Source organism: Lutra lutra, chromosome 5 (assembly GCF_902655055.1).
Source record: "Lutra lutra chromosome 5, mLutLut1.2, whole genome shotgun sequence".
In the NCBI taxonomy this organism is placed as follows: domain Eukaryota; kingdom Metazoa; phylum Chordata; class Mammalia; order Carnivora; family Mustelidae; genus Lutra; species Lutra lutra.
In genome coordinates this window covers 42,368,260-42,432,713 of record NC_062282.1, presented here as the reverse complement: position 1 = coordinate 42,432,713, position 64,454 = coordinate 42,368,260, and the positions used below count along the sequence as shown (strand labels likewise).

Sequence of the window (64,454 nt, the reverse complement as noted above, 5' to 3'; positions counted from 1 at the left end):
CTTAAGAGGTCATGCAACTGGCCAGAAGTGGATTTTGATCTCAGATCAAACTGAGATCAAGCAGAGGTCAAACTGAGAGCTGCCAGATGCCAAAACCCAAGAACATGTGGATATGACCCATTGCAAGAGGGAGGTGCTACAGAAGAAGCTTTAGGCCAGTCATTGTTGCCTCTCTCCCTCCCAGGTGAGCATCTCCAACTGCTAGTTAATGCAGCAGACCTCTCTGACTGCCCCACAAGCACACATCCCCAGGGGACCCTGGAAGCGGATTTTGGTTTGCCATTCCTGCCTCACCTTCATGCTCTAGGTTCCTGCTGTAGGAACCTAAGAGGTGAAACACATAAGCCAAACCCTGCTCATCTGCTTTTCTTCAATGACAGCAGGTCAGCAGCCCAGCCCATAAGCCCCGGCATTTTCCCTCCCATTGGTCTTGGAGTTCGCAGAGGTGCTGGCAGCTGGAGGTCACGTATTCTAGTCATTACTCTGTCCCAAACTGCTTTCTGAAAAGTAACTGAAGTGAGGGTGTTATGGGCCAACAAGTAAGTCATTTCAGGTGAGAGGCCCCTTGAGGAATTACCTCCACAGCACTTCCTGACCAGACACACTTCCCAGGTGGGACCGGTCACTTGCTCTGAGGCAATAGTGGGCCCCAGACTGACTCCCATGATCAAATAGGCTATTTCTAATTTGCTATTCTGATACATTCACTGCTATGGGTGTTATTTTTTTTTTTCAAGTTTGATTGTTCTTGAAAGCAGATAACATGTACAAGTAAATTTAAAAGATCAAAAGAGTTTAGGATGAAAAGTAAGTCTTTCTCCCACACTATCCATTCTTACCCCATTGTTCCTCCTGGAGGCAAACACAGCACCAGTTTCCTATGTTATCTTCCGGTTATTCTATACCAACAGTTCTCAGTCCTGGCTACACACCAGAATCTCCTGGAGAACTTTTAAAAGATAACAATGTTTGAGTTCCATTCCCAGATATTAAGATCAAATTCGAGTACCGTGAGCTCAGGCACTGATATTTTTAAAAGACATCCAGGAGATTCTAATGTACACAGAGGGTTGACAAACCAGTGATCTATGCAGATACAAGACAATGTCTCCTTACACAGAAGAAACATAAAATATACACTATTTTACACTTTTTAAAAATTAATATTCTATGTTGAAGACTGTTGTATATCAGTGCATAAAGAGCTGCTTTTTGGCTATCTCCTGCTTGTTAGTCTGTTATTAAACGAAACGAGGCTGAGACAAAATGAAAGTTATTTAAAGCTTTATTTTATGATAAATATTAGAAGTCAGACTGATTGGCCAGGGGAACGAGACTGAGACAAGGTGAAAGTTATGCAAAGCTCTATTCTATGCGAAGCATTAGAAGTCAGACTGACCGGCCAGGGCTGTCTCTGAAGAGAGCGACCACCCCCAGCTTACAGGCTCAAGAATTGACTGACTGACCTGTCAGGGCCGCCTCCAAAGAGGGCGACCCCTCGCCATCTTACAGACTACCTTTTATAGAGCAAAAGTCTGGCCACACATAGGTGGCCAATGAGATTGTAGTCATGTTAGGTCACACGCAGGTGGCCAATTGAATTACAATTTACCCTATAGTAGCTGTTTGACCCAACCTATTACTCTGGTCAGAATTGGTGCTCAAGGTTGGCGCCCAAATGGCGGGGTTTACATTCTTTGGTGGTTAGGGGAAAAGTATGTGTGTTTCTTACTGATTGGATGTCTCCACCTGGCCCGACTCGTCCTTGTATTCTGGGCTTTGTTATTAGGAACTGGCTGACCATATTTTACTGGTTTCCCAGACTTGCTTCTAAGTAAGTTTCTCTAGGGGAAGGGGGGCAGGGTCAGTTTAAGTTTTACTGCACAAACAACAAAATGGCTCTTAACCAAAATGGAGTCACTCTGGCTAAATAGCTCCTTACATTCCCCCCTTTTCTTTGGAGATTAGTCAAATCTTTGACTTTTCAGCCAGACTTTTGTTCCCTTATTATTTTCCCCTGAACAATTTTGACCCTTAAATCTTTAAGGTAGTTGAAGGTGGAAGGTCTCATCTTCTGTAATTTCTTCCTGCTGAATAGGGGTGTAAAGTTGTCCTACCCATTTGGGTCAATATTGATCAGTTGAGGAGTGTATAGGGGAGTTACAAAAGACAGAGGCAGCTGAATCCAGCATTGACAGTGAAGAAGTGTCTCTATGCGTGGCAAGAATCATCTGTTGTCGTGAAGTCATTGCAGTAACAGAGTCTCAGCACCAAGTAGAGAAACATTGAACAAAGCAACATATTAAAATTAATAAGGCTATAAGAATGAGAAGCCCGAAAAGGAGATTTATCCATCCATCGCCAGTCTCCAGAATTAACTTTGTCAAGATTTCTTGAAGAGTCTGGTATATTATTTTTTTTACTTATCTGGAGTTTTGGGACCGGTAGGCACAGTGTAGTTTTCAATTACTGCTCATGGCTTTGCCCAATGTCTGTGAGATTGAACTCACAAATGAAGGGCCGTTGTCTGATCTGATCATGAGAGGTAATCCAAACCTAGGAATTATTTTTTAGTAGCTTTTGGCTACCACTCCTGTCTTTTTATGTTTGGCGGAAAAAGCCTCTATCCAGCCTGAAAAGGTATTCACAAAAACTAACATATACTTGTGTCCATATTTTCCCAGTTTCATCTCTGTAAAATCTATTTCCCAATAAATTCCTGGTTCCTTACCTCATTTTCTTTTCCCTCTTCCCATTTTAGCTCCTCCCGCATTTACCGCCTGACATTGAGCACATTTATCAACCACATCCTGAGCCATACGCTCTAATTTAGAAACCTGGAACTGTTTGCACATAAACTCGTTAAGTTTGCGTGTCCCCAAATGAGTGTCCTGATCTATTTGGCTTACTAATTTCTTCTAGTCTTTGAGGAAGAATTAACTTTCCTGTTTTAGTATTAGCCCAATCCCCTTCATAATCTAATTTAGTCCATTTCTGTAAATATACCTGCATCCTTGACCAGGAGGGCCGTGGCAGCAATTATGCGGAGGCAAGGGGGACCCAGCCGCTACTGGATCTAGTTTCCTGCTAAGATAGGCTACTGGCCTTTGCCAAGGCCCCAGAGTCTGAGTCAAAACTCTTTCAGTCACCCCTGCCTTTTCATCCACATACAAGTGGAAGGGCTTGGTTACCTCTGGGGTGACCACTGCTGATTTCAGTTCAGATCTTGATCTCAGGGTCTTGAGTTCAAGCCCCAGACTGGGTTCCACACTGGGCATGGAGGAAAGAAAGAAAGGAAAAAGGGAAGGAAGAAAGGAAGGAGGAAAGGAAGGAAGGAAGGAAGGAAGAAAGAAGGAAAGAAAAAAAGAAAGAAAGAAATATTGTGGCTATCTTTGGTCACAGCAGCTGAATAGTATTCCAGTTTTTGGGTTCACAGTCATTCATTTAAGCACTGAGGGATATTTATGTTGTTGTCATTCTCTTAATATTACAAAGGGTGCTTTGAACTATTATAGATGTTTTCCCTCTGTCCCCTACCCGACTCCTTGGAAGGGGCTTGGTCTTTTGTTCACTCACCTCTCAGGGCCACTGTGTGGCAGGACAGGAAGTAACCATTCTCAGGCTCAAGAAGAGATCCCTTCCCACTTTGGGCCTTTGAGGGAAATTGTGCTGAACTGTCCCAGAAGGAAAGAACCGAGAGCCAAGTAGTCAGGGAGAAAGGAGATTTTTGAAAGCCTCCCCAAGGCCAAGCCATGGGGGTAGGCTTTGCAGGACACTTGAGTGGCAAGAATTTGGGCCTCTTTCTGCCCTGGGCAGAAGGGAGGAAAGCCTCCCATATGGGTTGCCTGGGAGGTTGGAGGACCTCTGAATCCCCGTGAAGAGCAGAATGGTTAGCCTTGCAGGGTTCATACCAACCTGAATAAGGGGCACATTTATGGTATCAGTGTGAATGAAAGGCCAGAGGGTTGTTCTCTGGCTGCACTGAGTTAGACCAACAGGCCTTCACATGAACCTGGGCTGGGGCAGCAGTAACAATAATTACCCAGATTTGATATCTTGCCAGCACTGTGGGATGGAGACTGGGAACACAGAACATTTAATTTGGAGAAAGAAAAATCATGAGACTTTTAACCAGGGTGAAGGAGCATAAGTCACTTTTCCTACAAATATTTCGGTACAGAAAGTGATCTGTTATTTGACTTGTCCCAGAAATCACAAACCCTAGAATCCCAGATTTTTTTCCTTCATGGGTATGTTCCAGGTGCACTGGGAGATGGCCATTCAAAATAGAACACGATCTTAGCATTAAAATGTTGACTTCCCCATTATTTCTTTACTTAAACTCTTGTATTTTGGGATAGCCAAGGCAACATCTTCAAAGATTAGTAGTGAAATCGTTCTGTCTTTCGGGGCAAGTTTTTTAATAACAAGTAAGAAAATAACAGAATAAGTATGCAAAGATGTTACTACACATATGATTCAGGGCACCTGGGTGGCTCAGTTGGTTAAGCAACTGCCTTCGGCTCAGGTCATGATCCTGGAGTCCCAGGATCAAGTCCTACATCAGGCCCTCTGCTCATCAGGGAGCCGGCTTCTCCCTCTGCCCCTCGCCCCTTTCATGCTCTCACTCTCTCTCAAATAAATAAAATCTTTAAAAAACAAAAAACAAGTTATGATTCAGCCACTTAGTGGAGGCCAATTAGGCCATTAAAGAAGAATATTTAATGGCATAGAAATATGTTTACATGTATTATTATTACATGCATATTACATCATCACATTTCCATTATAAAACTTAAACTTATATTGTTAGAAAAGAAGGATGTACATCAAAATGTTTCTCTGGGTAGTAACTGTTCTCTTCTTTTTATTTGCCTGTATTTTCTCAATTTTCTAGAGCACCAAGATGTATAACATTATAAAGAGAAAAATAAGAGTTTTAGCTTAACAAAAGAATAGGAAAATAGGTATATTTGCATTACTTCTGCTTTCTACGAATACTACTGCCTCATACTCTGCTTACATTATCATTATTTTTTTATTTTAAAGATTTTATTTATTTGTTTGACAGAGAGAGACAGTGAGAGAGAGAACACAAGCAGGAGGAGTGGGAGAGGGAGAGGCAGGCTTCCCACTGAGCAGGAAGCCCAATGCAAGGCTGGATCCCAGGACCCTGGGATAATGACCTGAGCTGAAGACAGACTCTTAATGACTGAGCCACCCAGGTGCCTCTTATGTGATCATTATTAAAGGTTACATTTATTGGGAACTGTCTATCAACCAAGTTCAATAGAATCACTGCCTCCAATCCTCAAAACAGCTCTATAAGTATCACTGTTATCCACAAACTGCAAATGAGAAAATTGGGACCAGAGATTAAGTAATCCGTCAAAGGTCCAAGTTTGTGAATGATAGGAAGAGAATTCAAACACAAATCATTCTGGATCCAAAGCCCAGGTGTACGCTCCTGCCTGTTGCCTTTCTACTGCTGTGGTCACAGGGCAGGTATTTAGGACCTAATTTTACCTGTCTTTTCAGGATTCCCCAGAGTCCCTAACTATTTTTGAGTTACAGATCCCTTTCAGAATTCGAGCTTTAGGAAAATGCACAGCAAGTAAAAATGCACTTAGGACCAACTTCTACCAGGCTCATTCTTTGACCCATATTATAGACCCTCAAAGTCAAACAAGGAGAACATCACAGATGAGCCAAGTTTCGGGGACTGATCAACACGTAACCCAAGTAGTTGAATAAAGTTACTAAGTCAACAGATGACCAGACAATTAGGAACTGATAAAAACTGTAGGTCAAGGGTAAGAACAAATGAAACAAGGGAGTGAGCCAAGATAAGTATAAATGAGGTTGGAAACCAACCAGATGGTTTCAGGGATTATAAGGATGGAGCCAGTTCCCTTCTCTTTGTGGCTTCACCTAGACTTGGGGTTTGGCAAGATAGGAGAGGAAAAGCTTTCAACCAGGAAATGGAGATTAAGTCAACATTGGACACCAGCAAAATGTGCTAAAGGGGGCCACTCGGTGTTGAGTTTCCTACAGGGCCCTAACAGCACACAAATTACCCTGGCCTGCCCCACTCTTTCTCATGTCTCTCTTTCCCAGTCAGCCAGGATGTCTTCTACACCCTTCTTGCTTCTGTGTCCACTTCCATCTCTTCACTCTCTCAACCCCCATCCTAGACCCGTTCCTTTCCTTTGGGAAGATTGCAACGGCTTCCTTACTGACTTGCTAGCCCCAGACTCATCTTCCTAATGCTGGTGTTTAGAATCTCTTTGCTCAGTCCTCAGCTTGCATACCTTCAAGGACAAGGGAGAGCACTGTCTTCAAGGAAATCCGGTTGATCTCTGAAAGTTATTGGATAACTACTATTAAATTAACTCTATGAAATTGCTGTTTGTGTAGGACAAAAAATAGGGGCAATTTCATAGGGTTCAGCTTAATAAAGCACTGGGTAATACATAGCTTGGCCCTATACTATAGGCTTTCTCACTTAATCTCCACAACAGTCATGCAAAAGCATTCTAATTTTATAGATAAGTTGGTTCTTTACTGAGCATCAGGAATGTGCCAGGCAGCACTGGAAGGCCTAGGGAATCAGCCCTGGAAGGTCCCCACCTAATGCAACTCATAATATAGATGTGAAGACAAACAACAGACAAAGAAACAAAAAACAAGCAAGATAATTTTTAACAGTGATAAATTCAATAGAAGAAATAGAGTGATGTGACAAGCAGCCCCTGGGGAGGGTCTACTCGGGGTAAGACAAGGGACGACTAGTTTGAGCTGAGACATTGAGGTTGTGAAGGAGCTGGTGTGCAGAGAGCTGGGGAAGAGCATTCCAGACAGAGGGCTCATGTTATTTATGGTGAGAATGTAGAAATTCAGGTTGCTGCGTGGCCTGGCCAGCCAAGGGGTCACCTGTGTACACAGCGCTGAATGGGCACAATACTCTAAGAATTTACTGCACAGTACAATAAAGGAAGTAATCTACTTTCCATTAAAGTTTATTTGCAAAGTTCAGAGTACTAGCAACAGTCCATTAGCCTGCATTCTACAGTGTTTACAATATAGAGACACAAGACTTTCACAGGTATATTCACGGAAATGAATGTACATTTCATCAGAAAGAAAATGTTCTCCTCCTCCCCTAGTGTACTAGAGGGCACTTCAGTGACGATTGTGGTATTTCAAGATTCAAAAAGAACCAATAGCAACTAGACTCTGTGTGCATTTCTGACTGACAATCCAAAAAAAGTACAGATTGTGTCCAGAAAAACCACATTAAAGTGCTAAGAGAAAGATGGGGGCGGTTGGGGGAGAGGGAGAGAGGTTAGAGGAAATAGATTTTAAAAGCGAGACTCTAGAGAAAGGACTGAAACAAAAGTGCTCACTAGAGGTTACCTCTGAGTAGCAAGATTATGGTGACTTCAATGATCTTCGTGTATTTTCTAGAGTGAACATGTATTTTTGTAATAAAAGAAAAAACATGAACAATGTTATTTTCACTAGGGTCCCTCGAAATCTGAATAAAATTAAAGGGTCGTTGATATCTAAAGCTGGGAAGAACTTTGATGCAGATTCTGAAACTGCAGCCCACAGGTGCCAGACCGGGAAGATACACAGGGAAGCCGGCTGAATGGTGAGCATGCGCAGTGAGGGCGTGCTGGGGAGGCTCTGGGAAAGGGGGCAGGGGGATGGGAGCGGGGTGGGCAGTCCCTCTCAGCTCTAGCCATTCCTTCAGGGAGGACAGCCGGCTCAGAGTTCTTAGATCTTCCGATTCTCCAAGAGAAGCTGAAGGAAATCTCCTAAACAGTGTATATAGGGTTCTGTGTCAAATGTTGAAGGAAAACACCCAGCAGGCAGAGAAAACACACCTACAGTAGCAGGCGGACCTTGCTTCGGGGTTGTTTTTAGTTTTGCCCACCTCCTGCTCTGTCTAGAAATCCCTCTTCAGCTCTTAGGCCAAGGTGAAAGAAACTCTCACCTTCTCCCATCTGGGGACTGGCAGCATCTGGAACCTTCTGATCCTCTCATAATCCTTGTTCTCGGGAAATATTAATGATTTAATCTCCCGAGCCCTCTCCCTCAACTCTGCAGCCATAGTAGCGAGATCCACGGGCCAGACCCACAGAAGCCCAGCTTGGCACGACACACCTCCTGACTCCATTTTGCCACAAACCATAAACCGGCCCTTGGAAGGCCAGCTTGAGCCTCTCCACGGAAGCAGCCAGTGGGATTCCAGCCATGGGGGAGGTGACGGCAGACCAGGTGGAAAAGTTCCTGGACTCGAACATCAGGTTTGCCAAACAGTACTACAACCTCCGCTACCGGGCCAAGGTCATCTCAGACATGCTGGGGGCCAAGGAGGCAGACGTGAACTTCAGCGACTACCACTCACTGAGCAGCGTGGAGGAGAGTGAAATCATCTTCGACCTCCTGCGTGACTTCCAGGAGAATTTGCAGGCAGAGAGATGCATCTTCAATGTCATGAAAAAGCTGTGCTTTCTCCTGCGGGCAGACCGCATGAGCCTGTTCATGTACAGAGTCCGAAATGGCATCGCAGAGCTAGCCACCCGCCTCTTCAACGTCCACAAGGATGCAGTTCTTGAGGAATGCCTGGTGGTGCCCGACTCGGAGATTGTGTTCCCCCTGGACATGGGTGTGGTGGGTCACGTTGCGCACTCTAAAAAGATCGCCAACGTCCTCAACACAGAAGAGGTACCCTCTTCCCCATAAGAAGGGGGGCAGGGAGGCATCATTATTCCTTGGAGTCTTGGCGGTTGGGGGGGATGCAAGTGGGGTGGGGAGCTGCTGGCCATCAATCCTGGGATGGTGACAATTTGGCACTGCTTTTTTTTTTTTTAATTTTATTTTTTATAAACATATAATATATTTTTATCCCCAGGGGTACAGGTCTGCGAATCGCCCAGTTTACACACTTCATAGCACTCACCATAGCACATACCCTCCCCAGTGTCCATAACCCCACCCCGCCTCTCCCAACCCCCCCTCCCCCCATCAACCTGCAGTTTGTTTTGTGAGATTAAGAGTCACTTCTGGTTTGTCTCCCTCCCAATCCCATCTTGTTTCATTTACTCTTCTCCTACCCCCTCAACCCCCCATGTTGCATCTCCTCTCCCTCATATCAGGGAGATCATATGATAGTTGTCTTTCTCCGAATGACTTATTTCGCTAAGCATGATACCCTCTAGTTCCATCCACGTCGTCGCAAATGGCAAGATTTCATTTCTTTTGATGGCTGCATAGTATTCCATTGTGTATATATACCACATCTTCTTTATCCATTCGTCTGTTGATGGACATCTACGTTCTTTCCATAGTTTGGCTATTGTAGACACTGCTGCTATAAACATTCGGGTGCACGTGCCCCTTCGGATCACTACGTTCGTATCTTTAGGGTAAATACCCAGCAGTGCAATTGCTGGGTCATAGGGTAGTTCTATTTTCAACATTTTGAGGAACCTCCATGCTGTTTTCCAGAGTGGTTGCACCAGCTTGCATTCCCACCAACAGTGTAGGAGGGTTCCCCTTTCTCCTCATCCTTGCCAGCATCTGTCATTTCCTGACTTGTTAATTTTAGCCATTCTGACTGGTGTGAGGTGATATCTCATTGTGGTTTTGATTTGTATTTCCCTGATGCCGAGTGATATGGAGCACTTTTTCATGTGTCTGTTGGCCATCTGGATGTCTTCTTTGCAGAAATGTCTGTTCATGTCCTCTGCCCATTTCTTGATTGGATTCTTTGTTCTTTGGGTGTTGAGTTTGCTAAGTTCTTTATAGATTTTGGACACTAGCCCTTTATCTGATATGTCGTTTGCAAATATCTTCTCCCATTCTGTCAGTTGTCTTTTGGTTTTGTTAACTGTTTCCTTTGCTGTGCAAAAGCTTTTGATCTTGATAAAATCCCAATAGTTCATTTTTGCCCTTGCTTCCGTTGCCTTTGGCGATGTTCCTAGGAAGATGTTGCTGCGGCTGAGGTCGAAGAGGTTGCTGCCTGTGTTCTCCTCAAGGATTTTGATGGATTCCTTTCTCACATTGAGGTCCTTCATCCATTTTGAGTCTGTTTTCGTGTGTGGTGTAAGGAAATGATCCAATTTCATTTTTCTGCATGTGGCTGTCCAATTTTCCCAACACCATTTATTGAAGAGGCTGTCTTTGTTCCATTGGACATTCTTTCCTGCTTTGTCGAAGATTAGTTGACCATAGAGTTGAGGGTCTATTTCTGGGTTCTCTATTCTGTTCCATTGATCTATGTGTCTGTTTTTGTTTTGGCACTGCTCTTAACTTACTTTACTTATAACATTTTATTTGGGGAAAAAAAAAACCACACCTAACTGAAGAGTTTAAGAATAGTACAAACAACGGTATATCTTTCATCCAAATTCACCAGTTGTTTGTTCCTTGCCCCGTTTGCTTTACCTCTCCATTTTTTTCTGACCACTTTGGGAGTCAAAAGCAGACAATGTGCTATATATTTCCAGAACAAGGGTATTTCCTATGTATCCACTGTACAGTGATCAAATTCAGGAATTGGAGCATTGACACAGGACTCTTATCTCATGAACAGTCCGGACTCAGTTTTTGCCAGTCGCCTCAATTACACCCAGATAACTCTATCTCTTTAGCCCCTCAAATTTGAAACAGTTCCTCAGTCTGTCTTGTTTTCCCCAACGCTCATGTGTTTGAAGGGGGCAGGCCAAATACTTTGCAGAAATATCCCTCCATTTGGGCTTTGTCTGTGTTTTCCTGATGAGATTCAAGGCCGTGCGTTTCTAACAAGAATATCCTAGAAGGGAGGTTGTGGTTATCTTTGTGCATTACACCAGAAGAGGTATGATGGCAGTCTGTCTCATTCCTGGAAATGTTAATAGCACCTCTTGGTTAAGCACCTGGCTCTTGTCTCTGAGTCCTGCATTCCACGGGATTCTACTGGCAGTTCTGATAAAGACCTTTTTGATCACGGGTACAAAACCCTTCATACAGTTCTCTCGATGGTTCTCTGCCCCTGGGGCCAACTCCTACTTATCCTTTGGATCTCAATTTGCAGGTCACTTCTTCCGGGAGGCCTTCCCAGATTCCCCTGCTACAATTTCCTTCCTTAAACCATTTATCATAATAAGCCTGGGGGGCCAGGGACCATTTATCTATGCCTGCCTTATTCTCCACTTTCTCCCAACAAATGTCTGACACAGAGCAGGAGCTCAGTAAACACTTCACATAAAAGACTCACCATCAGGTAATTATACTCAATTCCTTGAACACCTGTCTTTCCCCAGAGAATGTTTGCCCCACGATATCAGGGCCCAAGCCTGGTCAGCAGCACTGACCAAACCAGGAGCCTGTGTTCAGGCATATCCAAGATGCAGCCTGGACATTTTGTCACTGTGCTCACCTTACCTCTGGGCCTTATTTCAGATTAAGGGTCATAAGGTTAAGAGGGGAGAGAGGCGGCTCCAGAAATTATCTCATCCATCTGCCTTATTTAAAGGCTGAGGAGCCTAGAGTCAGGAGAGCTTGAGAAGTGGCTTGTCCAAAGTGACCAGGGAATTAGGGCAGAGCCAAGGCTTCATATCCACAAATACAGGAATTCGAATGGGTCGTCTTTTGGACTTGGGTTCCTTGGCAAGAGAAGCACAGACTTTGGCCTCTGTGAGAAATGGTTTTCTCTGGAATCCACTGGGCTGGATCTCCCATGGGGGCTCATCTTTCCCCTGTTTCCCCTTGGACATCCGAGGGTGGGGGAGTGGTTCTGCATCCAGAGGGCTTTCAACCAGACTGGAGTCTGTTCTCCCTTCAACTCTCTCTAGACTTTAACGGTAGCCCACATGGATCACGGCAGTCCTATAACATAACTAATTATCCCTGTTTCACAGATGGTGAAGCTAAAACCCAGAAAGGTTAATAACTTGCTCAGAACCACTCTGACAGAAAGTGACAGAGCGGATATTTGAACGTGGGCACTCTGGCCTTGTGCCCACATTTTTCGCTAATCTGCTAATTCCGTACTTCCTCCTTATCTATGAAATGAGGGCATTGAACTAGGTGCTGTTTCCCAGTGGTCATTTCAAATCGTACAGCAGAGAATGAAGAGGTTAAGCTTTGAGGTCACATCTGGGTGTGAATCACGACTCTGTGACTTTCCAAGAATAGTGGCCTTAGCGTATTGTTGAGTCTGCCTGGGCTCACTTCCTAATTTATAAAATGGGACAAGAATTCCTCCTGCATAGTGTTGTTGTAGGATCAAAGGAGAGAATTATTTCCCGTCTAGCAAGGTTCTTGGCACATTGTAGCGGCTGCTATTGGCCGCTCCTGCTCCTTGCTGTTATTATTCCTATTCTGTTGCTGTTAAGGATCTATTCTAAGGGATGGATGCTGTGTATCAGGTCTGTGTAGGACTTGGAGAAGAAACCAGTCCTGCCCTCCTGGAGATTGCAGTTTAGAAGCTGTTGGTCGGAAAAACAGAAGAGAGGTGCTAAGAGTTTCTGTTGATCCTGGTATTAAGGGACTGAGAATGTAGGCAGGTGCTCTGATGCTGACGTTCCCTGGTCTAAGAATTTGCTGAGCCCCCGTGCTAAGGGAACGCCCACTATTTCCTGCTCAAACCCCAAGTTCATCTGGAAGGAATGCCTGCGCTTCTCTAGAAGCTTTCAAGCCTGGGTCAGTCTCCCTGGCAGGTGACTCTGGCCTGGGGGTGAAGTTCATCCAGACCAGCAAGCCTTGGTACTCAGCACTTGCCTGTGTTTGCTCCCTCCTTGAGGAATCTTGCTCTGTTCAGGACTCTGGATAGTGACTGGAGGCTGAGTTGGGGAGGAGGAAGATGGTATAGACTTTGGCCTGGGTTGAGCCTGCACCATTAACAACTGATAGCCTTCAGCACCCTCAAAACACTTGGGCCAAGGTCACAATCACCGGATTTTTGAAATGTGAAACCGTGAATGAAGAAGTTTCCCAGGGTTGTAATGTAACTCCCCATGTCCTAGCAAATTCTTACTCAACCTTGGGATTGCCTCAGGAAGACCTGCCATTAGAATTGCCAGATAAAATGTAGGATTCCCAGTAGAACTTGAGTTTTAGGTAAACAAAGAACTATGTATTTTTTTAAAGATTTTATTTATTTATTTGACAGATAGAGATCACAAGTAGGCAGAGAGGCAGGCAGAGAGGGAGAGAGAGGAGGAGGCAGGCTCCCTGCTGAGCAGAGTCCGATGCAGGGTTCGATCCCAGGACCCTGAGATCATGACCTGAGCTGAAGGCAGAGGCTTTAACCCACTGAGCCACCCAGGCACCCCAACAAAGAACTATATTTTAGTATAAGTATGTCCCAAGTAATATTTAGGATATACCTATACTTTAAAAAGTGTTTATTTACTTGGAATTCAAGTTTAACTAGGCATCTTGTGCTTGTTTGCTAAATCTGGCAACCCTACTAGCCCTTCAATATTTGTGTGTGTTTTATTATTTATCTTTTCTCCTTAGGAAAGCCCACAAGGCCTTCCTGTTCCTGTCTGGTTTATTTGCCACTGGTCCCCAGCACCTAGTCCAGTACCTGGGATAGAGTGGGTACTCATTACAGATCATTGCATGAATTAATAAATGATGACCCTTGCCCAGTTGGCTGTGATATTGTGATTTATAAAAAGAAATATTTATTTGGTCTTTTTCCTGACTCTTGACACAGAACTCCTAAGACTCTTATGATTTCCTAAGTGATAGGAGCTTCTGACCTAGAACTTCTAAATTCCTTGGAATTTCCTATCTGGTAGATGGTTTTTTTGTTCTTATGAGATTACTTTTGATAGGCTCCTGTTGGAGCCAATCACCAGAAAGATCAAGCCGAGATTAGAAACTTGGAACTTTCAGCCCACCTCCCCAATTTCTGACAAAAGGAGATGGGCTAGAAATGAGCTAATAACCATGCAGATGTAAGGAAGCTTCTGTGAAAATCCCCAAAAGGACAGGGCTCAGAGAGTTCCCAGTGGGTGAGCTCAGGCACGCGCCAGGAGGGCGGCACACCTCAATTCTAGGGGCCGGAAGTGCCTGCTCTCAAGACCTTTAGGATCTCACCCTCTGTATCTCTTCACATGACAATTTATCTGTATCTTTTAATTGTGTCCTTTATCAGACAACAAACCTGTAAATGTCAGTATTTCCCTGAGCTCTGTGAGCTGTTCTGGCCAATTATCAAACCTAAGGAGGGGGTCTGGGGACCCTGCTCTAGCCAGCCCGTCAGAAGTATAGGTGACAAAGTGGGACTTGTGATTGGTATCTGAAGTGGGGATAGTCTTGTGGGACTGAACTCTTAGCCTAGGGATCTGACTCTGACTCCGGATAGATGGTGTCAGAACTCAACCGAATCGTTGGGCAGTCAGCTAGTGTCAGAGAGCTGGTCAGTGGGGGAGAAACACCTACATATCTTGTGTCAGAGTGGCGTGGGTGTGTTACTAGAGTGAGAGGAAAGGAGAACAGGGAGTTTTTCCAACACACGACAATTCCTGTTTCTAAAGACTGAATGTGAAAGCACATTCCAGAGACTCCCACAGCTGTTGTCCTTCCCTACATGTGGGACCTGGAGCCCATGCTAGACTGGAAGGAAGCTTCAAGGAGGACCCGGTCCAACACTCTGATTTTACCAAAGGGTGAACAGAGGCTCAGAGAATCTTCAACTACTGATAATGCACTGATTGACCCCCTGAAGCCTCAGAGAACAAGTCCCTCCCTCCCATTCACCCATCCTGTGGGGACATCCTTCGCGTTACGGTTTGAATTGTGGGTTCATGTTTTACGTGATGCTCCCATTATCCTGTGAGGACCCAGTGAGGACAACCTCCTCTTTCTTAGTGGTCTTGGCATATCCAATGCTTCTCACAGAGCCTGTGTTCAGTAAATACGAATGAATGAATGAATGTATGAATGAATGAATGAATCAGTGTATCATTATATAAACCAGTACATGATACCAGTGTATCTGTATATAAACCAGTACTGGCTGTCCCACTTGCCAGTGCAGTGAGGGAGTTGTCTATAGAATAGGGAAGGTGACAGTTTTATGGGACAGGGCTGCTGTGAGAGTTAATGAGATAACAGATTAAGTCATCAGGTTCAGGGCTGTGTATATCCTTACTGCCCCATAAACAGTAGATCTAACCCTGGGACACAGCAGAGCTTGGCCCCATAAAGGTTTGAAAAGAGGAATTGGGATTTCTGAGAATGAGAAGCTGTCTTGTATTGTATTGGAATAGAATCTAACCTGTTCACAGTGGCCTCCAAGGCTCAGCCAGGTGGGGCTTCTGCCCACCTATAGGACTTCCTTGCCCTCCACTCTCCCTCTCCCTCACTTTGTTTCAGCTACCCTTGTCTTCTTTCTGTTTCTCAGATGGGCCAACTCATGGCCTCCTCCTGGCCTTTGCACTCTCTGCTCTCTGCTTAGAATGTGTTTCACCCACCTGGCTCCCTGGAACTTCAGCTCTCAGCATCACCTCTGCAGAGATGCCCCCCCTTTTTCACAGCTGCAGCTTCAGGGTCTAGAACAGTGCCTGACATAAAGGTACTCCACGAATGCTCACTGGATGAATGGATGACTCTGGGCTTTCCCTAAGAGGGACATCTGATTCCCAGCACTTAAAAATAAGCAGTTTGAGCTAAATGGCATCTAAGGCCCCCTCTGCTTCTGATAATCTGAGGTTCTGTGACACGGGTGTAGGGAACACTTTCTATGCTGAAAATATAAGGATGGCAATGATTGTGTGAACGCCAGTCATTTGACAGCTATATTATTTGTGAGAGAGTTCTGGGGCTCTCAGAACCCTGAAAGAGGGTTCTGGTGGATTTAGTAACATCTGCTTCAGATGCAGGTAAGGGCCAAGCATTGTTTTCCCTGATAGAAGTGAGTATTGCAAGACGGAATGGCTTCTTCGTGAAATGAATCCAAGCAAGCCCCTCCCGCCCCCCCACCCAGGCCTGTGTTTAGGGATTTATCGGTGCCCTTAGAGAAGGACATGGAAAACCCTTCATGACTAATGCCTCTTTAGAGATTTTGCTTAATCCTCTGATGCTAATTCAAGTAGAGCCCTACAGGCTTCTCTTAATTCCTGTACCCTTCACCTGGTTTGAGACCCCTTCACCGACAACAGTGCTGTCACCTGTCTAATCCCACTTCAACTGTAAGAAATCCATAGATGCAGAACATCACGCTCTGAATTTCTCTATCGTGGGAAAGGTTCTGCACACTCAACTCTAGAAAAGCCATGGGAATCAGCTCTATGAAATACACTTCCTTTCTCAGAACAGCACGAACTGTGCATATCTGGGCTGGCTTGTAGGCCAAGCAATGCTGATGGTTGAGAAAACTCATAGTGCTACCAAGAAACAGAAAGGTAGATTATTTTGGATTTAAGGCTCTGTCTCGTCTTTCTACCCTGTTCTGGTCTCCCAGGCTGCTTTAGGGGTGGGGGGTTGGGGTGTGTACTCCTCTGTACTCCCACAGCTTTGAGCCAAGCCCTAGGACCTGTATTACCATTTCTGATTTGTCTGTTAGCTGGCATGAACCTTAGTCTCCCTTGGATCCTAGCGCTCAGCATAAAGCCTGACACACAACGCGGCTTCCATTAAGACCTGTGGGAGAGGGATATCCATTGGACTGGCTGTGTGGTGTTAGAACTGAATTGCTCAAAAAGCTGGAAGTACCAAATTCTTTTGTTCAATGACCAGAACCCAGGTCTACCCTTAACCGAGGCTTCCCTTAAAGGCAGCAAAGGGTACAGGCAGCACACACCCACGTGTCCACGCACGCATGTGCACACACACACACACGTAGCAAGTCACATTCACCTCTGGAGTCTCAGTTTCCCTTTAAAGAGAATGGGCTACTATCGGTCCTCGTCTCATAGGATGAAAGTGAGTTGATATAAGGAAAGCGCCACCTGTGATGCCTGCTAGCAGGTGTGATCATTATACTCATTAAAGTCTCTTCCTCAACTCAAGTTTCTTTTGGGGGCTTAACTGCCAACACCTCAAGGGAGCCTTCCCCAAAGCCCTGTCCCCAGGCAAAGGCGGTCCCCCCATCCTTAGGCCCCCACAGAGCTTTGCTCGCATCTCCTCCACAGACCCTTACTAAGTTGTATCTCAGACTTTGTCTCCTACAGGTGTTTGGAGGCTTCCAGGGCAGAAATCATCCCTGACTGCCCTGACCTGGCTGAATGGAAGTAGATGGAAATGTCTCGTTCTCTTGTCAACAAAATAATAGCAAGTCACCTCCTCCTACCTCCTACCATGGGCACATGGGGCTCTCAGCTGTTTTACTATCTTTGCTCTTCCTCTGCCATACCCATGCCTGTCTCTGTCTCCCTTCAGGATGAGCATTTCTGTGACTTCGTGGACACGCTCACAGAATACAAGACCAAGAACATCTTGGCTTCCCCCATAATGAACGGGAAGGACATGGTGGCCGTAATCATGGCTGTGAATAAAGTAGACGGGCCCCACTTCACCAAGACAGATGAGGAGGTAAGAATGCTTTAGAAACTGCCAGGATGGTCATGCTCGAGACCCAGGTGACCCAGCTCAAGAATTTCCCCGAAACTTGTTACTTGACCTGGCCTTGGTCTCCCCATCTGTAAGATAGGATTAATGTGATGCTCTCCGAGGCAGACAGGACAGGGTAATGGTTAGGGTGTTGGGCTCTGTAGCCAGGAGTACGGGGATAATTGTCCTGAATCTGCTAATACCTACCTGTTTGACTTGGGCAAGTTACTTAATTTCTTTAAACCTCAGGGGTTTTTTTGTTTGTATTTGTTTTTAAGCAGGCTCCATACCCAACATGGAGCTTGAACTCAGGACTCTGAGATCAAGAGTCAGATGCTCTGCCAACTAAGCCAGCCAGGCACCTCTAAGCCTCAGTTTTCTTATCCATAAAACGGGCCTAATTTTACAGTATCCACCTCTTGGGGTTACCTGCAATGATCAGATGAGATAACATACCTAAATGACTTATCATGGGGACTGCAAACTCAATGAATAGTAACAGTTTTTCATTAATATAGCCTATGAACATTGACATTCTGTGTTCTCTGAGTTTTGCTCTCTTACGGTGCAACATTTTATGAGTCAACATTCCATGCTCCATTTGCTCAAATCGCCTCTGATGCTTTTAAAATATTCAAATATTTGCTGATGATAGAAGTGGCCAGAGGAGGGATTTCTCCTTCTCATCAATTTCCCTTCATGCTATTTGATTTCCAGATTCTTCTCAAGTACCTCAATTTTGCAAATCTAATCATGAAGGTGTACCACCTGAGCTACCTGCACAACTGTGAGACTCGGCGTGGTCAGGTAAGGGGCTTGACTCAGGGGAATGGGCTGGACAAGTCTTTTTGCTGATGCATCGCTGTGGTCAGGCTGGAAAGGCAGTGGCTGATAAAAGTGCCCGGACTATCACAGAGTCTCTGCCCAGCATCTGAAGTGTTAATGAGGTAGCCAGTTTTGTAGAGCTGTATCCCAGAGTGATTCTATGCACAGTTTTCAAGTCAAGCAACCTAAATGAAGTTGTTAAGTCACTTACCAACTCGAAGACCCTGGGCAAAACACTGCCCCTGTCTGAGCTTTAGTCTCCCCCATTTGAAAAGTGGGGCTAATATCGATGCGTTCCACCCTCAAAAGATTATTGTCAGTAGTAAATGAGATAATGCACTTGTGTTCAATCTGTGTTTGTTATTATTATTCTTATTAACAATCTATGAAATGGAAAAAAAAAACAGAAAGAATAGGACCCAATATAAGCTGGTCAGTTACTTCAGCTCTCTGGGCCTCAGTTTCTCCGTCTATAAAATGGGGATAATTATCCTGTCACTGTTCCTGGGTTATTGCTAGCCGCTGCTTTGTGCCTCACGAACTTTGACTCTGTTTTTGTGTTTTGTTAAGATACTGCTGTGGTCTGGGAGCAAAGTCTTCGAAGAGCTCACGGACATCGAGAGGCAGTTCCACAAAGCCCTGTACACGGTCCGAGCCTTCCTCAATTGCGACAGATACTCTGTGGGGCTCTTAGACATGACCAAGCAGAAGGTGAGATGGCTTCAGAAACAGACATCTCCAAGAACAGGTTAAATATACAGCAGAGCCCAACTTATGTCACACATTTAGTCACAGGGAACAGGCTGGGAGGATGTGGCTGGTTGAGAGAAAGTCTTTACAGGTCTTTCACTCTGAAGAATGGAGTACCAACTTTTAAAGTGGAAAAGTCGATCTAGGGCACCAGTGAGTGAAAACAACCTGGTCTTCCCCGGTCCATGGGAAAAGAAAGCATATGTGAGAAGGCTTGATGATGTGATGAAGGAAAACGATAAAGAGTTTCTATGTAGGGTGCAAGCCAGAAAGAACAAAGTTGCCAACTTCAGGAATTCTCAGAAAATGCACTCAAAAGTGGGCATAAAACTTCACCATGGTCTGTCAAGCCCACAGCCCATCTGGGCAATTAAAGTGGAGGCAGATGTTTGGATCTGGGGGCAAAGCTGCAGAGGCAAAAGATGCAGAGACCAGTAGGGCCCCCTGCAATATTTTTCAACCAGGTTTTCCCCAACCAATTCTCCATTTTTCTTTCTCTACCTGTCTCCACTTCTCGCAACTCATCATTCTCAGCCTTGGACTAGAGTTCCAGAGTTACTAGGTTTGTGATTTCTTATGCCAAAGAGCCAAGATCCAGGACTCCTGTCATTTTGCAGGGCCTGGTGCTGATTGTGGTGCACTGACCAAAGCAGACCCTCCAAATATTTGGTTTAGTGATTAAAGAATTGCAGAATCTGAAGTTGGAAGAGATCTTGGGTCTAGTCCAGAGGCTCCCAGACTTGAATCAGAATCCTCTAAGGCACTGTTTAATAAATGCAAGGCCACATTTCCTGATAGTCTGCTTTTTTTTTTTTACTTAATATTTTGTGAACATCTCTCTATATCAGTACATGTGGATTCTTTTTAAAAAGCCTTTATGTTGAAATAGAACATATACACAGGGGTGAGTGCTAATTGCAGATGAATAGGTCTGTCAATTGTACAGAGTGAACATCTCCATGTTACCACCACCAAGATTAAGAGATAGAACCTTACTAACACCTCAGAAGCCCCTTGCTTACCCCATCCCATTCACTTCCATTCCTTCCTCCCTGAGGTGACCACTATGACCCTAAGGACTTCGTTAGAGAAGTCCCAGGTGGGCCATAGGCTTGACAAACCGTGGATAGGGTTTATGACCTCCTTCTAGGGCATTTTCTGAGAATTCCTGAAGTTGGCAAATTTCCTTTTTTCTAGTTTGCACCCTACATAGAATTTCTTTATCACTCACATTTAATGCCATGTTAATTTTGCCTATTTTTAAAGTTCCTATAAGCAGAATCATACAAATATATACTCTTTCATATCTAGTTCCCTTTGTTCAACATTTTGGTTGTAAGATCCATCTTTATTGCTCCACATAGCATTAGTTCATTCATCTTCATTCTTATGGAATGTTCTATTATATAAATAATCTTCAAAGTATTTATTCATTCTACTGTTGATGGACATTTGGGCTATTATGAATATTGCTATTATATATCTATTGGTACACAATTGTACCCATTTCTGTTAGATGTTGACCTAGGTATAGAATTTCCGGATATTGGTTTTAATAGATACTGCCCATCTGATTTTCAAAATGATTTTATATTCCCACTAGCAATGTATGAGGGTTTCCTTAAAATACTTGGTATTGCCAGTCTTATTAATCTTAGCCAGTACTGTTGGGCATGCTGTGTTATCTCATTGGGTATTAACATGAATTCCCCTAATGACTGATGAGGTTGAACATTTTTTCTCATTTATTGACCAGGTGGATATCTTCAGAAGAAGTACCTATTCAAGGCTCTTCTCCATTTTCAAAAATTGTTTTGTCTTTTTAAATTTTAAGATTTATAGGCATTGTTTATACATTCTAGATAGGGGTTCCCTGTGAATAACACACTTTGCAAATACCTTCTCCCACCCTGTACTTTCATTCTTTTAATAGTATGTTTCAGTGAATGTAAATTCTAAATTATAATGTAGTTCAATTTATCAATCTTTTTCTTAATGGTTATTGATTTTTTTGTCCTATTTAAGTACTCTTCCCTGGCTCCAAGGTAATAAAGATATTCATCTATGTTAACTCTAAAATTTCATTATTTTAACTTTCACATGTAACTCTATAATCTACCTGGAAGTTTTAAAATGTACAGTGTGAGGTCAATATTAACTTTTTTCCATATGGATATCCAATTGACCCAACACCATTTGCTGAAAAGATCATTCTTTCTCCACTGTCCTATTGAAAATATCATCTTTCCCTAACATACCTCTATCAGTAATCAAGTGTCCATATATATTAGACACTCAAGTTTTGGATTTTATTTAATATTAAACCCCAACCTTAATATTATAAAGAGAATTTGAAATAATCTGATGTGCTCTAATTTTAATCTTTCATTCATCTTGAAATTATGAATGTGTATGGTTTGAGATGGGATAAATTTTGTCCCTCACTCATTTTTCTCCAGTTAAAGAATAGTCTACCTTTTCACTGTTTTAAAATGCCATTATTTTGATATGTTATTTTATTATATATCACGTTTCCATATACTCATAGTCCTATTATTCTGATTTTTGCTTTTAAAATAGTTTTGTATGTGATTTTGGTGCAAGTAGGGTATTGACTGATTTTAGGGAACCTCTGATTTTAGTGTAGATATCCATTTGAATTTTGCATACTTCTGAACCAAATATTTTGCCAAATATTACGAGGTCCAGCAATAAGTCTTTTGACACACCTTCAGGAAGTAGCAAATGAATAGAACATATACACAGAGGTGTATATCAAACAATCATATCAAATGAATGGTTCTTTCTTAATCGAAAGAACTTCTGAGTAGCTGAATTCAAAAAGTGCCCAGTTCACACCTGAAAGGATCTGACCCCAGGTGCAGGCTGCCGTGTGTGGTTGTGTTTCTTCTGAACTCCCTCTAAAAAGGATAGTCACATTTAAACAAGAATATTCTGCCTTAGTCCCCCCCAAAAGATGGAACAATCTAGCAATTACAAGTGGGCTGGTCTGCACACAATCATTCTAACAACCTACCCCTCACCCCCCACAGATAGCTAAGCTCTTATCTGAGCTATTAACATGATGAAAGAAGTCAATAAAACCACAGAATTGTACATTTTAACTGGGTGAATTATATGGCATGTGAATTACCTGTCAATAAAGCTGTTTAAAAAACAGAAGAAAGAAGAAAGAGAGAGAGAGATTGAGTGAGGAAAGCAAGTGTAAATGCACCCCACTGTCCACCCAGCCCACTGTTTCTCTCTGGGACACTCTTCAAGGCCACTCAGTGTTTGACCCAGAGGTCATCAGCCTGATATATCTTTCTTCTGGGATCCTCTAACATTTGTGTTCTTTTTCCATTACTGTTTGGTTCACACCCTGTCTACCTATTGTTATTTGAGTACTTGATTACAAGGGACAGCAAGATCCCCCAGGGTGTGAACTCTGCCTTATTGTCTCTGTGTGTCTAGTAGCAAACATGCTGCGGGGCTCAGGTAGGCTCCCTATGCACATTTCCCCATAACTGAATTTCTTCCTGTTGTGTAGTCAAAATAAAGAGTACAACTGGGCAGAAGCTTAAGGACATGGAGTTTGAGTTTCATGTGGACTTTCCTCTGCTTGTGCTCTGCATGATGGAATAGGTAACCCATCCTGTTCAAAGGAGAATGAGGCCAAGAGCGGAAGGGCTTAGCATCCTACCCACAATGACCCCGCACGGACGGATCACTGTCCCTAAGTAGCAACAGATGAATGAACAGAGAGGGCAGTGAAGGATGGAGGCCTCCTCTGCCAGCCCCCAGGAAACCAGTAGACAAATGGCAGGGAAGAGCTCGTGCGGTGTCCCGGCGAGTTTCCTCTTCTGAGGCCGGCTCTTTCTCTCTTCCCTGCCTGTATCTTTAAAAGTTGTCTCATGGGTGTCATCCTTTCTTGTTGGATCCCAGGTCCATATTTGGCACCATTTTTTTTTCTTATTTAAGCAAGATATTTTTTCCCCTGATTCCAAAAGCAATTAATTTGATTACAGGGGAATTGCTAAATAGAGTTCCACTGCAATTACCCAGAGAAAACCAGTTGTTGATGCTTTGTTGTGAATTCCTTGAGAGCATTTTCTTTTTTTTTTTTTTAATGAGTATAAATTCATTTCTTTCTTTTTTTTTTTTTTTTAACATATAATGTATTATTAGCCCCAGGGGTATAGGTCTGTGAATCGCCACGTTTACACACTTCATAGCACTCACCATAGCACATACCCTCCCCAATGTCCATAACCCCACTACCCTCTCCCTACCCCTGTCCCCCCCGGCAACCCTCAGTTTATTTTGTGAGATTAAGAGTGAGAGCATTTTTTATGTACATAGTTAATTAAGCATTGTGGTTACATGATCTATATTTTTGTCACCTCACATTTTTCACTCACCAGTGAGGCAAGGACATCTTTTTAATCTGCATATAGACGTCTGTAGCATTATCGTTAATAGACGTACTATGATTGTCTAGTAAGTCACCTCTTAACTGGACACTTAGGTTGTCCTAACTTTTCACTACTGTAAATGATGCTGCAGAGGACATGGTTTTAGCTAAAGCTTGGGTTGCATGCTTAGCATGTCCTTAAGGTCAATTTTTTAGACATAGAGAGCCCAGTTTCCTTCTCATATCCGCTCCTACAGCCTGGGAAGTGTGAGGGGACTCCAACTCAGCTCCTGTTTATTGCTGAATGATTAGACAGCCTTAGTTCATCAATGTCTTGAAGCACAGACCTGGCCAACATCCTCTAACAACATCCTCTGAGGCTAATGAACTTTTTGCCTCCCTTCCAAGCTTAGTTTTCAGTGAGCTCTTACCACCTTCCAAATTTCAGTGATAGATGACTCATATGGGTGGGTCTTCTTTTCTTAATCTCCTTTGACCTGTTTTCAAGACATGTAATTATTGTCTTTCTCATTCCTAGGAATTTTTTGATGTCTGGCCTGTGCTGATGGGGGAGGCTCCGCCATATTCTGGTCCCAGGACTCCAGATGGAAGGGTATGCCTCTGACTGGCCTGTATGATCTAATGTTTATTGAAATGCAAATGTAAGGCACTGTAGACCTTGCTGACATTTCTTTTTCACTTAGTTACTTATCTTCTCTGGGTTGGGTCATTTCCCTTGAAGGTCTGATAATTGGTCCTAATTGCCATGCCTTGTAATTTATAAGGCATTTTTAATATCTTGCTAGAGTTTCCTAATAACCTGGTGGGATTGACTAAGGAAGAATTAATATCCTCATCCCACAGATAGGAAAGAGTCCCAAAAAGGTCAAAGCTATCTGCTCAAAGATTCACCCACCAAATGTTTAGAATTGCAGACAATTAGAGCTGGAAATAACCTTAATATCTAAATGAGATTGTATAAATTGATGGTTAAAAGGTCAATTCCAGCCAGTAGACAAACCAATTTGGCTGCATACATTTAAAATTGTTTCTTTTTACTTAAATTTTTTAAAATTTGTAGCTTAATATTAAAAAATCAAGATATTTCCTATAAATATCTAGATTCTCAGTTTCTTTTTAAAAAATGGAAGATCGGGGCGCCTGGGTGGCTCACTGGGTTAAGCCGCTGCCTTCGGCTCGGGTCATGATCTCAGGGTCCTGGGATCGAGCCCCACATCGGGCTCTCTGCTCAGCAGGGAGCCTGCTTCCTCTCCCCGCTCTCTGCCTGCCTCTCTGCCTACTTGTGATCTCTTTCTCCCCGTCAAATAAGTAAATAAAATCTTAAAAAAAAAAAAAGATTTTATTTTTAAGTAATTTGTACACCCAACATAAGGCTTAAACTTACAACTCCAAGATCAAGAGTCAACATGGTCTGCTGACTGAGCCAGCCAGGCACTCCCACAGGATAAATTTGATGGGAGCAGAATGGCGTCTACCTCCTTAGAACCTGGTCTGAGCTCGATAGTTTGCCAAAGTCCCCGCCATTCCCCTTGTGTTCCACTGACCCCCTGTCCCCCAGCCCCTGCTCTCATTTATGGTTCTATCAGATCTCTCCAGGCACTAGAATTTGTGAACTCTGCTTTCATAACATTGATTTACTTTAATTAATTTTTTATTTATTAAAGATTTTATTCATTTATTTGAGAAAGAGAGACAAAGAGAAAGCAAGAGTGGGGGGAGGGGCAGAGTGAGAAGCAGACTCCTTGCCCACTCAGCTGGCTCCATCCCAGGATCCTGAGATCATGACCTGAACCCAAGGCAGACACTTAACCGACTGAACCACCCAGGTGCTCCCCACTGCTTTATTTTAAAAGATGAGGCATCAACACCTTAGAGAAGCTGAAATGGTATCTGTGGGGAGGAAAAGATGAGGCAGGGTAAACACATTTATCACGCAAACAGCCTAGGGAACCTGTAGACTGAATGGATGACCTTAGCTGAGGCCACATAGGACAAGTAAGCAGCAGAGTCATGCCCAGAGTCAAGTCCAGCAGCAGAGTCATGTCCCACAAGATCTTTTAGCCTGTCTGAAATTGTGTATCAATTTCTGCCAGGATGCCTCATTCCACCCAGCCAACCCTAACCCTACTCCAAATTAAAATGTGCATGTGTGTGTGTGAGAGTGAGAGCACACAGGTGAATATGTGTGTATGACGGACTTTAGTTAGTCTTAATTCAAACTCCAATAATTCAAAATTAGCACGCTTGGCTGTGAGCTTCATGAACACACCAGGAAAAGATTTCACTCTGGAAATCTATGTCATCTGCTGGACTTTCTCCAAAGTAAATTTTTAACCCGCTGTTGTTCTGCTTCACACCGCTGTTCCAGCCCCACAATTGCATGATTTCATTTGGGAAGACTGAGTCTTCAAGCACCGTGTCACATCGGATTGCATCGCTCTTGGAAAGCAACTTGGGGACAACTTTTCTTTTCTTTTCTTTTTAAATTTATTTATTTGACAGAGAGAGGGATCACAAGTAGGCAGAGAGGCAGGCAAAGAGAGGGGGAAAGCAGGCTCCCCCCTGAGCGAGGAGCCTGATGTGAGGCTCAATCCTAGGACGCTGAGATCATGACCCAAGCCGAAGGCAGAGGCTTAACCCACTGAGCCACCCAGATGCCCTACAACTTTTCTTTTTAAGCACAGCTTTTTGTGCTGGCCCAGGTGCCGTGCCACTGTGGAGCTTTCTCTCCAATTCATTTAAAAGCTGGGTGTGTATCTTCTGGAAAGCAGAAGTGGAGGACCTGGGATAGAGGTCACCATGGCTTCCAGACACCACCAGCTTCAGTCAACTTCAACTTCTTAGGCTGCTTTTAAGAGTCAGCTCTCTGAGTGGAGCCCTGAGTTCAGAGGTCATCTCCAACTCCAGGATGGCCAGAGAAATGCTGGGCTCTGAATTACCCAGCTCTTCAACCTCGAGCACCCTAATCTTCAAGATGGAGCTGAATGGAACATGTTCTCACTAAGCACCAGTCCAGGAAATGCTGCCCATCACTTGATCAGTTTCCCTGCGATGACTAGGACACTTATGGTGAAGACTGTCTTTCCCAGAAACCTTTCTACATCTCAGGTAGCAAGGACTCAGTCCTTGCAAGAGTATAAGGCATTAGGCTGTGATGGAAAAGGCCAGAGAGCAAAGGACTTTGGCTTGCATTGGTTGCTAACCTATAGGGTGAACTCAGTCCAATAATCCCTCGGGTCCTGGATTTTCTCATCTCTCTGTCACTGAACTCATCTCCAAAGCCAGTTCTAGGTCTAGGACACAGCTGGGGAGGAGACACACATAGCTGGGGCCCAGACCCAGCAGGGCAGGATTGGCCTCAAGTGGATCTTCCAGAAAGACTGGGCTTGGAAGGAACAAGCCTCAGTTCAGATCCCGGCTCCACCAGCCAGTTGTGTGGCCTTGGGCAATGTCTCTAAACCTCACCTTCCTCATCTGTAACGCCTGGATAATCAAGATGGCCTGGCCAGGCCATGGTAGCTACTGCCAAGCACAGGCTGACGTGGCACAGGCAAACAGTCATCATGGCTACGGGGGTTCAATCTCATTATTGAGCAGCTCCTTAGCTGGACTGTGTCATTTACTCTTCTCAACGGGTTCATGAAGGAAGTATCCTCATGATGTCCATTTCACGGTTGAGGAGACTGAGGTTATGAGGGGTCAGTTCATTCACACAGATTTAAATGCAGAATGCTTTTCTTTCCGGTAAGTCATTACAATCTGTTTTTTTAGCATTCCCTCGGGCCTTCTAACAGCCTCACACTTTACCTGCCACATTCACATGAGAAGTAAGCTTTGGTCTGGACTTTGAGCAAATTAACCTCTGCAAATCGTGAGTCTAAAGATCGCCAACAGCAGCTACACCTCCCTTCATCCCCTTATGTAAAGAAAACGTTGTACATGTGTGTGCCTTCATTATTAAAAACTGATATAGGCTAATTGGACTTCATGGAAAAAAAAACAAAAAACAGCACTCGTTTCAAAACTGGCATATTTCCACACAGGACTGTGACTGTTTTTGGCTCTTTCAAAGCCCCTTGTGTTGTTGCCTTAGCTGCTCAGGTGGAAGGTAACAAAGGTGCTCATTGATGGCTCAGTTTTGACTTTCCAAAACCTGGTTAATTCTTAACATGAATATGGTCTTGAAGGCAACTGGGCTGAGCTGCCATGTGTGGAAAAAGCCCTATTTACCTCAAGTACAGTGATCTTTTTGTTGCTTTCTGTGAAAGCAAATTGACTCTCCTGTGGGCTTCAGAAAAAAAAAAAAATTCCATTTCTAACCTTTCTAAAGGAGTCTTGTACAGACCCTGGAGACAGAAGCCTGGGGGGCCCAGGGAGCCAGCAGCTTGCCTCAGGGAGCAGCCCAGACCCAAGGACAGATGGCCTAAAAGAAAGACCTGAAGAAGGTCAAGAAGGTCATAGAAGTCGGCCTCCTTTCCCCCAGAGGGGGACACTTAGGTCTACCCAGGTCTCAGGAGATGATGCCCCCACCTTTGCATTCAGGAATTGCCTACAGGATATAGCTTCACTTTAAACAATGTCCTTAGCGCAATTTGTTTACATTTATTGAAAAAGTGATACATGCGCACGTGAAAAGCTCACACTGTACAAAAGGATACACCACAGAAATCCAGCCTCCCCTGAGGCAGCAGGTGCGAGCAGTCTAGATCCTTCCAGAAACATCTACAGATGCCCACATATTCCTAGAATTCTACCACCAGCATCACCCTCAATAAAAGGGGATGCTTCTGTTTTGTGCCTTACTTTCCCAGCTTGACTCCTCTTTGGCATCTTCCGCTATGAGCACGGATACAGCTACATTGTTCCAGAGACATGCAGAGTGTCCCCTGGATGCAGGCACTGGGCAGCCATTCTCCTGATGACAACATTATGTTGTCTTCAGACTTCAGAGACCCCCGGCTGGGGCAAAGGATGCTTTTCCCCACATTTAGAAATGTGTCTCTAAGATTCATGACCACGCATGGAATTGCTGGGTCAAAGAAGATATGTGTTTTCATCTATGAGGGATATGGCTAACCATCCAACCACAATCTTAGAATTGTAGCTGGGAAGAACTTTGGGGGTTATCTAATTTAGGTTTTAAATTTTTCTGGTTGTCTTTAGACCCCCTCCATGTCCACTGTGCCAGGGACTACTGAGGAAGGCAGAAGGACAGGAAAGGAAGTGAGAGAAAACAAAGGGAGACGTAGGATCTCCATGTGCCCAGCTCTGCCCCGATTTGGGCATCTCAAACAAACACCACCACTGGTTTTTCCAGCTGGGGAAACTGAGGCCCAAGAGTGCACATAGTAAAATCAAGACTAGACCATGAGTCACAGTAGCTGCTAGTGAGAAGGAGCAGAGCCTCTTCTTCAGGAACCTGAAGAAAGTCATGATCCCCTGCAACCAAATGGATGTTCAGACACCTTTGACTGAATCAGGAGTTTCTCTCTGTGGAGGTTGTGAGTCAGGAGTCCAAGATTTACATCTCTAGAGCAGCATTTCCCAAAATACTGCACTCAAGGAACAGTTTTGTTGGTTGGTTTGTTTGAATTTCCAATCCACTTTGGGCCGAGCCTTTTCAAAATGCAATAACACTACGCAACTAGAAAAATTAAAAGTTTCAAAGACAGACAAAATGTAAATCCCCTTCCCTTTTTTCGTTAGTCTCAACAGACCTAATGTAGCTCAAACTGCTATATACAAGTTTCTAAACACTGATTTTCCATTCCTGTTTTTATCTCATCATGGAATGGTACCAAATTGTTTGCTGATAGTTCCAGTCCAGGGTCCATGCCTCAGATGCCCTGTTCTGGGTGAGAGTGATGCAGAGAATAAAACACTGTCTTAGGTTAACATAAGATTAACCTTAAGTGGCATCACAGAAAGATCCCTGAGAGTAGGGGTCAAGGACTTTGCTTCTGATCCTGGCTCACTGTCTACTATAAATGAGTCCCTTCCTTCTTCTCTCTGGGTTTCATTTTTTCCCATTTGTAAAATGGTTTCTAACCTGCCCATCACAGCTGGGTGTTCAGAGGATCTAGTAAGGTGATCGAATTTTCCCCTGGAGAGCTAGGGAGATATCCAATATTCCACTGCCAATATCCCACTACATGTTAGGAAGTCAGGTAACTGAACAGATCTGCTTTAGAGATGGGACTTTTCATTGTGCAAGGAGGTAGGAAGGATGGAAGAGGTGGAAAGTGAGTTGGAGGAATGAAGTAAGATTTGGAAGACAGGTCTGGAGGAGCTGACACAGCAAAGAGCACAGCTGAGTGATGGGAGTCAAGGAGAAAAGGGCCTGGGACCATGGAGCTGAGCCCTGCAGGGAGGGCTGAGTTGACCACAACTCTAAATGGGACAGGAGTCTCCTTTCCACCTCCCTCTCTCCCTGAACTCCAGAAAGCAGTCTTTCTCTCTTTCTCCTTGTACTCAACCCCCAGCTCCCCTTGAAACACTTCCTATCCTTTCCAAGATCCCACCCCCTGCCTGGCCACCATCAGCTGGTTTGAAGGTTAAGCATGCTGAATCATGAGTCAGCTAAGGACAGTGAGCTCCAGAAGCAGCCAGATTATGCCCTTAGAGGGCCAGGCTGGTGTTTCTGGAAAACCACAGGGTACTCAGTAGAGAACAAGCCCTGTGTCATGGATACCCTCATGTTGAAGTTGTGTCTCTGGCTCTCAAGTTACAGGTTTCTTTCTCTCTTGTGCCTAGGAAATCAACTTTTACAAGGTCATTGACTACATCCTACATGGCAAAGAAGACATCAAAGTAATCCCGTAAGTTTCTCCTCAAAACATATTGACTGGTAAGCATGTTACCAATGTCCACTGATACTCATTCCAAGATCAACACTAAGCAAACCCAAGAAGTCCACACACTTGGTCAGAGATAGGGGGAGCAGTAAGGAGGCAGCATGGAAGAGTGGAAAGACCACAGGGGCTGGGAAGAGAGGCTAGATGTTGAGTCAGCGGCTGTGAGTCCCAGTCCCAGGCCTCAGTTCCCCATCTACAGAATGAGACCGTGGGTTCTGATCAGGGCTTTCCAGTGGTTTCGTCTTGAAACTGGGTTTCTTAACTGAATTCCAGACACCTCCAGTCCAAAATCAGACTCTGGGATTTACCATGAGTCACCTGAATCTGTAAACAGTGGATATGAAAGGCCACAACGGGAGTTGATCTTGGTCATCACCAGACTGAATGATAATAATCCATTACACAGACAACCCAGTTCACAGGTTTATCTGTAACTAGTTGGGGATAAGCAAAAACTTTGTGAGTCAACATTTTGAGCTCACGTTGCTAGCAAAACAAAGCATCAAAACAGACGGATTTTGCATGGGACAACCTTGTGACTCTCATGTTGACTTATACTTCTGAGCAAACCCCTAGAGCCTTCCCACTGAGATGTACTTCCCAGCACAACTTTGTATTAAACCTGCATGATCCTGAAAAAAAAAAGGGGGGGGGGGTTAATTCACCTGGCTTTACAGGAAGATATTACAATTCTAAATTTGTATACACTTCATAACATGGCCTCAAAAAAAAAAAAGGCAAAAGCTGATGGCAATATAAGATATAGGCAGATCCATGTTTGCTAGTTGATAGGAGGAGCAGACTAAAACAGAATATAGAATATTTGAATAACACAATTAAACTTAATTTAATAGCTATAGAGAGACTATGGCACCCCATCCCCCAAACCAGAGGACACTCAGTCTTTTTAAGCATACATACAACACTTATAATAATTAGTGATATAATGGGCCACAGAGTAAACTTCATATATTTCAAAAGACTGAAATAATATTTGGAATGTCCCCTGATCACAACATAAGTATCCTAGAAACCAATAACAAAATACTAATTAGAATAATCTTCATAGGCAACTAGGAAAGCTAGAAGGCCAAAGGCCCCATTGATGTAGTCCATACAGATGGGGAGGAGAGGATGCAAGAATGGATCTGGAGGGGCAGATAGGAGCTGTCTACCATCACCACATCTCAAGAAATTAACCACAAACTGAAAAAAAAAAAAAAAAAGCCCAAAGAAAAGAATAAATATAAGCCACGAAATTAATAACATAGAAAAAGACAAATGAATGGTTCATGAAGATCTTAATGCATTTTTCCACATTTCTATCTTTTCTCACAAAAACCAAGTATAATCTTACAATAAATAAAAGATAATAATATCAAAAATTGTACTATTATTGTGAGGGGCGAATAAATACGTAAAGCCCCAGCTTAGTGCTCAGTACGTTGTTGGAGTTCACCATAGATGTCTTTCCTCTCTCTCTCTCTCTCTGTGGAATTAAGCTACCTCTCTCGTATTAGTGTTAATGGAGGGAAAGGATTGTGTCTGCTTTTGCTCAGCAATCAATGACAATGGCTGAATGAATGTTGTCCCTTCGCTTGGAAAATCAAACTCAGTGTGCCATCATAAAATGTATTCACCATGCTTTTTTTTCCTTTTCTAAATTTGAAACATTAAGATGCTTACAGAAGATTTGGGCCTCCTTCAGGCATAGTGTTTAGAAGCAGGAGTTGAGAGCCAAGAGAGAGTAGAGGGGGGCAAAGACCTAGATTCAAGGTTTTAGTCCAGCTGTCCCTATATGAAAAGTTACCAGTTGTCTTTGGCCTTTACAGGAATCCACCTCCTGATCATTGGGCTTTAGTAAGTGGTCTGCCCACTTATGTTGCCCAGAATGGCCTGGTAAGTAATACAACTTGGAAGGGGGAGAGTCTTGGACCAGTTGGAAGAGTAAAAGGATTTCAGATCGAGAGAGCAGGAAACACTATGGGAAGTGTGGGTCTCTAAAAGCCTGATTCTCTCGTTTCTCAACTCACTTGACACTTGGTCCAAGGACATGGACAGAGAATTGACATTAGAGGAAATGTGAAATACACAGAGAAATAATCCTTAGATGGGAAGTTGCTTAGTCTTACTGACAACTTGTCTTACTGATAAGATACTTGCTCATATGTCAGGGGCAAAAGCGTGGCAGACTGGTCTTCGAGGCTCACCATAGACCAAGTCCCAGCCTCTCATTCCAAAGACTTAGTTGCCACTCCCTAGCCCTTATCCCTGCCATGTTCCCAGCTGTACCATGTACAGCAGAGCTCAAATTTCCCTCTCCCACCATGCCCCACCCACTCAAGGTCAAAAATGGAGTAAGCATCCCCTGCCCTAGAGAGAAGGGTCTTGTCTGTTAGCTGCACATCACCCCCATATTTGGGTCTGGCCACCCCTTTATCCTTCTCCAGGCACACACTACTCAATGCAGCTCACGTAGCAAGAAGTTTATATAGTGAAGATTTTGTAGGTACCAGGCACTGTAATTGGCTCTGTGAACAGAAAGATAAATGCATCAGATACACTCTCTGTTCTGAAGCTCATAATCAAATGGGGAGATATTTTAAACAGAGTCTTATACTCCAATGTGATAAGGGCACAAGAGAGATATACATGGCATATTCTTGGAACACAGAGTAGGAGGCATCTAAGTCAGGCTTTTCTTCCGAGAGTGTTGGTCTTAGTTGAGTATTAAGTAAATAGGTATTAGGCTGGTGGGAGCAGGAAAGGGGATTCCTGGTGGAGGCAACAACTTGAGCAAACCAGGCCTAGAGGGCCTGAACGGCATGGGGCGTGCAGTCCAGTGTTGCTGGAATATTAGCTTTGAGACAGGAAGAGGTCAAGAGATGAGGCTTGAGGGGAAGGGGAGCGCCAGATAACGATGGCCTTGGATCCCAGGGCCCAGGGGTGGGACTTTAATCTATAGGCAAAGAGTTTTTAAGCAGGAGATTGGCAGAGTCCGTTTTCTTTTTAAAAAGATAACTCTGAGAGATCTGAAGGGATTAAGGGGCAGAGCAAAAAGTACATCCTTACAAGCATCTCAACAAAGGAACAGGCAGTGAAGAGTACTATCATTATGGCAAACAGCCATTGAGTGCCTATGAGCCACACGGTAAATATACTTGCTCACGTGATACTCACACAAGTCTGACAGAGATGAGATGAAGAGAGGGAGATCAGGGATCAGATCTAACCCCAGGAGGGTAAAAGGGAAAGAACTTTGCGATTGTGAGCAGAGAGTGGGGAGAAAGAAAAATCAGAGCCCATTTTGGGCTTCTGGCTTGGATGAATAGAGCTGACACCGGCTTTGGCTGCGAGATGAGGAGGTCAGTTTCAGACAAGGTGACCCTAAGACATTTTTTGACAGCAGATGTCCAGTAGGCAGATGAAGAGATGACTCTGGAGGTGTGGAGAGAGAGGAGGGACGGAGATGGGGATTTGGAAGACATCGGGACTAGAGGGTACTTGAAACTCTATGTGAATGAAGTCACCAGGGAGAGTGAGAGGGACCTGGGGTGGGATATTGTTAGATGCCAACATTTAAAGATTGGGTAGAGAAAGAGAAGTATGTGAGAGAAGAATAGAAGGAGGGCTCAGAGATATCTAGATAAGAACTGAAAACCCTATTGAGTTTGGCAATCAGATCATTGGCAATTAGATCAATTAGATCCCAAATGGAGAGCAGATTTGGTGGTAAGGTGAGGTGGAGACCAGCATGTGGTCTGCCGAGGTGCGGCTGGGTAATGAGGAGGTAGAAAATCGCAAAAGAGAAGCAGAGGAGAAAACCTGGATGATTGCTAGTGGGACCATGTTTGGGTCCAGAGATGATTTCATTTTCCAGGATGGGAGAGACTCAAGCAAGCTCATGGCTGAGGTCAAAGAGCCCTCAGAGACATTGCAGATATCAGAAGGGAACAGTGGCAACTGATGGAACTGGTCCGAAGATAGGCCAGAGGGATGGTGCAGTAGGTGAGCAGTTCTGGAACAGGAGCAAAGACAGCTCACCACCTGAGACCACAGGATGGTCAGGGCCAATGGGACAGTCAGGGTTACTGCAAGCCCATAGGGTGCCTTTTTGAGAATTAGAAAAAAGTACCGCTTTCATGTACCAAAAGAGAAAGACTGGGATCCTGGTTCTACAAGTTAAGAACAGGCTGTATTTCAGCTCCCCATCAGCCCTTCAGTGAGATGCTTTTTGTGCAGTACACACACTATGCAACTGTACACAGTGACCCCATGGGCAGGGCCCTGGAGTGATCAGGTAAGTCCTATATGTATGATAGGGTATACTGGTTCAGTTTTTAGGAGAGGAATCTTGCAATATAAAACCAGAGCTGTAATACCTTTTATTTCTCATTCTATTTTGGAGTTTATACCCCAAGAAAAAACTCCTTCCTTAAAAAACAAGCAATACCAAACCTAAATGTAATTGATTTAAAGATGCTTAGAGTGGCATTATTTCCACTAATAATGACAAAAATTGGATACAACCCAAATAGTCAACAAAAGACACAGCAAAATGAGATACATTATAGCAATTAAAAATGACAAATTGTAGCCTCCATTTTTTCAAAACTTAGAAATGACTAAGGAGTGAAGCAAATGGCAAGAAATAATGTTTATAAGGTAGCTTTTCTGTCCAGTAGACTCACTTAATCATTGAAAACCATCTTAAGCATGTCTACTTGAGGAAAAGAATGTGAACGCCTTGGGCAAGGACGTAGTGTTTCTGAAGATAGCACGCAGGGCTCACTGGGTATGCTGTCGAGTCTAATCACGGCTTCAGTATTCCTCTTCACCACTTTCAGATTTGCAATATCATGAACGCCCCTGCAGAGGACTTCTTTGCATTCCAGGTAAGTCATTACTTGTTTGGTCTCAGTCACCTGATATTTTTTCCCCCCAGAGAGGGTTCAAACACATTAAAGTCCATCTGTTTGTTGGGAAGCAGTCTCAACAAAGTGAAAACATGGATAGAAAAAAGTCATATGCCCATGGAAGCAGGGAGGGAGTTACTTTGGTAAATTTCAAGGTCCCATTTGGTTTTAATGTTCACACGTTTTGCTTTCTGGCCTCCAGACTTTTGCTTATGCTGTTGCCCTACCCCGGAACCATCTGGTCCTGCCCAAATACTCTCTGCTCTTTAGTACAAGCTCAAATGCTATGAAACTTTTATGAAGTCTTAGTCTGTTTCCTCTGGCTAATATCATTTCTCTCTCCTTGGGATTTTCATGGTATATTGTTTACCACTCCATATGATTTTTGTCTGTCATTTTTTACAAATGTTTATGGAGGGCATCCTCTGTGCCAGCAACTGACACAGTCTACACTGGCTGCAATGGTGGACCAGACAGACATGGTCTCTATCTCAGGGGGCTCATGACTGTATGGGTAGAAAGGCCATGCAGTGCTGGTCAGAGAAGGACAGAGGGATAGAGGAAGGAATCTTTCCAGGGACCTGAGTTAATCTGGAAGGAATCAAAGAATGTGTCCCTGAGAAATTATGTTTAGGCAGGAAAAAAAGGGGAGAAGACTATAGGAAAGAGAGAGCTTGTTGGAAGGACCCAGAGTAGACCAATGAATCTGAGTGAGAGATAGTGTGGAGAGTGGTAGGAGCAGATTCTAGAGAAGTAGACCAAAGTCAGATGATACCTGGAGAGGACAGATGACACATGGCCTGGAGGGTCCTGCTGGGGAATTAGTTCCCCGTACTATAGTCCCCTTACTTTATCTCTTATTACCCTTCTTTGCTTCCAGATTAATTCCTCGGTAAAGGAAAATATAGGTCAGCAGTTGGACCTTATCTTTCTTAACATTTCTAGCTGTAGGTGCCCAATCAATATTTGTTGAGTGTAGCACACCAGATGGAAGAAAAACAGGGCATTAGCAATCAGGAAATAATTAAGAAGAAAATTAAAATGACTCTTAAAAATTAGTGAATTATTTTTTTTTTTTTAGTCCTTGAAGAACCTCATGAAAGAATGTAGCAAGAATATCCTTCCAGAGTTAGAGTTGTATGTCTTGTGTTGGGATTTTGCTCATTTCCACGTGAGGAGCCCAAATTGTTGCTGAGAGTTGCTAACCTGATAAAAACCGCACTGAAGTTGATCTCTACCCAATTAGTTCAGTTTACCCACATTAAAGCATCAAATCTGATCTCGTTTTTAGATTCTAGGCTTCTTCCTCCAACTCATCCTCTACAAAGTGGCCTGAGTAATTTTTCGAAACTCAGGCTGTGTACAATAACTTCTCTGCTTAAAAACCTTGAATCCTTTCTCGTTTGGCTTTCACTAAAACCTGTTTCCTTATCATGGCCTTTAGAAGGAAGGGGCTCACTGAAGGTTAGGCGGAGACTTGGGAAAAGGCAGACCTGGAACTCATGTTTCCTGACCAACAGCCCCTTGTTCTTGGGCTGTAATCTGCATCCTCCTGAAGTCACTTTCCCACCAGGTACTGGCTTCCAGTGTTCATGAAATGATCACCATCATTATTATCATCATCATCAATATCATCACCATCATCATCATTATCATCGTCATCTCACCACTTTAAGAATCTTGGAACTGGGGCACCTGGGTGGCGCAGTTGGTTAAAGCCTCTGCCTCCGGCTCAGGTCATGATCTCAGGGTCCTGGGATCGAGCCCCGCATCGGGCTCCCTGCTCACTGGGGAGCCTGCTTCCCTTCCTCTCTCTCTGCCTGCCTCTCTGCCTACTTATGATCTCTGTCAAATAAATAAATAAAATCTTAAAAAAAAAAAAAAGAATCTTGTAACTTTCAAGTGCGAGGATTCCAAGTACAGGAAGCCTTCCTTGATTTCCTTCCCTCTCTGGCTCCCCCAGAACCATAAGAAACTCCACTTGCTTGCTTACCTGCCAGATTATGAACAACCTGAGGATAACCTTTGTACCTACTTTGCCTCAGTTTTTTCAGTTTCTAGTTCAGTTCCTTGCACATTGTAAAATGTTTAATATTTACCAGTTCATGAGAAGAGAGTCTAGAAATGACCTAGTCCAGTCATTCCCATGTTATAAATGATAAAATGAGAGGCTCAGACAGATGGCAGATGGCTCACAGAGGGCCACCTTACAACTGACCAAGAGATTTCACCGCCCTTGTCTCAGTCACTCCACGAGGCACAGCTTCTTGCTAGTACCCCCTCTGGGCTGAGACAGCTGAGGCCCACTGACAGGAAGTCACACCAAGAGTCAAGAGACAGGGGCGCCCGACTGGCTCAGTTGGTTAAGCATCTGCCTTCAGCTCAGATCATGAGCCCAGGGTCCTGGGATCGGGCTCCCTGCTCGGTGGGGACCCAGCTTCTCCCTCTCCCTCTGCCTGCCACTCCCCCTGCTTGTGCTCCCTCTTTCTCTGCCAAATAAATAAATAAAATCTTAAAAAAAAAAAAAGAAAAAAGTCAAGAGACAAACAAGATGTTTAATGGTGGCTCTATTAAGCATATCCCAGCACCTGGTGGCTTGTGAGAGACACAGTGAATGGGAGACGGTGACCCATCAGAGGACGGTAAAACTCTCCAGGTTACCTTAAGCTCGTGCCGGCTCAGGCAGGTGAACAACAAGGCACAGAGCCGGTCCTCAAGCCAAAGGTTTTGTTGACATGGCTACAATCTGGTTTGATAGGCTTGCTTACCACCTACCCAGAGAATCCCTAGTTGTTTTGCAGTTTTCATATTGTAAATATTATCTGGCAAGCACAGGTGCTTTCTAAATAGACCTAAATAGCGGACAGGGCAGAAAGTCTGACAGTTTTGACGCACAGAGGCCCGTGAACTATCGGGTCTTTAAACTCATCAGGACCCCTCTGCACCCCATCTGTCGCTGCCTGTGGTGTGGGTAACGAGCCAACGGTGGTTGTTCCTGAGTCCTTCTCTGACTGCTGTTTCTAAGGCCAGTTCTATCCTGACTTCCAAATGAAAGGGCCTCTGAACAATAACCGATTTGTAACCTTCTCTGGCTTCTCTTGTAGAAAGAGCCTTTGGATGAGTCCGGATGGATGATTAAGAATGTCCTGTCTATGCCAATTGTGAACAAGAAGGAAGAAATCGTGGGGGTGGCCACGTTTTACAATCGCAAAGATGGGAAGCCCTTTGATGAGATGGACGAGACTCTCATGGAGGTGTGGCTCCGGAGGAGGCCTTCGTGGCTGGGTTGCGGGGAGGGCTTGTTGCAGCAAGAGGGGTGAGGGGGGTTCACCTGGGGTGGGGTGGGGAGCTCACCTTGTCGGCACGCCCCCGACTCAGCCTCAATGTCTGCTCTCTGGCTTCCACTTCTGCACTGCCATGTGCTGTCAGAGAAATTCACATTCCCTTTAAAACAAATTTTGATCAATTAGCTTTACCTTTTAGCATTTTTAGGATCATGGCAAAAATGAGCAAAACGTACAGAGTTCCCGTAGGCCTCCTGTGCCCACGTGGGTACACACACTTGGGTGAAGTTATCACCCATAAGAATGTTGCTTTGCATGTTGGTGCCTTATTTTAAAGTGGATTCCCACCCAGTGTTCAGTCTTCGTCCTCAAACACCTCTTCTAAGGAGAGCAGCAACCCCCTGATCGAACCCACCTTACAGATGAGGAAACGGAACCCTAGAGTCTTGCCCTAAGTCACAGAGGCAGGATCAAACCAGGATGTTCTGTCTCTGATTCTTGATTTCTTTCCCTTCAGTCTTTGGCTCAATTTCTGGGCTGGTCTGTCTTAAACCCTGATACCTATGAGTCAATGAACAAACTGGAAAACAGGAAGGATATCTTCCAGGACATGGTCAAATATCACGTGAAGTGTGACAATGAAGAAATCCAGAAAATCCTGGTGGGTGAAGTTCTTCTATGTTTCTGCTCTAGCGGAAGCGGCGCCCCGGGAATGTGACCAGGGCAATAGTCAAGCTCCATGAAGGCAGAGGTGGGTGGGCTGGCCTTGCACGGGGATGCTCCGGACCCCTCGCAGTCAGCGGATGGATGGATGGATCCACGAGTACCAATGAGTCATATGGATCCCATATGGCTGATCCGTGTGGCTGGGCGACAGCTGTCCCTTGCACATGCCACCTCAGTCGTGGGGCCAGATGTTGGCTTAACAGCTCTGGAAACTCTGTTTTTCACTGTGCCGAGGGTTGACTTGGTAGTAGAGAGGGAGTCACCCAACCACAGCCCTGACACTGAGAGAATGCTCTTTCTGACAGCCCATGAACACTGCCAGCTTCTCAGAGATTCCCTCCATGAGGTCAGCTCACTTAGAAAGGAGTTGGATCACAGAGGAGTTTGGTGAGCAAAGAAGTAGGACAGAAGGAGTTAGAGGTTAGTAGTGAGTCCTCACATAGTTTCATCACTTTACGGTTTATAAGGCAATTTCACATTTAGGGTATTTTTTGATGCTCACAACAACAAACGCATTAAGGTGGGAAGGGTAAGGGCTTCTATCCCTTTAGAGACACGAAGAAACTGAGGTCCAAAAGGGGGAAGTAACTGGCCCCCTAATCACCTGGCTTATTAAATAGGTCTCACTTAACCTTTATCAGGATAATGAGTAAATTCTCTACTGCTCTTATGAAAGAGCTGCCTCCTGAGGTAGTGAGCACCCTGTCAAGAGAGGTATCCAAGTAGAGGCTGGATGATCATTTATCAGGGATGCTATAGAGAAGAGTCCTACCTACCTGGATGAGATATTTTGAAGGATATGTGGCAATTAGTGACTCATTATTCCTTGGATTTGGTTCCCAAAGAGATCATGATCTTAGAAGTCAATTGAGTTAGCCAAATGGCATTGGATAAGATACCCAGCTGAGCTCCCAAGACCTTGCTTATAGACCTCACAAGTTGAAACAATACAGGCCAATATTTTCAGAAGTGACTTCTTAAGCTGGGAAGATATCACCACAAATTCGATCATTTCATACCAATCACTGATAAAGTCAGAGGAGAAATCATCTAGTTTGGATAAACTGACTCACGGTTTGCTTGTCTCAGTCCGTGATTTTGGCCAAATGATGGATATATGGGCCCCCTGGAAGCAGAGCCTCAGTGAACCAGTGAGAAGTGAGAAGGCTATGCTCTGGGTCAAGAAATCAGAAGCAAGTAACTGAGTCCAGGTCCCCCTCCTCTGGCATGTGCACAGTGCAATAGGCCTAGAGAAGGAAGAAACTTGCCTCAATCGACCTTCTGACTCCCCAGTCCGTAATAATAACAATAAGAATATCAGCAACAACGTTATTTAACTCTAGTGTTTACTACGTGCCAAGCACTGCCCTGGGGACTTAACATGCATTAGTCTAGCTGTATACCTGTTTTTTCAAAATGACTTGGCATAAGTCTAGTCTTAAGTACTTTCATTATTTCCATTTTACAGGTGAGGAAATGGAGGACCGAAGGTGTTAAGTAGCTCTGCTAGTAAGTGGCTGAGCTCGAACTTGCAGGCAGATCCCCACTGCCCAATGCCCGGGAATTTGAATTTGCCCATCACTGGATGGTGAAGGGCAGCCTCTCTGAGTTTGTGGCTCCCGCTGCAAGCGCTTTGGAGGAAGGAGGAGAATGGAAATGGAAAAGTCGAGGCATATTTAGACCTCAGATGTACTAACTGATTTTCTCTCTGCTATTTTGGGCGCTGGCAGAAAACCAGAGAGGTGTATGGGAAGGAGCCGTGGGAATGCGAGGAAGAGGAACTCGCTGAGATCCTGGTGAGCAGGACAGAACACACGCAAGGTGCACCTTGAGCATGCGCAGGGCAGGGTTGGGGGGGGCCCTGCCTCTGCCAAGCACGCCCCTTGTCACCCTGCTCTGATCCTGGGATGGGGACAGGGCTGGGGGCTGCCGGGGGGAGACCCATGCACGCTTCATGTGCTCCAACCCCAGGACTCCCCTCCTTACACAGCAAGGAGAGCTGCCAGATGCAGAGAAATACGAAATCAATAAGTTCCACTTCAGCGATTTGCCCCTCACGGAACTGGAGCTGGTGAAATGTGGGATACAGATGTACTATGAGCTCAAAGTGGTGGATAAATTTCACATCCCTCAGGAGGTAAGGGCAAAAGAAACCCCTTCCATTTCCTTTTTTCTTCTTGCTTGCTTCCTTTTTTTTTTTTTTTTTTCCCAGCTCAATCTGTAAACAGTGCACCCTCAGCTTTGAGGATATAAAGCATTAGTCACACTGCGCAGTGACTCATTTATCAGAAAAGAGACACACAGTTCCTCTGAACTGTGCTGTTCCCAGCTCACTGGCTTCTCAAGGTGGCTTGAGAGGTGCTGAGTTCCGAAGGCATCCATGGGAACCAATATTGAAACGAGCGTGGGAAATGTGGGTGACATCATTTTAAACAGGTCTCTCCCCCTGCAGGATTCCTTATAGTGTGCTTTGAATCTAGGGGCCTGGAGAGGGACGGGCAAGGGGGTGCTGGGGTGGGGGTGGGGGCTAAGCTCAGAATTTCCCAGACTTGTTTGATTAAAGCAGCGGTTCTCAAAGTGCTGCCTCAGACCACATCAGCACCATGTGTCAATGTATCAGAAGCACTAATTCTCTCTTGGGCGCACTCACACAGAGAGACATAAACACACACACACATGCAATTCTCCCAGCTCTAATGACTCAGGAAGTGTGCGTTTGAACGAGCCCTCTGAGTGATTCTGATGGGCACTCACGTTGGAGAACCACCAAGTTAAAGACCCCCTTTTGTTTTCCTCCCTGGGAGCTCTCCAGGGCAGAGTTTGGGAAACACTGATGAAGCTCCATTTAGTGGAGTAAGTGGGGGGCGCACGTGCACCTGGTTTCCTAACAACGTCCATTTTGCTAGTATTCAGCCATTTGCAAAGTACTCTCCCCGCATTGCTGGCTGGCTGGGGCCCGTGGAGGGGATGGGGAGGGCCTCCCTTAGGACGCAGGGCCCCAGGCCTTACCCCCACCCCTGTGCCCGTGTTTGCAGGCCCTGGTGCGGTTCATGTACTCACTGAGCAAGGGCTACCGCAGAATCACTTACCACAACTGGCGGCACGGCTTCAACGTGGGGCAGACCATGTTCTCCTTGCTGGTGGTACGGCGGGAGTAGGGGGTGGGCGCAGCTGGGGCGGTGGCCTGGAAGAGGGGGGATGGCGGGGGTGCTCAGGCCATGCCAGAAGACCTCTCCACCTCCACCCGGAAGCAGGGGCTTTGCTGTCTTCAGTGCTTAAAAAAAAAAAAGAAAAGAAAAGAAAAAGACACAACAGGAGTGCACGTTTAGCATACATGAATTGCAAGGAGAGAATTGTGTAAAATAAAAAGTGAAGGAAAGCTGCAGGCTCCCCCCAAGCCCAGTGCGGTTACTTAGAAATAACCACCGCATGACTCCTTCCAAATCCTCTTCTAGAAGCTTCGAGACATATTTTAACACAGACACAGTGTGTTTTGTTTACAACCAAATGAATAATAATACCGTAAAACATGCTTTCTTCATTTGAGAAGCTGTATCAATCACATTCTCCATATGTTTAATTTTTCATTGTGGTTAAATATACAACACAGAAGACCTACCATTTTAACGGTTTTTAGGTGTTGGGTTTTTTTTTTTTTTTTAAGATTTTATTTATTTATTTGACAGAGATCACAAGTAGGCAGAGAGGCAGGCAGAGATAGAGGAGGAAGCAGGCCCCATCCTGAGCAGAGAGCCCGAAGTGGGGCTCGATCCCAGGACCCTGGGATCATGACCTGAGCCGAAGGCAAAAGCTTTAACCCACTGAGCCACCCAGGCACCCCAAGTGTTAGGGGTTTTAAGACATTCACCGTGTTGTGCGACCCTCACTACTATCTGCCCCTAGAACTTTTTAATCTTTCCAAATAGAAACTCTGTCCCCATTAAACAATTCCCCGTTCCCCTCTCTCCAGCCCTGGTGACCACTTTCCCCTTTCTATCTCCATGAACTTGACTACCCTAAGTATTTGAAGGAAGCTCAGGGGAAGATTCTTCTGGGCTGTGCTCAAACCAGTGTAGGGTTTGCTTTGCCAGTCTGGGCATGTTAAAAAACCCTCCAGATCCTAAAACCTGACTGCTACAACTTTTTAACCATCACCTAGTCCAGTGTCCTCTACCTCCAGTGTGCAGATTGGGATACTGAGGGAGACTGGACCAGTTAAGATCGCTCAGGACTAGGGTGACCAACCATCCCTGTCTGCCTGGGACTGTTCCAGTTCTAGTACGGAAAGTCCCATGTCCTTGAAAGCGCCCCAGTCCCAGGTCAACATCTGGTCACACTATTATGCCCGGGATAGAGCCAAGGTCAGAACTGGGTTTCCAGGCCCTCCCCCTCACACCTGTTCTGCTTCCAACCCCTGCAAGAAAGGAGTGAGTGGCACCTCTGATTGCTCTTCCAGACCGGAAAGCTGAAGCGCTACTTCACGGACCTAGAGGCCTTGGCCATGGTCACTGCTGCCTTCTGCCATGACATTGACCACAGAGGCACTAACAACCTCTACCAGATGAAGTGAGTCGGCCCTTCCTGTCCCTCCTGTCTGCCTCTCGCTCCCAGGATTCATTACCCAGATCTGAAAGGCTCTCAGGCAGATTCACCAGCCAAGGGAAAGTCCCACTGTCCACAGCTTCCTACTTCCTCCAGCCCTGTGGGTCTGAGTAAACTCCAGTGACAGACAGAATAATGACCCCCAAATATAGCCATGTCACCATGCCTGGAGCCTGGGAATGTGTTGCCTGATAATCAAAAGGGACTTTGCAGATCTTTAGAGATTTAGAGATCTTGAAATACAGGGATTATACTGGGTTATCCAAGTGGGCCCCACATAGTTAGAAGGGTCCTTCTAAGAGGGAAGTGAGAGGTCAGAGAGGAGAGAGGATACCACACTGCTGGGTTTGAAGATGAAGGAAGGGCCACAAGCCAAGGAAGAAAGGTGGCCTCTAGAAGCTAGGAGCCGAGGGAATGGATTGTCCCCTAGAGCCTCTAGAAGGAAAGCAGCTCTGCGGACCTGCTTTAGACTCTGAACTCTAGAGCTATAAGATAATAAATCTTTACTGTTTTCAGCCATTAAGTTTATGGTAATTAAGTTTATGGTTATTAGCAACAATATATGAAACCCCTCCCTGTCCTCCCTCCCTCTCTGCTGAATGACTTTAAGCCAAATGTTAGTAACTGACACTGGTTCATTCATTCCCCTTGTATTTGTAATGCTCCTAACGTAAGTGCGGTAGGCCCTGTGCTAGGCAAGGGAGGTACCATGGTAGCAGAACAGACACAGGCCCTGTCCTCACAGAGCTTATACTCCACACAGCCTCTGAAACATGGTCCTTGCTGGGTAGAGCAGGAACTAGTGTTGTACTCATATTACAGAGGAGGAAACTGAGACTCTGCCCAGGACCCACAGCCCTACGAGTCATAAAAAAGCCTAGAACATGCTGCTCTGAGGCTGGAGGTCGTGTTTCTACTTTCTGGGAAGCTAAGTATTGAGCTCAGAGCTTGGCACATACTTATTGAATAGAGACATGAATAAACACACCGCCTGTGGGAATTCAGTGGCTTCTCCTGAGACTCAAGGATTGCATCAAGAGCTTGTGATCTTTTAAGTATGGCCTGCGGCCAATGTCCACGGATGACGATAGGGAACCCAGAAATCTTTAAATTGCCTGTGTCATTGTGTGTGTGTGCGTGTGTGTGTGTTCCTTTGGGGCACACGCTATTCAACAGCCTCTCTAAGGAGTCCATGAGCCCAGAGAGGCTTGGAATCAGCTTTGGAGAAAGCTAAAGCCTGAGAGTCAGGGGACCCGATGTCGAGTCTTCTTTCCCACTCCCTCACCACGTGATAAGCTCCTTCTCAGTGCTGGCCATCAGCCTCTCTGCCTGCAGAATTAGGAGGGGGCAGGACTAGATGATATCTGTAACCTCCACCTTGGCCATTCCATGCTGATTATGTGTGTGTGTGTGTGTGTTTATGTGTGTGTCTCCCATTCAGATCCCAGAATCCACTGGCCAAGCTCCATGGGTCCTCCATCTTGGAAAGACACCACTTGGAGTTCGGCAAAACGTTGCTGAGAGATGAGGTAGGATGGGTGGGGGCCCTCCACATTGCCTGCTGGGAGCCCCCATCTCACTAGAAGCCTGCCTGTGGCCGGGCGGTGCTCTTCCCATCGGCCTGGGCCACCTCTCCCACCATCCGGGGTCATCATCAGTAGTTGCATGGCTCTCCTGCCAACATCACTTCTTGAGTCTCTTCTACGGTTTTCTCTCTAGAGCCTGAATATCTTTCAAAACCTCAATCGCAGACAGCATGAGCACGCCATCCACATGATGGACATAGCAATCATTGCCACAGACCTCGCCCTGTATTTCAAGTTGGTATTTCTTTTAATTTTAAGAACAAGAATAACCATAATAATGACTATAATAATAAACACCATAGAGCCAATGATTTAATATGTTCTGTGCACTGTCTCTTATGCTATGGAACAGTAATTCTCACTACGACCCTGGGAGTTAGACAGTCTTACCCCCCACTGTATCCATGAGACACTGAAGTCCAGGGGAAGAGATTGGCTAAGTAAGATCAGGTGACACGCTGGAGACAGAGTTTGGGTTAGAACCTAGGTCTTCACTCCCAGGCCTCTGTTCTTTCTACTTTGTTTTGTTAATTATGTTGTTTTTAGAAGCCTCGGTCTGAAACAGCCAGTGTTAGAAGCCTGGAGGTTGCATTATTCCAAGACGAGCTCCTTTAACAAACTGGTGTGTTTTACAGGAAAAGGACGATGTTCCAAAAGATCGTGGATCAGTCTAAGACATATGAATCCCAACAGGAGTGGACTCAGTACATGATGTTGGAGCAGACACGGAAGGAAATTGTTATGTGAGTAAGACAGGGCTTAACCCCTGATTTTCCTAAGCCCAGGGTCCCTGAGGTGAGATGCTGCACTGACAGGCCTTGCTGCCCTCAAGAGAATCCTGGGACACCCGCCATTTTGGAGGCTGCCAACATCTGGAAACAATGAAGTTATGCCCTCACGGAATTGCAGAAATTATGGCATATGTTTAATTTTTATTTTAACCCTAAAATATAAGATAATATATTATTGTTTTATTTCTCTGTATATAAAATGCACAATACTTGAAGTATTTCTATCATAAGATTCAGAATTTGGGTGGTAAAGTGATAGGACTTTAAAGGTTTTGATGAAACACAAAGCATTATACCAATTATTATTTGAGTGATATCTATGTGTCATTCAAAATATGTGGGCTTAATTTTTTTTAAGCATTCCTTTATAGATGTCAATGTCCTACAATATAGCGCTGCTAATCACAAATCAGGTACGTGATTTATATTAAATTTAGAGTGCCTGGCTGGCATGAGGTGTGGTAATGGAACTCACAATTAAGTTTTTAAAGACTATCTTCTTTTAGTTGTCTCACTGTGCCTCTGTGACTCACCTCAAATGATGACAGGGTGAGACGTGTACATTTGAGGCCTTTGGTGACTAGGTGGCCCAAGCCAAAGGGTCCCCTGATTCCCCTGTGCTGAGTCCTAAGTATCTATGGTCAGGGAAGATAAGACTTGACCTCCTTCCCAAGGCAGTTATCAGGTTTTATCTCCAGATGCTTCTGTGAAGAGGAGGCTTGATTAAATCACAAATGTTGCAAGTCACGGCAACAGAGAAGAGGTGGCTACTGGGACAGGCTCAGAGAAGAGAGGAAAATGGCACGCTGCCCTTTTCTCACTTGCAGTCGTCCAGTCAGGCAGATCCCCTGATCCTGAGGAGCTGTGTGACCTGCCCCCACTGAGCAACGGGGCACCCTCAGGCTATGGCTGCTCCCAGGAGCACCAGACGCTGCCTGACTGGACATTTCAAAATGGTGCAGCAGAAAATTAAACAAGTGGGAAGCACACCCTGTTCTTGGGTAGGGACACTTAATATTAAATGTCATCTATTCTCCCTAATAAATATTACTGTAAGGTGATTCCAAGGAAAATATTGACTTTATGTTGAGGATCATTAGGAAGCAATGTCAAAATTCTTATGAGAAGCAAAAACAGCCAGAAAATTCTGAAATACAAGAGTAATGGTAGGAAGAAGCAGAACAAAAGGCAGTTCGGTCCTAGACATGAGTGGGACAGGTCCATGGGGCAGACTTGAAAGGCTATGCCTGTGTTAAAAGTGGATTTTATAGGTGCCTGGCTGGCTCAGTCAGAAGAGCACATGACTCTCAATCTCAGGGTTGTGTGTTGGCCCCCCATGGGGTATAGAGTTTGCCTGAATAAATAAAACTTTTCGAAAAAGTGGATTTTATACAAACGAAGAAAGGGTTAAGTTCATAAATGACATTGGGACTGTAAGGTAGCCTGATTTTTTTTCCCCTCCATTTCTTGGTGGACCCAGACTGGGTGTCCTACAAATTTAACCCCATTCTGACCCTGTCTATGTGGAAATATCACTAGAACCCACGGGTGAAGGGCTGGTCCCACAAGACGGCCCCTCTGCAGACACCAAATGCAAGTCAAGTTGCTACTTCTGCTTCTGACCCCCTGGCTATAAATTGGAGGTTCCCAGGACCCCACCTTTGGGTTCTCTTAATTTGCTAGAGCAGCTCACAGAACTCAGAGAAACATGTTCTAATATCTACCAGTTTATTGTAAAGGCTGCAGAAGAACAGCCAGATGAAGAGATACGTAGAGTGAGGGTCAGAAGGGTCGCTAGCACGGGAACGTCCGTCCCTGTGGAACCGGGGTGCTCCGCCCTCCCTGCCAGTAGGTGCTTCACCAACCTGGAAGCTCATCAGATCGCCATTGTGTGAGTTCTGCCGAGCTCCCTCTACAGTTCCCTCTCACCCCGACCCTTCCACAGAGGGTGACAGGTAGGGCAGAAGTTTCCAGCCCTCTATCTGCTCAGAAGTTCTGGTGTCCAAACCCGCCTTGAGTCTTTCTAGGGACCCCACACGAAATCATGGTCATTAGCCTAAATCCACAGTGGGCTTTCTACAAAGGACACTCCTATCCCTCAGGAAATTCCAAGGGTTTGAGAAGCTTCGTTCCAGGAACCAGAAACAAAGACCAGTTATATTTTGTATGATACCATAGGGGATCACAAAGCCGGATCGCTATCTCACTCCTGTAGCAAAATAAGTTCCAGATGGATCAAGATCTTAAAATAATGAGAAAACAAACCAAAAAAAAAAAAAAAAAAAAAAAAGGAAGAGAGGGAAAAGTCATGGTAGAATTAAAAGGAGTAATTTCAGATGAGCTTTTCTAAGTGTGACATAAAATTCAGAAATCATAAATAGATTGACAAATTTAACTAGATAAAAATTGGGGATTTCTGCACACCACACATAAGAAGGCATAGCTGAAGTCAGAAAGCAGGTGATAAACTAGGAAATGTATCCAACAGAACTTCTGACAGAAGAGCCCATTTCCTTAGTAAATAAGGCATTAATACAATTTAAAAAAAAAAAAAGACTTATCGAATGGAAAAATGGGCAAAACCCTCCTTTTCCCCAGACATTTCCCAGAAAAGGGATTTCAGAGGGGAGCAAACATACAAAAAGACGGTGACCAGACTCACGAGCAGCAACGCATAATAAAACCACGGCACGATAGAATGTTTTCACCCTTCTTCTCAGCCACGGTGAAAACGTTTGCAAGCACACCGCACTGGGCAGAGTGAGGGGCAGCCGGGAACCCGCTCACTGCGGTGGGAAGGTCAACAGACATCGCTGCTGAGCCTCCATGGATGGTGGTGTAAATGCCCGCCCTCTGACCCAGCAGTCCCACGTGCAGGACTCGCCCTCCCGCTGCTGTCCCCCACGTGTGCCAATGAGGTACGGCTGTGTCCCTGGCTGGTCGCAGCCTTGTTTGTAATCGCCAAAAAGACTGAAAACAAATATCCACCCATGGTGGGGAAACGGATCAATGACGTCACAGTACTTTCACACATAGAGGGATGTGAGGCAGGCTGTACAGAGAATAACAGGGAGGATTACCCAGATACAGTGTTTAATTAAAAAAGAGAAGGGCACCTGGGTGGCTCAGTGGGTTAAGCCTCTGCCTTCGGCTCAGGTCATGATCTCAGGGTCCTGGGATCAAGTTCTGCATAGGGCTCTCAGCTCGGCTTCCTGGAGCCTGCTTTCTCTTCTCTCTCTCTTTCTGCCTACTTGTGATCTCTCTCTCTGTCAAATAAATAAAATCTTAAAAAAAAAAAAAAAAAGAGAGAGAGAGAGAGAAAAGAGGGATGCCTGGGTGGCTCAGTCAGTTAAGGGACTGCCTTTGGTCTGGGTCATGATACTAGGGTCCTGGGATCAAGTCCCACATCGGGCTCCTTGCTCAGCAGGAAGCCTGCTTCTCTCTCTGCCTCTGCCTGCCACTCTGTGTATTTGTGCTCTCTCTCTCTCTGACAAAAAAATAAATAAAATCTTTTAAAAAGAAAAGAAAAGAAAAGAGGCCAGAGATAGGACTTTACTGCCAAAGCCAAGGGAGTTTTAACAGGAAGTCTTTAAACGAGGTACACAGACCCCACCCACCCCTACTCCCAGCCAAAAGCCTTCTGAGAACTACATGGGCACCGAGGCCCTCAAGGGAGTCAGTTTTCTCTTTCTTAATATTTTCCTGAGAAAGCACAGGAGTTGAAGCATTGCCAGTCCCCTTGCTTTTCTCCCTCCTTACAAAATAGTCTTACTTGGGCCTTCTCTGTCTCTGTCTCTCTTTCTCTCTCTATATATAACGCATAACAAGGCATTAGAGAAAGAGAATACTGTCCTGGATTGTGCACTGGGGCAGCAGTAGCTAAGGCATTTTTTATTTAACAATCTTACTTCCTTTAGAGAACGTACCACTGTCCAGGGATGCCCCCCGATATCAGGGCAGAAGGGTATCAGAGTAAGTACTGATGATAGCAGCACTCAGTTAATCTGTGCCACTTTCTGTCATCTATCACCTGTCATCTGTCTATCATGTATCTGTTCTACCTACATGCCAGACTATCTACCTTTCTTAGAATTAAGAATAAAAAACAAGATGGATGACACTGGGATGCATTCTAACAGGCTTCCTTGAATTGGAAAATGAAATCGGATTCTCTCTGAAAAAACATGTCTGATCTGCTTGCTTTACTGGACAGTAACAGATAGGCATTTCCAATCACATTATATGGCAAACATTTCCGTAAAGTTAGTGCATCAACTCTGCAGCTTACAAAGGTTTGATGAAAAGAGTTGAAACTTGTTTGAGGATGAAAGTGCTTTATAAGAAATACAACACTGGAAGATAAATTTAAATTAATAATGCTTTAATTGACCTCACCCACTCTGAGTATCTTGGCTTAACCAGAATGCCACAGAGAAAGTGTCCAGGGTATAATTAATAGTCATGTTAGAAGCCTTGGCGAAATCTTTATGGCATACTTCCCAGAAATTGAGGAAGTGAGTGATTCTAAGGTTTGCTTTAAACAAAAGTGAAGGAGAACCTAATGGAATTGTCAGCTGATAAATCATTCAGAAGAATGATCACAGTATACTTTTTAACAGATGATTTGGAAGAATTGAACGAATTGAGTGACATCGCTGTAACAAAACTACCATTTCCAAGGCTTCTAATTACTTGCATCTGTAAAAAGAAAAAAACTGGCATAAAACACATGCTAAACCCTATCTTAAATCAGCAATAAGAACTATTCATTCATTAACTCATTTTAAGATTTTATTTATTTATCTGACAGGCAGAGAGAGAGCACAAGCAAGGGGAGCAGCAGGCAGAGGGAAAGGGAAGAGCAGGCTCCCCCGATTAGGGCTGCATCCCAGGACCCTGGGATCATGACCTGAGCCGAAGGCAGATGCTTAACTGACTGAGCCACCCAGGTACCCATTAACCGATTTTTTTTTAATGATCTTTAATAGAAAAAATGTATTTCATTATGTTCTGTAGCAAATTATCGAGAGCATAATATCCCACCAAAGACATATACCATTAACCGATTTTTTAAATAAGATCCATACTGTCTCATTAAGAGATAAATTTCCAAAAAAAAAATTTACTTTGAGCATTTAATAATTATTTCTAAAAACAGGTAATCGATTTCTGTTGTGTTGGTTAACTGTGTAATAATAATAAATGCCCTCAAGTTTTCAGTACTTGGAGGCCTATGGTCAAAGAAAAAAACTTTAGTTATATCATTTCATATTTGGGCATATTTGGTTGCAGATAAGTTCCCAGACACAGAGCTCTAAAACCCTTGGAATGTTCTGAGCCGTAGACACTCTGATAGGAGTGTCTTTTGTTCTAATGAGGTGACTCTGGGTGGGCTCCTGGAGGGCTTCAAGATGGAGGCTGATCATCGGGAAGATCAAGCCATGATTAGAAGCTTGGAACTCTCAGCCCCACCCCCCAATCTCTGTGCAGAACAGAGGGCCTGGAAACTGAGTTAGTCACCCATGGCCAATGATTTAATCAATCATGCTTACATGATAAAAACCTCCAGAGAAACCTCTAAACAACAGAGTGCGAAGAACTACCCAGTTGGTGAACACATGGAGGTGCTGGGAGGGTGACATGTCTGACGAGGGCGTGGAAACTCTGCATGCGCCCCACCCCCACCCCACACCTTCTCCAGCGTCTCTTTTCCATTGGCTACTCCTGAAGTGTATCCTTTATAGTAAACTGGTGAATGTTAAGTAGAAAGTTTCCCTGAGTGCTGTGAACTTGTCCCAGCAAATTTTTGAACCCGAAGGCGATGTTTGTGGAACTCCCGACTTTGTAGCCAAGCTGGACAATAGTGTGGGCAACCCGAGGACTTGGTATTCATGACTGACCTCTGAAGTGAGGACGGTCTTGTGGGGACTAAGCCCTTCAACCTGTGGAGTCTGACAGTTCATGTCAGAATTGAATCGTAGGACACGAAGTTGGTGTCAGAATTGGTTGTTGTGAGGAAAACACTCAACACTCCCCCTCCCCCCATGCTTTGATGACCTTGTAGGGCTCCTGGCAGCGAGCCCCCTCTAGTCTGAGGTCCATACTTAACCCCTTGACACATCCTAAACCTACTGGTCTTTCCTAGCTGCATAGCTAGTTCTTAGCGGACACTACTTCTGTATGTTGATTTTGGGCTGAGGTGTGAAAGTTACTCTGGATGGAGGGTGTGCCTGCCCATTCTTCATGAAACCCTTTACAGCTCCACTTAATTTCTGGTTTCACTCCTCACAGTCTGACCAGACTATGACTAGGAAGGGCTTTGGGATCGTCTAGCACTGGGGGGTAAAGCCTGCCACCCATTTTTGTACCACTCATGAGTGAAATGCCTTTACACTTTGAAAGGGTTGGGGGAGGGGTGGAAATCAAAAGAAGATTTCCTGACAAAATAAAAAATGTAGGAAGTTCACATTTCGGTACTCATAAATATTTTTTCTGCAGAGGGTCACATTATAACTTTGATGGCCCCTAGGCAGTTTTGCCTCTGAGGCGTCTTCCTCCATTAAAATAAAATTATTAAAAATGGTATTTTATGACTGTATGCTGGTATAAAGACAAATACAATGTGGGCTGAATTCACTCTTCCATCTTCATCATTATTATATTGTTTTTTTTTCCTCTGACTTGAAAAGAAATTAAAATTTAAACATTTTCACAGGCCCCTAGAAGTACCCCGTGCCCTAGTCGCACTGCTTTTCCTTACCACCCTGGCTGCTTTCACATCATGATGCCAGAGTCAAGGAGTTGAAATAGAACCCACATTGTCCACAAAACCGAAATTATTTACTATCTGTCCCTTTATAGAGAAAGTATGCCAGCCCCAGGTCTAGTGTTTTGCCAATGAGAGAGTGAGGACGGGGAGAGACAATGTGACTTACCTAGTGTCCCACGGGCCTTAACAGGAGCATCAGAACCGGAAACCTTCTCCTTCCCCCTCTCCTGCACACCCACAGCTTTTTCAGGCTTCCTGAGGCCTTGCCGTGCAAGCCGCACCTTCCCGGCCAGGTGCAGTTCCGGGAGAGTCTGAATGCCTGGCCTGGTTGTCTGGGGTGCTTTCAGAGGCCAGCCAGAGGGTCAGGGAGAAGTGCCACTGAGCCACACAGCCTTGCAGAAGAGACATTTGTCTTGACGATGGGTTGGGTGAGCAGATCAGCTTGCTTCCATCTGCCAGCCCTTTGCACCTGGGTGACTGTGGCTAATGAGATGAAGCTGATGATAAAGATGAGGACGGGAGCACCTGGGTGGCTCAGTTGTTAAGCTTCTGCCTTCGGCTCAAGTCATGATCCCAGGGTCCTGGAATCGAGCCCCACATTGGGCTCCCTGCTTGGCAGGAATCCTGCTTTCTGTCTCCCACTCCCCCTGCTTGTGATCTTGCTCTCTCTGTCTATCAAATAAATAAAATCTAAAAAAAAAAAAAAGAAAGAAGAAGAAGAAGATGAGGACAATGTGTGCACTCACACGATTATCTTATGTGATGGGCACAGTTGCCCTTAGGAGGCATATATTACATCAAACCATATGAAATTGCTTTTGACTGTTTTTGACGCACAAAGTCAGAATTTCATGATGCAATCTAATAGGATTATCTCCTTTTACAAAGCAACAGACAAAGCCTCAAAGACATGAAGTCACTTGCCCGAACACGGCAAGTAAAGAAAAGAGCAGAGATCTAGTTGCTGATTCCAAAGCCCTGCATGGCATTTTTAAAAAAAAAGATTTTATGTATTGCAGAGAGAGACAGATAGTAAGAGAGAGCAGGAGCAGGGAGGAAAGGGAGACTCTGGGATCATGACCTGAGCCGAAGGCAAATGCTTAACTGACGGAACCACTCAGGCACCCACCGGCGCGGCATTTTATACAGATTGTTCTCCATTCATTCCATGCCCTCCTCCTCTTGATGCCTCTTGCTGACCCAGAGGCTAAGGTTCATATGTCCCCACATACAAAGTCTTCATGACTTTGGCTCTCTTCTGCCTGTTAAGCCCGTGGTCGTTTGCCTTCCCTCATGTCACCAACCCCCCTGCTTCCTGACTTTGCATATTCCCACGCCCTGTTGAGTTTACTTCTTAAATGCTTTGTTTTTCTGGACACTTGTCCCGGTCCTGCAATGGCTTCCTGGCACGTCTCCCTGCTGGTGTTCCTGTCCCCTCCACATGAAAGCCACAGTGACCCCGTAAAATGCAAATCTGATTGCTTCACGCTTCTGTTCAAACTCTCCTTCAGCGGCTTTTCCTGTTGTTCTTGGCATGAACGGCCCAGGCTCCGAGGGCCTGCCCTGGCTGTCTTCTAGGCCTCGTCTTCCTCCCTTTCCTGCTGCTTCCTGAGCTTCTCCCACCTTTCAGCTCTTTGAATGTGCCAGATTTCCTTCCACCAGGACCTTTGCGCTGCAGGTTCTCTCTGCCGGGAATGTGTCCCGCCACTTCTTTACCAAATGGACAGCTCCACGGTCTCCAGACCTCAGCCCACGGTCACTTCCGTGAGGGAGCCCTCCCTGTCGGTTCAGACCTGTTCTCCTAGAATCGAATTCCTTTCCTTCAGAGCCTTTGTTTACATGTTCACATCCATTAGTGTGGTAAATGCATGACTCCCCAACGTGTGTGTCAGCTCTCTGAGAGCAGGGACCTGTGAACCTGCCCCTTCCCGGCGTCTGCATATGGGTACAGGGGGGATAAACGGAGGCTCCCTGCAGTCCCCTCCTGGACAACCCTCTACCCTGTAGCAATCCTATGTACTCTCCACTGCATCTCTGCTTACTCTACAGTTTCTTTTTTTTTTTTTTTTTAAAGATTTTATTTATTTATTTGACAGAGAGGTCACAAGCAGGCAGAGAGGCAGGCAAAGAGAGAGGAGGAAGCAGGCTCCCTGCTGAGCAGAGAGCCCGATGCGGGGCTCGATCCCAGGACTCTGAGATCATGACCTGAGCCGAAGGCAGCGGCTTAACCCACTGAGCCACCCAGGCGCCCCGTGCTTACTCTACAGTTTCTGAGAGAACTCCTAGGCACCCCTCAGGGACCCGTTCCACTGCCATCTCTTGCATGCCCTGAGCTGAGCTAGTTGTTTTCACCTTTGGATTTTTTTTTCCTCTCAAATCTTATACTTCTTTCTGCCATTTCCCTCAGCATACTGGGATGATAGCTTTTTGCTCTTTGTTCTCTAGTGACTGTGAGCTCTCTGCCAGCCTCTCTGGGTGTCCGAGACCTCATGTAGCACCTTGGCCCCACGGCACCTCAAGAAGGGGTGCTGAAGTGAATGCGATGCCTTGTCTTTAGGGCACGAGGCTTTGGATTTGCTTTTCTGGCGCCCAGAAGTCCTCACACCCCTGCTCCCCCTTTCCCAGGCATGCAATCTCTATCTGGAGAACACTGGGTGTGTTTCCGCAGCTGTGGGAGTGATTTTCACATGAACTCTCCAGCCAAGGAAAGTAAACACCCAGGGCTCTCCTGAAGCCGCACCTACCTGTGGACTGAAAATGGGGACACTGCTGGGTAACCGGGGGACAGGAACTCTTGTGTGCTCGGCCAGACATCCATTTGCTCAGTTTATTTGATGGTAACAGGTCTATGACACTTGATATGAAACAGAGGGCACGTGTTTTGAAGCTATATTACAAAGCATGAAGGTGTTTTGCAAGAACTATATGCATTTCTGAAAGCCTATTTACTCAAAGAATCCTACATATTTCTGAGGGTTTACTTACTGAGAGGTAACAGCCTGTTACTCTTTCGTGAATAACTCTTTATTGAAGTATAGTCAACACACAATGTTACACTGGTTTCAGGTGTACGACATTGTGATTAGACAATTGTGTAGGTTTCGCTGTGCTCACTGCAAGTGTCACTCCCATCTGTCACCATCTGACACTGTCACAATACCGCTGATTGTATTCCCTATGCTGTGACTTTCGCCCTCCTGAGGTATTCATCCTCTCACCAGAAGTCTGTCTCTCCCACTCCCCTTCCCGCCTTTTGCTCATTCCCTCAGCCCCTCTCCTCTGGTGACCCCCACTTTGTTTCCTGAGTAATTCTGAAGGCTTCCCAGACCAGCTTATATAAATTTTGCCAGATACAGCTGGTTAACTGTAAAATCATCCAAATAGCAAGACCCCCAGCCTTCTCCAACTATGCCCTCTCCCCAGCCCCTGCCCACCTGCCTCACCATGTCTCACCAAATCAGGCGGAGCCCACCCAGGTGGCTTGCCCAGCAGACACAGCGGCAGGTCAGGCCCCGCTGCCCTCCCCGGACAATCCCCTCCTTCCTTCCCACCCCCTCCATTCTGCTCCGTCCTCCAGGTACTGCCAGACTGCTTTCCTGCGGCATAGCTCTGAAGAGGTCATGCCCGGGTCCTCAACCTTCAATAGCTCTCCACGGCTTCTCGGATACAATTTCCATTTCCCAGCTTGGAAGGTCACATCCACACCACACGGGCCTGGATTCCCCTTGGACGTGCATGCCACCATGCCCCCAAGTCTTAAACACCCTCTCCAACGCCCCCTCCCCTCCAGTTCTTTGTCCCTGTCCCCTCCTTCTCTGTCTTGGACTGTACCTACCTCGGTAATAATACCTGTCTTACCTTCTTCCTATTATTGTGAAACCGCTGTAAGAGTTTATCTTTCCATCCCTTCTGTCCCCAATTCTTCCTTCTACTTCTTCATGCAAGGCTTCCGGAAATGACTGACGTGGTCCTTCTTTTTCCGTGCATTTTTAATGGGGGTGATATTACTCCCTGCCGTGGGCAAAAAGCCGTTCCTAGAGATGGAGCCAAAAGCCTTAGGTATCACAGTGACCGGCGGCCCTCCAAACACATACACAGTGTGTCTACGGTATTAAGATTTCATGGTGGACTGATTACAGAAAACACGTGTATAGAGGCTGTTTGATGTGGAAAGTGGAGGATGATGAAATAAAGCTTGAGAAACACTGGTCTCCTCTAGGCAGGAGAGAAGTGCTCTGAAGAGGTGCTGAGACTGAAATGAAATCGATGTTTCAAAGTACCTAGAACAGTGTGTGTCACATAAGGAAAACCCAAAAGACGTTCGCGATTATCGCCAGTATTTATCATGCACGTACTATGTCTGGACCCTCTGCGAAGATTTTTACACACTTTATCTCATTTAATCTTGCCTCCATTTCATGAGGAAAGTACCGTTATTATTACAGATAAGGAAACTGAGGTTTACAGAGGTTGGTTTAATTGCCCCATGCCAAACTAACTGGCAACTGACAGAGGCAGGATTTTAACCTCCGTCTGACTTCAAAGCCCGACCTCCAGATGCAAGCAGCAGTGCCCCCCTCCTTGCAACATGGTGCAGAGAAAGGAGAGAGAGTTGGAATTAACCAGCCCCTGCAGCTTCCTTAGCTCCGGGCTGATGGATGGTGTCCTTATCTGCAGGGCCATGATGATGACCGCATGTGATCTCTCAGCCATCACCAAGCCCTGGGAAGTGCAGAGTAAGGTATGGAGCCCTCCTGACCTGAGAGGCGGGAGTCCCACCATCGTGACAGCAGCTGATTCGGCTTGGACTCCCAGCTCCAGAAGCAGCCCACCTTTGTCTCATCTGCTGAGACACCAAGACCACTTTAGTGCCTCTCCTGTGATGACAACAAAGGGGGCAGCGAGGCAGGGGTGGGGGTTAACTTTTTACCTAGCTGGAAAGCCAGGAAGGGTGGGAGCAAAGGTAGAAAGATCTGGGCTGGGGCTTGACTTGGGGGGTGCGGGGGTGTGTGTGCCTTTTGCAGGTAGCTCTGCTGGTTGCTGCCGAATTCTGGGAACAAGGCGACCTTGAGCGTACGGTGCTGCAGCAGAACCCCATTGTGAGTAATGGGGGAGTACGGGGGGGCACATCAGCCTGATGTTGGGTGTGTGTGATCTCAGCCTGATAGACAGGCGTCCCTCGACATAGGCATGTGTGATCTTACCGTAGAGACGACCTTTTCCTAATGCACTGGTTCTCAAAGTATGGTCCCCAGACTACCATCAACCTCATTACTTGTGAACTTATTAGAGACGGGAATTCTCGGCTAAACAAAGGCAGACAAGGGGACCCCAAAATAGATTTCCTCCCAGTTCCAACAGTCTAGGGGGCCACGCCCCCAGGACCTGTTGTACTAGTACAGAGCATATGACTGGAAGACTTTGGCAAGCTGAGCCCCACCAGTGTTGAAAGTAGGCTTGGCTAGAAGAGTCACCAAGACGGGGAGGCCAGTGAGAGGTTCACTAAGGTCCTGAGCAAGGACAGGGCTGGGAAGCAGAGGCAGGGTAGGAGGGTGCGACATTGTGGGGACAAAGCCATTGATCGAGATGGGGACAGGTAGAGCCTGGGCAATGCTGAGGATGTGGGGGCCCCTACGTGGAGGCCCAAGGGAGGGCACAGGCAGCGAGGGGTGTGCAAGCCCAAGTGCAAGGGAGCAGGGACCTCCCAACCTGAATAGCAGGGAGACACGGATTTGGATCTCTCTTCTTTCTTTTCCACATTTTAAACATATAGAGGCTCTAGTGGACGAACAACAGAGAGCCACTGGCCAGGTTCCACCACAACCACTAGTGACAGCCATTCTTGTTTTATCTAACCCACCACCCTCAGGCATTTTCTTATCTCTTGGTTGAAATATTTTAAAATAAATTCCAGATGTTATCATTTTTTCCATAAAGATGTTAGTACGGGTCTCTAAGAGATAAGAAAAACACACAGCCCGCACATGAGCACGCATACCCCGAATACCAGTGTGACACTCACAAAATCGGTCATAATTCTTTATTATCATCTAGTCCTCAATCTCTGTTCACTTCCCTGATTGAGCGAGAAAAATAATTAGGTTGATTTTTTTCGAATCAGGGTCCAGTCATGGACCACACTTCTTCTGGCTGTTTTGCCTCTTGAGTCTCTTTCCATACACAGCAGTTTTCTCCTGGTTTTTGGTTTGTTTTTTTTTTTTTTTTTTTCCTTTTTATCTGCCATGTACTTATTTGTTGAAGACTGTGGGCCTTCTGTTATGTAGTCTCCCACAGTCTGGACTCGGCTGACTGCGCCCTCATTGTGTTATTTAATATGTTCCTTTATCCCTGTACTTCCTGCAAACTGCCAGTCAGATCTGGAAACTTGATGCGTTCAGGTTGCATTGGGTTTTTTGGTTTTGTCTTGTACAAGAATGCTTCCTAGGCAGGGTGGGTCCCTTTTACTGCATCATGCCAGGGGGAGCCCAGTACAGTTAACTCTTTCTCCCCCATGACAGCCCATGATGGACAGAAACAAGGCAGATGAACTCCCCAAGCTTCAGGTTGGCTTCATTGACTTTGTTTGCACCTTTGTCTACAAGGTAGGTCTACAAGGTAGGCGTTCTTGGGCCCAACGAGGTGTCTTTGATAAACCCGGGATTCCCAAACACTACCAGGAACCCTAAACCCTTTGCAAGTGACTGGTGGGTGTTTACAAAGAGCTTTTCTCATCTGCACCAGCATTTGGTCCTCAGTCCAGCCCAATGGAGTCCTGAGTGATCACCTACCCAGGCTAGAGACTGGAGCTTCACATACTCTAGTTGCCCAACACCACAGGGACAGATGACTAAATGTGGCTTCAGATGGGAAAGGGGGAGGCATATCAGATATAGACCCTCCTAACTTCCCTAGCTGGTGGAAAGGTAATAGGTTAAGGTAGACCAGTTGTCAAAGAAACAGCTGGAATTTCTTTGTGCTCTTGCTCAGAGAAAACCCACTGAAAACCCACTGCTCCCATCTCCGTGGGACTTGTGCTACCATCAACCTCCCGTTTGTTATTCTTATTTTGGTCGTGTGTAACCTGAGGAGGCAGAAGCCATACCTGAGAAATGACAGGGCCAGCATCATGGGAGTCAGCTAGGACTAGAGCCAGGACACTTGATCCCTAGTCCAGGGCTCTCTCTGCTGTGCTAGGGAGGACTGGTGTGTCTCTGCTATACCATGGCTAATTGGGATCCTCAGAGCAACAGGGCAGCGTAACCGTACTCCCCACTGTCATTGGCAAGATTACTAAACCAGGTAGGCAAGGCTGAGTGCCCCCTACATGCGCAGTCACAACCTTGTGAGGTCCTGACTTTACAGGCTGTCCTGACTTTACTGTACTCTCCTGACTTTATGGCTGACGCTGAGCTCTGTAGATTGCCTCCCCACGGTCACACAGCTTGTGGCAGAGCTAGGTCCCAAGCCAAGCAGCTCTGAGCACAGCCGGCTCTGTCTGGAACTCTGCAGTGGGTCCTGGATTCGCCATTCTCACCTTGCGCCAATCGACTCCATCAACCTCCATCTTGATTTCCTCCCTGAAAATCTAGGAGGGAGGCATCCTGTTTCCCCCCTCCCAGGCATTTCTGGGGATCCAAGGAGAGAAAGTACTTCATAAACTACAGTGTGCTGGGCTCAAAGGCATTATTTGTATTCTTGGAGTTAAGAGGCCTTAATAATCCCCTTCACAAACCCCAGTTTCTCTCAGCAAGTGTTTCCTGGTGTCTTTAGGCCCCAGACCCTGTGCTGGGCCAGGGCCACCCCAGTGAGCAGGGTGTCACTGTCCCTGCCATCTCCAAGGCCACAGCCCGGGAGAGGACACAGGCAGAGGGAGTCGTTAGGGCGAAGTGAGACGTGGAAGAGAGGCTTTGGGAGTTTCTAACAGAGGACTCTACTTACCCAGACGGTTCACAGTGGTGAAGGGGCGAGGGCAGCGGCTCTGGAAGGGTTGGGAAGCCGTGGGAAGCAGTCTGCACTTCGTCCTGAGGGATAGGGGCTGCCCCAGGAGGGTTTTCAGCGGGAGAGAGCTAGCTGGGCTTTTGCTGACTGGAGGTCCCACAGCGTCAGCACCAAACCATGGGGTGACGGGTAGCCCCTCAGTGTTCTCAGCCTCGCCTCCCCCTTGCAGTGGACCCCGGGGCGGGGCCCCTGCACCAGAGGCTCGCTCTCTTCCAGGAATTCTCGCGTTTCCACGAGGAGATCACTCCCATGCTAGACGGGATCACCAACAACCGCAAGGAGTGGAAGGCGCTCGCGGATGAATACGACGCCAAGATGAAGGCCCTAGAGGAGGAGAAGCAGAAGCAGGAAGCAGCCAAGCAAGGTCTGAGGGCACACCGAGCCCTCCCAGCGTGCCTGGCCTGGGCCCCAAGCCCCGTCCGTGTGGTCCCATTCAGGCCTCCCCACCTCCCGTTAGTGCCCTTGCTCTGCCTATGAGAGGGTGCTGAGGCTCGCTGAGGTCAAGTGCCATGGCAAAGCCACAGTCAGCGGAAGAGCCTCGTTCGCAAGCCTGAGACTCCCAGTACGGGTTCCCTACTCTCCCCCATCCGATGTAGGGCAGATTCCAATTCCAGGGCTGTGCCCATGGAGTCCAACCTGGGGCAAAGGAGAACACCTAGAATTACTGTTTGAAGGAATTGGAAGGTCTGTATTTCTGGCCTTTTGTCTGGTGTCTGAATGCTGTCTATACTATTGTGAGCCTTTGTTTGCACACTACCAGTGACGGAGGGCTCACTATCATACATGACATTCTCACTCAGTACTATTAGAAAGCTCTTCCCTAAACAGCAGTTCTTCTCCCCGGTGAAACCTCCACCTAGCCCCGCCTTCAGGAACCAAAGGGGATTTGTTTGCTCCCGCTGTTCATGACTGACAGCACACTCTTCCTCTCTCCGGTCGTTTCTTTTGCTGGTTGTATGAGTCCAGTTTCCTGACAGGACATGAATTGTAGTCCTGACCCCGCTCGGACTGCCCTCCTCTGCACACCTGCCCTCTACCCTTGTTCTTAACACAGACCCCATCATGGCTGCAGCTCTGCTCGGGCATCATGGGGTGACTCTAAAACCGGTGGCTGCAAACATGGGGCTACCGTTGACATTTCGCACAGCCCCAGGGGGTGTCCTGATATGACACTCATTGTAGATTTGGGGGTTTTTTAAAAGATTTTTTATTTTATTTTAAAGAGAGGGAGAGAGTGAAAGCAGAGGGAGGGGCAGCCGGAGAGGGAGAGAGAGAATCCCAGACTCTGTGCTGAGCATGGAGCCTAATTAATGCTGGGCTCGATCTCACAACCCTGAGATCCCGACCTGAGCTGATACCAAGAGCCAGAGGCTTAATCAACTGCACCACCCAGGCACCCCCTAGTCATCACAGATTTGTATGGTAATTAGTTTTCCAGAGATGGCAGAAAGCGTCCTGAGAAAGATGCATTTCTTTCTAATTTACTAATTGTCTTTTGGGCTAGTGGCAGGTCTGTGCAAATGTGTAGACTGCAGGTATCTTTTGTTTGACCTGCATTCTTTTTTTCTAAGATTTTATTTATTTGTCAGAGGGACAGAGAGAGAGAGAGAGAGAGAGGGAACACAAGCAGGGGGAGCAGCAGGCAGAGGGAGAGGGAGAAGCAGATTCCATGCTGAGCAAAGAGCCCAATTCTGGGCTCGATCCCAGGAACCTGGGATCATGACCTGAGCTGAAGGTAGATGCTTAACCCACTGAACCACCCAGGCATCCCTGGCCTGCATTCTTTTAATGTGAATTTGCTGTCCATGTTTTAAAGCTGGGATATTTCAAATTTTTAAAAACCAGTCTAGATTTCTAGCATTTCTTCTTTGAAAGGTCAGTATTCGGGGAAGCCTGGGTGGCTCAGTCAGTTAAGCATCTACTTTTAGCTCAGGTCATGATCCCAGAGTCCTGGGATCAAGTCCCTCATTGGGATCTCTGCTCAGCAGGAAGTCTGCTTCTCCCTCTGTCTGCTGCTTCCCTGCTTGTGCTCTCTCTCTCTCTCTGAAAAATAAATAAGATATAAATGAATTAATCAATTAATTAAATTAAAAAATAAAATAAAATGTCAGTATTTAGCCACACCAGTCTGCATTTCTACAGGACAAGAAGCTGGAGCTGAGTGGCAACTGCCCCCTTCAGACAGGACAGGGGATCTCTCCAGTTTGCCCCAGTCTCCAGCACTTCCTGTTGTCTCCCAGACAGTAGTGACCAGTGCTGGTTGCCATTTACATTAAATTGGGCTTCTTATTCTATTTCCCATTCATGGTTTCTCTTGGTTTCCCTTCTGCATGTGTGATTATTTGCAGGCCTTAGAAAGCCCCGGAGTTTGCAACTCTTGGTCTAAACCAGGGCTAAGGGGAAGTGCATGGTAGCCTCCTCTCACCTGGTGGGTCCTCTTTCCTGTCTGCAGCCGCTGCGGGAAATCAGCCGGGTGGCAACCCTGGCCCAGCAGGGGGCGCACCTGCATCCAAGTCCTGCTGCATCCAGTAACGCGGACCAGCATCCAGGGAACGGAATGGCACCAAACTTCTGGAAAGAGATTACCCAAACCGGCGGAAAACCAAAACCCTGCTTGCGAAGTAAAAGCATAATAGGATTTGAAAGCTGGAAGATAATTTAGCTTACATCCTATCTAGTGTTGTTCACACATTTTTTTTCAGTTTTGAGAATTTTGATCATTTTATTGAGCTAAACCCCACCAGCTAGCCAGCAGAGACATCAATTAAACATTTCATTAAGGCCAGACTCACCAGCTTGCTTAGAATCATTTTCGTTCTTATACTTTTAGTGTATGTTTTCTTATAACAACTGTCAAGCATCCTCAAAAGTAGAGAACTGTACAACCGATCCCTCCCTCCTCATCACCCGGGTTCCAGTATTAAGATTTTGACACATATGCTCCATCCATCCTTTTACCTTCCTTTCGTACCTTTTTTCTCTTAGCTGAAGTATTTTTCTTTATTAAATTGATGGTCTTTTCTCTTAATCTCCCGATTAATCAAACTGAAGGTTGCTGGGGTGTGGGGGCTAGGGATAGGGTGGTTGGGTTATGGACATTGGGGAGGTTACATGCTATGGTGAGTGTTGTGAAATGTGTAAGCCTGATGATTCACAGACCTGTACCCCTGGGGCAAAGAATACATTATATGTTAATAAAAAATGAAAATAAAACTGATGGTCTTTTTCTTTTTTTAAGGGTATTTATTGAGTGAAGTAATCTCTACACCCAACGTGGGGCTCGAACTCACTACCCTGAAATCGAGAGTAGCATGCTCTTCCCCAAAGGAGCCAGCCAGGTGCCCTTTAGCAGAAGTATTTAC

General features: G+C 45.5%; 1 protein-coding gene across 2 annotated transcripts; it reads left to right on the top strand.

Annotated features, from left to right (window-relative positions):
• The first annotated feature begins 17,440 nt into the window (after nucleotides 1-17,440).
• PDE6A (phosphodiesterase 6A) lies at nucleotides 17,441-64,217 on the top strand. Of its 2 annotated transcripts, XM_047731480.1 has the most exons (21): nucleotides 17,441-17,538; nucleotides 18,274-18,363; nucleotides 18,952-19,092; nucleotides 24,084-24,158; nucleotides 30,320-30,384; nucleotides 32,253-32,319; nucleotides 35,268-35,315; nucleotides 38,441-38,590; nucleotides 39,138-39,281; nucleotides 41,077-41,142; nucleotides 41,337-41,483; nucleotides 42,382-42,489; nucleotides 43,803-43,912; nucleotides 45,390-45,477; nucleotides 45,668-45,768; nucleotides 46,170-46,277; nucleotides 57,772-57,835; nucleotides 58,119-58,193; nucleotides 59,613-59,696; nucleotides 61,309-61,456; nucleotides 63,545-64,217. In XM_047731480.1, exons 1-21 carry the CDS (start codon nucleotides 17,458-17,460, stop codon nucleotides 63,622-63,624), a joined length of 2,040 nt encoding a protein of 679 aa, XP_047587436.1. In that variant the 5' UTR covers nucleotides 17,441-17,457; the 3' UTR covers nucleotides 63,625-64,217. The 2 variants fall into 2 exon arrangements, with proteins under 2 accessions (XP_047587436.1, XP_047587438.1); XM_047731482.1 differs by lacking the exons at nucleotides 17,441-17,538; nucleotides 18,274-18,363; nucleotides 18,952-19,092; nucleotides 24,084-24,158 and adding an exon at nucleotides 27,235-27,310.
• The last annotated feature ends 237 nt before the right edge of the window (nucleotides 64,218-64,454 follow it).

Excerpts from the sequence above, each read along its gene's own strand:
- PDE6A (XM_047731480.1), top strand. The coding sequence starts at position 17,458 with ATGAACGGGAAGGACATGGTGGCCGTAATCATGGCTGTGAATAAAGTA. Across the intron at positions 46,278-57,771 it reads ACACGGAAGGAAATTGTTAT|GGCCATGATGATGACCGCAT; the intron begins GTGAGTAAGACA and ends CCTTATCTGCAG. Across the intron at positions 59,697-61,308 it reads TTTGCACCTTTGTCTACAAG|GAATTCTCGCGTTTCCACGA; the intron begins GTAGGTCTACAA and ends GCTCTCTTCCAG.